Source organism: Globicephala melas, chromosome 16 (assembly GCF_963455315.2).
Source record: "Globicephala melas chromosome 16, mGloMel1.2, whole genome shotgun sequence".
Classification (NCBI taxonomy): Eukaryota; Metazoa; Chordata; class Mammalia; order Artiodactyla; family Delphinidae; genus Globicephala; species Globicephala melas.
Window position 1 is genome coordinate 19,179,664 of NC_083329.1, and position 68,684 is coordinate 19,248,347.

Here is a 68,684-nt window from a genome sequence, read left to right on the forward strand (position 1 = left end):
ATCAGCTTGAAACTTTTCTCAGAAATTGGCGGCCCACCACCCACTCGACTGCCGTGGGAGCCTGGCAACCCAATTGGTGAAGGGCAGGAAGCCAGAGACAAAAGTCAGGTCAGGGTGGAGCCAACTCCTGCCTCCAGTGACTGGGGCGCATGGGGTTGGGGAGGAGAGGAAGCAGAGGCGTCTCAGGCCTCACTGGCACTTCCTGGCTGGTGCCAGAAGACTGACTCAGCGTACAGTGTCCTCATCCTGGAGGCCTTCCTTGACCTTTGGAGAATGGGAGAGGAACCCCTAGTTTGACCCTTATGGCACCTTGCATTTTCCTCTCCCACACCAGGTTGATGACTTATTTACACGTCTACCCCCATGCAACTGTGACCTTCTAGAGAGCAAGGACAGGGTCTTTCCCACCCTGAATTCCTCTTACCTGGCACATCAATGTTATTGGAATGAATGAGAGAATAAGTGAATGAAGGGCTCTCGCCACCCCTATGCTAAGCAATGGGAAATCTTAAACCCTGGAACTTTTCCAAGTCATCTTGGTGAAAGAGAACAGCCATGGGCTTTGGAGTTGACAAATCTTGTTTTAAAACCTGACTCTCGGGTTTCCCTGGTGGCGCAGTGGTTGAGAGTCCGCCTGCCGATGCAGGGGACACGGGTTCGTGCCCCGGTATGGGAAGATCCCACATGCCGCGGAGTGGCTGGGCCCGTGAGCCATGACCGCTGAGCCTGCACGTCCGGAGCCTGTGCTCTGCAACGGGAGAGGCCACAGCAGTGAGAGGCCCGCGTACCGCAAACAAACAAACAAACAAACAAAAAACCTGACTCTCTTACCTATAAGCAGATTCTTCCTTAACCTTTCTGGGCCTCAGTTGCCTCATCTGCAGGATGGGAACAGGGCCTAAATTCTCACATTGAATGATTGGGTAGATAGGAAAAGTGGTTGACACACATTAGGTCCTCAGTCTCAGCTAGCTTGCTTCCTCCTCCCAACGCTTCATTCTGACTTGCTTCCTTCTCCCTGCCCCTCACCTGAGTAAATGCCCAACGATAGGCAAAAGGTTAAATAAACTATGGCATACCAAAAATATAAAATGTTAGGCAGTCGATAAAAACGTTGTTTAACCAATAATTTTTAACGGAATAGAAAATGCTCATGTATTCATGTGAAGTGAAGATAAGGCTAAATTATTCAACGCTGTATGACCTCAGCCATGTAAAATGAGTGTGCATATACAGGCTGGGACGTGCAATAGGCAATTTCTGGAAGGATACTCAAGAAACTCTTAACAGTAGTTTCCTCTTGGGTAGGAATAGAAAGTTAGGATAGACTTCAACTTTTCACTTTATAGCCTTCTATCTTATTTTTAATATATAAAATAATATATATGCAATATATAATTTTATGTATATATATTTGCCATGATTATATATTAATTTTTAGATAAAAGCCAAAAAACCTAGAAAGAATAGAAAAGAAGTGTAACAAGATTTCAGCAGTGGTTATTTGGGGAGTTGTGGAATTATGGGATTACTAAAATAATTCTCCCTTTTATATTTTTCTATATTTTCCAAGTGTTCTTTGATGAGCATACAGTTCCTCTATAATCAGAGTTAAGGCAAACATTAATTGGAGCAGCTCCCCTGGGGTAGGGGGAAGAGGGAGGATGAGCAGGTGACTGTGTCCAAAGGGCCAAGGGAGCGTGAGGTGTATCTGGGCAGAGGTAGTTGCATTTTTGGAGCCATGTGGTTCCTGCTGAGTCAGCTAACTAGTTGTTTGGCCCCAGCTTGCTGGTGGAGGCAGGAAATCCTCCCACTCCGGCCCTGGTTTACACTTAGTCATCCTCTGGGAAAGCAGGGTAGGGGTGGGAGCAGGAGGTTAGTTGGGAACCTCCACCTGCTCTGGGAGCCTTCTAGGCAGAGAAATCCCCCAAAGATGTCTAAGACATAGGCATCCTATCCACCTCACAATTGCCACCTTGGGGTAGGCAGCAGCTGGGAGCGAGCAGGGAGGGTTGAGGGAGGGGTACTCGGACTATGGCCCTCTGGCCTTTGGCAGGCAGACTGCATCCTCCTGTGGAAGCTACTGTGAATATTAATTACCATTTGTCCAGGGCTTTTAGATTCCCCAGATGAAAGACGCAGCAGAAGGAGTGTCACGATGAATATGTATTTACGGTATCGACTTTCATCCCAAACATCCATCATGACAGTCATGTGTCTCTCTCCTAACCTCCCACTTGCCCTGACATCATAGCCTCAAAGCACAGAAGTTGAGCATCAGTATCAAATGATGCTGAAGGGGAGGAGGGAAGGGCAGGGGCAGCTGATCCCCCACAATCCTGCATTTCAGATGGGTAAACTGAGGTTCTCCATTCCCCCACAGGTTAAAGGGAAGAAATTATGATGAAGCCTATGAAACTGAGGAAGGAAGCCTTGGAGAGAGGCGCTATGGATTCCTCTGGACCAGAGTCCAGGATTCTGCCCCTCTTGTGGATTGAGGAATGGGAGGAATCCCAGAACTCTCTGGCTCAGAGCATGCAATGCCAAGCAGCTTCATCCCTAGATGCACAAAGTAGATGGAGTTTATTCCAACTTCTAATTCCTCTAGTAAACTGATTCACTTCTTTTTGATTGCTTCTGAACACTTGACCACAGCTGAATTCTGTCATCTTCTGGCTCCGTGAATTTTGGAGGGGGAAACTCTTTGGTTTTCTGGACTCTTCTCATTCTGTCTTTCCTTCTTTATTTTATACAAGATGATTGATCTGTAAAGCTACTTAATGTGTTTCTGGGCAGGTGTACAGAGCAAATCCAGTGGAGAGAGGATCATGAAGGGGCCAGCCCCTCCCTCAAGGAGACACATTCTTATAGGAGAGTCAGTCCTTTGCTTATGAGACATTTAAACAATCTAAGAGAGCAGGCAGGCAGAGAAAAGGCCTGAGCCCTGAGAAAAGCAGGATAGTTGTGGACAAGAGAACTCAGGAGACTTTCCCAGGACCCAAGTATGGAGGTGCAAAGGGACACAGCCTAAGTGGAGACAATGAAGAGCCCACTGAGGCCAGAATGGAAGGTTCATGTGAGGATGTGGGCAGGCAGATGGGCAGGCTGGAGGAGATTGTGAAGGCCCTTGAATGTCAAGCTAAAGAATTAGGATTTTGTCCAGAGGGCAGTGGGAACCCACTGAATGTTTCTGAGCCAGAGAATGATACAAGGCAGAGTTTAATAAAAGGTTAAACATTTTCACCAGGAAGGGAATCTTAACATCTCTGAGTCAGCAGCCCTACCATGAAATTCACCATCTCTCTCCTCAGTCCATCTCCTGAATTCTATTTCAGCTAATGACACACAAGCACAAATGTCACCTCCCCTGGTTGCTCTCTGACACACTACCCAGTGTTATTTTCTTCATAGCACTTATCACCCTTGGAAATGATCTTGTTTATATACTTGTTTACTTCCTTTCTCTCTGTTGTTCATGGAATGTACAAAATGGGGTAGATGGGTGATTGTTATCTGTTTTGTTTGCTGCTTCCTTTCTATCAACTATGACAGTACCAGGCTGGTGTCAGATGCTCAATGCGTATTTGTGGAATGAATGAGTAGATGGATTGACAAATACATTAATGGCACACTATTTTCTCAGTCACCCCGTCCCCACACCCCATGGTGATTCTTGACTCAGCCTTCTTCATCCTCTGCAGAATCCAGTCATTCATTCCCATGTCTATGAATATTATCTCTGCATCCCTCCCTGCCCTCCCCCTACCCCTCTGCATTTACGCCTGGACCCTCTCAGACAACTCTAAGCTTCTTCAGGACAGAGCCTCCTCCCCTTCATTTCCTCCATGGGGGTAAGCACAGGGCCTGGGCAATGACAGTTCCCACTGGTCCAGTCTTTACAGTTTTCCAAGGGTTTTTCACATGATCCTGGTATACCTCGGGCAGGTTCAGACTCAAACCTCAGCCCTCAACTCTAAACCACACACTTATTCAGTTATTCTGATTTACGCATAATTTATGATGAGTGAATGAATGAATGAACAAATGAGTGAATGAAAGCTGGAAGTGCTCAAGATCAGTTGTAGAGGGAGAAACTAAAATTGGGAAGACCTGTTGAGGAAAATGTTGGTCCCCAACATACTGATACAAAAGGAGAGAGACTGGAGGTTGGGGATAAGGGGGATAGCCAAAAGCTGGGGCTAGAAAGGGCTGACTCCCCAGAGGTGAGATGACTTGGTCCCATGTGTCAAGAACCCCCTCCTCCATCGTCTTGTTTTTTAAAATGGAAAGACAGCCAACCTGGGAGAAGACACCAGAGAAGAAGTTAAAGGAGCAGGGGATTCTGAGTCCAAAGGAGATATAACTTATTGGTTTGTGAGCTACTGTGTTTGTAAGTAATAAGTATTAAAAATATAAGCAATTCCATTGGACAAAAATTGCAAAGGACAAAAATATATAAAGAAAAAATAAACTGAAAATCACCAGTTATGTCACCATCCAGAAAAAGTCATCCTAAATTTTGATACACATCTGTTCAGACTATATAAATGTAAATATCAATATAAATATATATATTACGTTTATATAAATCTATTATATATACTTATAATTTTATTATATATATTGTATATATATTTTACACATACAAATATACACACACTTTAAAAAAAAATAAAATGGGATACATACAGTTGTGTAAACCTGCTTTTTGTTCATTTAATAATATGTAGTGAACACAAAAGAGATTTTATAAGCCCAAAGGGCAGTTTGATAACCTTTGGGATAAACAGGAAACCAGAGAAGATATAAGAGCATGAAGTGAGTAGTTAAGCTCTGGGTTTTGATAAATATTATTAAAGTAAATAAAACTTAGATGTCCTGCCAGGTTAAGTAAATTATTAGCTCTCTATCAGCAAGGCCACTAAGTCGTAGACTCATAGGATGTTGGTACTTGAAGGAGCCTTTGAGTTGATCTAATTCAACCCCCTTCCCTTAGGTATTGAGAAACTCCAAGCCCTGGGACATTAACTAATGTGCCTAAAGAGACATGACTGGTGAGCCACAGAGCAGGAGTGAGAACGGAGTGCCCTGACTCCCAGTCCAGTGCTCTGGCCATTAAACCACACAGGTCAACAGTGTGCATGCTCAGGCACTGATGTGCAGAATGGGACAGGGGAGATGAGGCCCCAAACCCAGTAGTTCTCCAGCTGTATAACACCAATGGAGGTGTGTGTGTGTGTTAAGACGGCAGCAAAGTGTCCCCAGGCAGGTCAGCAGCTTTGATGAAATAAACAAATTATTTGAAAGACATAAACAACCAAAGTTCACTCAAGAAGAAATAAGTGGGGCTTCCCTGCTGGCGCAGTGGTTGAGAGTCCGCCTGCCGATGCAGGGGACACGGGTTCGTCCCCCGGTCCGGGAGGATCCCACATGCCATGAAGCGGCTGGGCCCGTGAGTCATGGCCGCTAAGCCTGCGCGTCCGGAGCCTGTGCTCCACAACAGGAGAGGCCACAACAGTGAGAGGCCCGTGTACAGCCAAAAAAAAAAAAAAAAATACAGCCGGCATACAACCTGCCCATATTAAGTGCTTTTTTAAAGGTCTTTTCAAAGGCCCTAAGCAGGCTTCCCTGGTGGCACAATGGTTAAGAATCCCCCTGTCAATGCAGGGGAAACGGGTTCGATCCCTGGTCCAGGAAGATCCCACATGCCGCAGAGCAACTAAGCCCGTGCGCCACAACTACTGAAGCCTGCGTGCCTAGAGCCCATGCTCTGCAACAAGAGAAGCCACTGCAATGAGAAGCCCACGCACGTTAATGAGTGCAATGAGAAGCACTCGCCGCAACTAGAGAAAGTCCACGCGCAGCAAGGAAGACCCAACGCAGCCAAAGATAAATAAATAAATAAATCTATAAAAAAATAAATAAAGGTCCTAAGCAGTTAGATTACCAAGGGTCTGGCAGCTCTGCTTCCTGATTCTAAGTCTACTGTTCTTTTCCTCGTGGGCTGGAGATAAACTGTTTTCGCCTTCCTACCTTAGAGATATATTTGAGGCTTCACTCTCTGGGAGGTTTATTCCTCTCGAGCAGCACATTTTCTCCTGGCTGCTGGAGAAGCCCAGGATGAAAAGCGTAGGGATGCTTCAAGGGTCTATTTTAAACTACCACCTAGTGGCTTCTAGGTTTCTATAAACTTTATAAGTGAATGGGGGTGGATGTGTGTGGCAGGAAGGGATCTGACCTGCTACTATAAATAAATACTACCATGATTTTAAATTTAGGTACCCTAATTGATAATATGAGGGCACTCACCGGAGGTGGGACAAGAAGGTTAGGGTTGAGTTTTCCTGTGCCCAGGCTATCTGGTCATCTCCAGGGCCTTCTTATTGAATACTCAGTCTTTGGGCATTAATTAAATTCTTTAGTGGCAAGTTAGTCCAGTGTGTGGCAGGATCTCCACCCCTTCTAGCTGAAACTGCTTCATCTACAGTCCTTGCTCAGGGATTCTGAGCTAGGCAGCTCTCTGAACTTAGAGGAGACTGATTGGTGCCAGGGTGGACACCTGACCCAAGGTGTCCATAGGCTGACCAGTGACCAATGAGGTGATGTGCTGACATGGACTCTGACCAATATGGTAGCAGTAATTAAATCTAGGAAACCTGTTTCCTTTAGGACTGGGGAGGGATTCAAAAGTGGGACCTGGGGTTAACAGGCTTATGAGCTTATGTGCAGAGGACAGCATGGGCTTTGAGAGAGATGGAAAGAGCAGCTTCTGGTTCTGACAGCTTTTCATTCCTATCTTGTCATTCATTCACGCCTTCACTCAACCAATACTTATTGAACACCTACTATAAATCAGGCCCTGTGCTAGATTCCTCTTGAAATTCAATATAATCTTTGCTCTCCTACTGCTTTTAGTCTGATGACAAACATTAATAAAATAATCACAGGTAAATGAATAATTCTTAAACTTTGGTGAAATATGAAGAAAAGATATAGATAGGGAGCTATGAAAGATTGAACAGGGACGTCTGACCTAGTCTGGGAGCCTGAGAAGGCTTCCCCGGAGAGGTGAAGTTTGAGCTGAGAAGTGAAGGACAAATAGGAGTTATTTAGTTGAAGGGTGAATTTAGGGGAGAAATGTGTTCCAGGCAGAGGAGCCAGAATGTGAAAAGAGGCAGGAGGGAGCATGGCTTGTTGAAAGGAGCTTGTCATAAATCCACTGTAGCTGGAGTGGAGTGTAACTGGGCATTAAATGCCGTTCACGTCTATACACAAAAGGTTGTGGTTTTTTTGTTTTTTTTTTTTTTGCTGTACATGGGCCTCTCACTGTTGTGGCCTGTCCCGCTGCGGAGCACAGGCTCCGGATGCGCAGGCTCAGCGGCCATGGCTCACGGGCCCAGCCGCTCCGCGGCATGTGGGATCTTCCTGGACCGGGGGACGAACCCGTGTCCCCGGCATCGGCAGGCGGACTCTCAACCACTGTGCCACCAGGGAAGCCCAAGGTTGTGTTTTTTCTAATGTGGCCTGAGGAGACTCTCTCCCTTGAAGACAAAAGCCCAATGGACAAAAGTACCTACTGTATACCCCAGGTGCTCAGAGGCGTACAGGATCAATGAAATAGTTTCATCCCAACCTCCACCATTTACTAGCTGTGTGATCTTGGGCAAGTTACCTAATATCTCTGAGGCTCAGTTTATGCATCTGGAAATGGAGACAATAAAATCATTTGTACTGTGTTGTGTTGAGGATTAAAGAGATGATGCCTGTGTGCATGCCTAGTTTGACTTGTGGCACATAGTAGGTGCTTAATGCACACTTTTGATATTAGCCAAATGACTGAGAAAGGACCATGGCTCAATAAGAACTCACTTCTTTTTTTTTTTTATTTATATATATTTTTTATTTTTATTTTTTACAGTATGCGGGCCTCTCACTGTCGCGGCCTCTCCCGTTGCGGAGCACAGGCTCCGGACGTGCAGGCCCAGCAGCCATGGCCCACGGGCCCAGCTGCTCCGTGGCATGTGGGATCCCCCTGGACCGGGGCACGAACCCGAATCCCCTACACCGGCAGGCGGACTCTCAACCACTGCGCCACCAGGAAAGCCAGAACTCACTTCTTTTTGCACACTGGTGGGGGGCTGGAGGTGGGGCAAGACTAATACAGTGTTCAAGACAAGGTAGTAAACAATGCAAGAGAAGCTGAGGGATAAGCCAAGGCAGGGGTCAGACGGTTAGCACGGGGAAACACAGCCACGTCCACGGGCTGGCATATCTGGGAGCTTAGGCATGAAGCATCCTGGGGCCAGAAGGGAGAGGATGGAGCTCGAGCCAAGAAGAGGGGAGCTGGGGAAGGGGATTGTGTGGGGCTGGGGACATGGGTCCACCTTGGGAGGCCAGCTCCACTCTGGGACAGAAAGTCCAGTGGACAGTCATCAGTACTTATGAAGCTCTCTTTCCCCACTGAATCCCAGGTTCTAGCAGGTGCTCAGTGTTAAATGGATGGACGGATGATGGTTATCTAGGCACAGAGTCACATCCATCACATGCAGTGTGTGAGGGTTGGGATCATCTGTGCTGTGGCTTTGAGCCATCTGGTCCAGGGCTCCCCCCATAGAAAGTCACCCGCCCCGGAATATAGGGTCTCAGTGCCAGAGATTCTAAGACATGGAGCCAGGCCCTAGTCATGGGGTTTGGGTTCTGGACAGGGTTTATTCCAGAAAGAATACAAAACTTGGTAGATTTACTGAGAAGGTGAAGATTTATACAGTCCCATGGATAAATCCTTCAGAGTGAGATGGAGAGTAGCAACACCGAGGATGTACTGGCTTCTCTCTACGTTCACATCACCTCATTCTATAAATGCACTGTGGTATGTTTAATATTTATTACCCAAGTGTTGTTCTTTTTTAAAAGTCACTGTGGAAATGGAAGTAAAGAAAAATAAAGTTGGGAAATTTTAATGGAAACCAGGTAGAGTTGATACCCAAAATATATGCCATAAGGTCCTATAAAATTGCCAGAGGTAGGCTAAAAATTTGGTTCTGAGCTGTCTCCTTGCCTGAGCAAAGAAGGAAACAGGGGTGGTCACCAACTTTATGGTGTTCAGAAGAGAAACCACCAGCGACTCAGTGAGATGCAGCCTTTCAGGGTATTGAGATCTGGGGTGCTTTCTCCCTGGGTCCTCACACAAAGGAGAGCCATGGGTACACAGGGCTCCTGCGAGCACATTGGTGTGAGCTGCTTTCACATTTCCTGCCCCTAGGTCAGGCCTAGCTCAGGAGCTAGGGTAGACCTGAGGAGCTCACCCACAGACTCTGCTGGGGAACAGAATAGAGAATTAACATTTCTATTCTCCCAGACACATCTCTGCCTGAAGCATTGCTGGAGACCAAGAGAGGTGTTCCTTCAAAACCTGGGGATGAAGGAACTGGATAACACCAGCTTTAATTCTCCACCTGGCACTGGAAGCCAATGTAAAGTTGGTCTTGGCAAAAATGGAGGTGTAATTAATAAGAAGACTATTAAGGGAGTGAGAGTTACGGAGCCATCCCCAGCTGTGGGGCTTCACTTGGCTTACCCTCCAGTGACTCACTGGCTTCTGAGCAATCCTCATATGCCTGATTTAGAGGACTTACTCACCCTTCAGAGAAAGAATTTAATGCAATAAAGCAAATGTCAGCAAGTGGGCTGCGGCTTAGCACATCACCCCAGCCTGCATCCAGCTTCCCCCTCCCTGGCTCTCCCTGCTTGCGGCCCCTCCAGCCACTCAGCACCTGGACAGGCCCACACAATGGGACACATTCCAAGGCAGAGCGGAGACTCAGAGATATGAAACCAGGGAGGGACCTCAGGCAGACCAAGCCCTGAAGTTTGGTCCAGCAAGATTAGAGATTAGCTCTAAAGCACTAGAGTCAGGGGCAGGGTGAGGGCTAGAACCCAGGATTTCTTCCTCCTATACAGTGCCCTTCACTCCACTTTCTTCCCCCGGAAACCGTGCTTAGATTATGCAGATGAGGGGTGCAGGCTGAAGCAAATGCAGCTACCCCAGTCTGGGTGACATTCTTATCTGAGGACTCTCCAAGGACCAGTGGGGAAGGAAAGGTGTGTGGGGAGCAAAGTCTCAAGCAAAGTCTTTGAGGTGAGACGTGTAGAAAGAGCTGGGCTACCCTGGGCTCGGCCGCCATCTTGCTATTTGTTGACATGGTGCTTGCTGTGGGGGAGATGGAGGCCTCTCTGGACGCCCCCCCCCCCCGCCATAATCAGGTGGTATGGATTGGAATCCCTGTGTCAGGCAAGTATGGTATCATTCCCAGCCAATTTCCCGTTCCCCTTGATTAGGAAACAGGCCCCAAGAGTTAGGCTGGAGCAGAGGCATAAGCCACGGGAATACGCAAATATTTCCCCTTCCTTCCTCCACCACACAGAGGAAATTACTCAGAAGGCAAGTTGATTCAGCCTTGGATTTAAATCAACTCATTGAGGGATTTACCTAGGAACTCCTGAGGGAATTATCTGGAAGAATTAATTCCAAGGGTAAAAGAGGGAGAACAGGCATTTAAGGTAAACCTTTACCTAGTTCACTTATCTGTCCCTTGGTCGTTTTTCCAAACTTTTCTGAGAGTCTGCCACATGCCAGGCACTGGAGGGAGGGGGCTGACCACAAACTTGCCACTCAGGTTTGCTGGAATCAAGGGTCTTGAGCTCTAAGGGGCTTTTGGGATCAACTAGCTTAGTTCACTCATTTCATGGATGACGAAGTGGAGGTTCAAGTTGAACTCTGCCTGGGGCTCACAAAGAGCCCAGCGTGGGCGGATGCTCTGACCACATCTCCATGTGGCCTGAGCCTAAGGAGTTCTCTTGCAAGTGAGCCAAGGGAAACCTCCCAACAGGAAAGCATTATTCTGTATTGCTAAGATCACCAGCTCGTGAGCAGACGCACAGCCTCATGCCTCCAACTGCACACCCACCACCATCACCTTAGCGTTCATTCGGAAATAAAACCCAGTGAGGCAGGCTGGGCCCCGCCTCAGTGTATCCCTGCCTTACCCCAACTCACCAACATGAAGAAGCGTTTTTGTTCTTCTCACTATTTTTATTTTGCACTATAAAAAGCAACAACATCAACAACCAGTAACATACTGCTTTTCTTCACATTCATATGGATTTTAGGAAATTATTGCCTTTTCCCCTGGAGAAATAACCTACAGACAAAAAAGAAGTAGTACCACATTGAGAAATCTGCAAATCCCAGAAGTCAACAGCTTGAAGACAACCCCAAGGGGCAGGGAAGAAAACAAGTGTCACCAGAGACCAGACAAGCACACATAAGGACAGCAAGCTGGGGTGACAACCGTTTCAATGCCACTGACTCAGACAGTGGGTACCCTTTCTCTCCTGGCACCCAGTGCCACCACCTCAAAGGGGTGATTGTTGGTCTATGGTCTAAAGAACTCTTTTCAAATGACGCCAGAGTTGCTTTGAGGAGAGGTGCAACGAGAAAGGTTCAAGTATGAGTAAGAATCATGCCAAAGTCCAAAGTCAGGGTAAAACCCACAGTGAAGAGGAAACCAGAAGTGTTACTGTCTCACTACTTCACCCAAATGACTCCACCTGACCCAAGACAGAGTCTCAAAAACATCTGAGGGTTCAAACGAGCATATACATCATGTCCCTAAAACCCTGTAGGGTTACTTTCCTGACTAGGTGGTGATAAGCTTATGCCCTGAAGCAACACAGACAGATACGGAGACTGCCAAAGTTAAAAAAATAAGGTGGAAATTGTGCTTCCTTCAAAATGAATTGGCTTTGTTACTGCCTTTTCTCCTGGTCCAGCAACTGCTTTCTCTCATATTGCTGCAGATATTTATTGCCTTATGCTTGAAATGAAAAGGCAAACTTTGAGGTGCAAAGACTGGGCAGTCCTGAGGGCAGGGGGTCTGGAAATACAGTAGTCAGCACGTGCTGTGCTCTCATAATGGCTTGGCCTTCCTTCAGTCCCAAGAACCTATCCCCGAGGTCAGTCTGAAGTTTGTTTGCAAACCTGGTGACCCTTCACTGGTCCCACCAGGACAGCGGGACAGAGTGAGGTCTTCAGTATTGCACACGTATGAAATGTCCACGAGTCAAAATACAAAATCACAGTTGTTCTTGGAGCTGGGCTGGTTTTCCCACTCTGGTCTTAGCAGGATGTGGCTGTGGCCATGGGGCTCTGGCTGAGCTCTGAGACTGTTGAGTGGGTGGGCAACGGTGCCAGCACCGAGGTAGGGAACGTGCAGTAGGAACCCTGCACGTCAGGGCTCAGTGTCTGTAAATGGGCTATGAACGAAGGGCCGGCTGCCTCCCCTTGGGAGGAGGGAGCCTGAAGGCTAGGCGCGCAAGGCAGGATCTCGGACTCATACTGTAGGAGCTGGCCCATGAAGCTGAAGTTGGGCGAGACCACACTCCTCCTCTGCTTGATGTAATCAAAGGCGTCCTTTAGGTGGAACTGCTTGGTCTTCATGAGGTAAGCCATGCAGATGGTGGGTGAGCGAGAGATCCCAGCCTCACAGTGAACCAGGACCTTGCCTCCCTTTTCCCTGACACAGTCTGGAAGAAAGAAAAGACAGTGGAAATGAGTTCGGATTGGAACTCAAAGGCAACTGGATTTAATTAAAGAATTAAAAAAAAAGTGACCTAGTAATCAAATCATCCTCCCTGCTCAACGTCTGTGGTCCCACACCAGGCTTTTGCCAGTCTTTAACCTCCACTGCTGAGGATAGACTTTAGGGTCCCACCATGATGTCTATCTCTGCGTAGGACCTTCACAATCCTTAGTTCTCCAGGATGCTTTCACAGGTTCTGCCACTGGAGGTGCTGGACCTGGAGTAACTCCTTCCTGGGGATGCCATCTTAACTCGGGTTCCACGGATGCGTTTCAAGAAGACTATGGAAAATCTTTGAAGCTGCATGCAAGTTTTCGTTGCACATTCACATTTCCCTGAGAGGGTCCCAGGCTCAAAGACTGACTTGGAGAAGCAATTCCTGCCTCTCGGGGTCTGATTCTAATGGTGATGACCTAGCCCTCATCCTGGTTGAGGCCTTCCATCCTCCCCGGGATCCCTGTTTGGCTGTGCCAGGGCGGGATGCTTGGCTCAGCACCGAGGGTTCCCAACCAAGCAAACATACAATAAATAGTGCACAGCCACTAATTATAGCCTTGGCTAAGTAACGCTTACTAGACGGAGGATATAAATGGCTTTGGCAAACTCCATCTTGCACAACAATGGGAGTCACTGCTATAAAGCTACCACCTTCAGTTAGCATTCATTAGCTCAATATGACAAAAGCGGGGTGCCCTCCTTTTCTGTTCTACTCCTCCCCCCAAAAGAGCTCCAACTGTTAAAAATGAGCAGGGGCAAAAGGTTAAACACATATACACATCAAATAAAAACCACAAAAAAGAGTCTTTCCAATTCCCTCTCTTGCTAGTGAGGAAACAATTACATCACAGGAAGTTAGATGTCCATGGCACTATGTAAGGCCACAGTATGCAACAACATTTAAGATTTTGAAGGGCAAATAAAAAGTCAGCCCCCTTACCCACCTCCCTCCTCAAGTTCAAGAAATTTGCAAATGCATCTCTAAGATCTGAAAGATCCAGTTTCTGAGGAGTCAGGGAGGAACCTGGAGTCTCCCCAACAGAATGAAAATCCCAAAGGACACCCCAGGGTTCCTCATTAGAAGTGCCCCAGTCTCTGATTCAAAAGAAAAAAAAAAAAGTTCCTGTAAATTAGTTCAAAAGAGACTCCAAGTTCCTAGGATTATAGGGTCGTGACTCCAACCTTCTTTTGCTCCTCCACCAGCAAAAAGCTGGTAGTCTAGCTTTTAATTGGCCCAGAGCCAAATCCCAGAAAGCAAAGGGCCTACAGTGTGTTGCTTCTGGATCCCACTTCACCCCTGGGGGCTTGCCTTCTACGTGGCCCTCGGAAGGGGTCAATGCATGATTCGGCCTCAGTCCCTCCTTCCTTCAGGAGGGCAAGGAGTCTGGGGAAAGGCATCTCGTGTGCCTTCAGAATGCTGTGGGTTTGTGCGGTTGTGTACCCAGACACAATGCACACACAGGATGGGGAGGGAGGCTTCTGAGAAGTGATGGGGGCGGGTTTCATGACTTCACTGAGAAGTTATCTAGATAATTGAATAACAGGCTGACAAGGGCAAGGCATTCCCAGGGACAGGGAGAACAAGTCAAGGGTTTCCCACCCTGACCCCATCATCTTGACTGTCTCTCAGAGACTCCAAAGGAACCATCTCAGCCCAGAGGCTCAGGGAACAGGGAGGCAGGCTCGGCCTTTTGCCTCTGGTGAGTTTCTCTGCAGGCTTCTGTGGAGTAGAGATTGTGTGTGCTGAGCAGAGGGCTCACCACGTGGTGGAAGGGGGGCCTTTAACGGCTCCCTGCACTAAGTAATCATTGCTGCACCCAGCACCGGCCTTTCTCCCTCCAACATCCCTCAGAGCACGAGGCAGGAAGATCACTGCTCAGCTTCAACAGCTATGCATGTTAAAGGGAAAGAAGGACTCTGGAAAGGGAGGCAAGCCCACAAGGATGGGGAGTGGTGGGTGCTTGCAAATCTGAGACACAAAAAAGTCAGTCCAGCCCCCAGGGGAGATGGTTGAGGGAAACAGAGATGTCCAATGAAAGAACAATCCAGCCTGTTCGAGGAGTTGGAATCCCAAGGCCCAAAGCCCTTTCTAGGCAGAGGGACGAGAGGTTTCCAGGCCTACACGATGGAGTAAATGATAACTGCCTCACGGAACGTACAAAGGATGCAAAAAGATGCCAACTTCTCTGTGCATAAAGCACAGAGCTTGAGACGAGCACTATCTTTAGTCCCAAATCAGCTGAAAATGCAAAACAATTGCCCCCAAAGCAGTTTGCCAAAAACCGTGGAAAGCTGCCAGGGCCCTGGGGGCTCAGTGCGTAAGGAGTGCTCTCTCAGTCCTTCTGTTTGTTTTCAAAAATATCCCAACCTACGCAGAAGCAGTTTGGGTGGTTCTTTCCCTCCCCTGCTTCCCCGGCATGGAGCCTCACACACGGATGCACCCTGCTTCCCGCCCAGCCAGAAACACTAACAAGAGCGACAGAGTATTGCTATAAAATTGTAGTAATTCATTTATCTTGCAAATTAAAGCTCCTATTAATAGCAACTCAAATCCTCCCCTCTGTCGTTTTGGTCGGTGCATCCAACGAGCCAAGTTGGCTCTACAACAAGATGCTTTTCTTCTCACTGACGGGAACCCCCATCAGTACATCAAAATCCAAGAACACGCTCCCCTAGGGGCCCCCCAAAACAACTGAGGGGGAATGGCTGCACCTACCAATGAAATCTATTGCTTCTTGAAAGTGGGAGCTGATGTTAGCCGCATGGCTGTCTTCCACGGGGATCCATTTGTAGTGTAGGTGGGTCGTGCAGGCCTCAGAGGTCCGTCGTGAGACATTCAGCAGAGCCGTGATGTGCAGGTTGGCGAGGAACTCACACTTGGACGCATGGTAGGCACTTCCAAGGTACAGGAACGGAAGGATTTCGACTGGGCCGCCCTGGAAGGAGGGGCAAAGGAGGACAACCAGGAAATGTTGGATTAGCTTGCTCTTTGGGGAGAAGAAACAAAACAACGCTGACCTATTTGTTTTCAGGTGGGAGGTTCCCTTTCTGGTTTCCAGGTAGAGAGCTCAGAGTCAGCGCAGTTCACCCAAGAGTGTGTGGGTGGAGCCTCTGTCCTGGTAAACTCTCTACCCTACATTACTGCCTTGTGACTCAGTGACAGCAAATCCCACACAGCTAAGATTTTCATTTTCTTATATATATTGAGGTGGTAGGAAATGCCGGCAGCCTTCCTATACTGACAAGGATGAGAAGAGGGTGGTGTGATGGAAGACTTGAGAGGCCCGTGCTATAGTTCTAGCTGCCCTGAGAGTGCCAGAGTGAGTCCTTTAACCTTGGGGGCAGCCTCGGTTTCCTTCTAGATAAAATGGAAAATGGTTCAACAAGGTGAGCCCCCTCCTTTACAATCCTGACGTTTTATATATATATATATATATATATATATATAATGTGTTTCATCAAACCTAGGACACTGTTGATCCTAAGATGCATTTGGAGCTCAGAGATGTTAAAATATGCTTCCCCCGTCCCCCAAAAAAGTAAACTTCTCAGAAGTGAAAATGACCACTATCTATCCAAAATCCTCAGATAATGAAAAGCTGTTAGGCCATGAGCAGGGCCTGATCCTTTTTTTTTTTTTTTTTATTTGGCTGTGCTGCGCTGCGTGGCATGCAGGCTGCAGGATCTTAGTTCCCCAACCAGGGATCAAACCCGTGCCCCGTGCAATGGAAGCGTGGAGTCTTAACCACTGGACTGCCAGGGAAGTCCCAGGCCTGATCTTCTCGTGGGGTTGAGTTTTGGTGAGAGACGCGGACATCTTCACCCTTTTGGGAGACCACCTATACCTGAGGTTTCTAGTTAAGAAGGATCCCCAAAGAACCAGAGACCATCTACCCTGAGGAAAAGCTAAAAAGAACAGCTAGCTAGTCAGACTCTGGCAGTCTCAGCATTTCCAGGGTGGCAAGAAAAGCCATTGTTCCATACTTGGAACAATGGGAGCCCCTGGAGATTTAGAGGGAAAACACTGAGCTGGGGTGACAGTGGCTGTGTCTTTGGCAGCCTTTCTCATATCATCCATCCGCTTCCTGTGTTTCCATTTCCTGTCCTGGAATAAGAGTAGAATGGAAACTCTCTGCCAGACCCACAATAGGGAAAGGGGCACGGGACGAGGGCCAGGAGAAGGCAGTTCTCAAATTACCCCGCATGGGTTTGCTTTTTCTTTCCTGAGAAGTCAGGTGTTTAAGGCAAAGGCCAGTTTGGCCACTTGAAAGAAAGTTATAGAGATTTTACAAAAGGTAGTAATAGTAACCAGTATTTTTAATAGCTGGCCCCTGAGCTTAGCACTTTAGGTATACCTACATAGATCTCTCCCTCTCTTTAGAGCCTGGAAAATGCTGACACACCAGGCCTGGGAACCTACTCAATTTCTCCTGGAGCTTAGCCCAACACCCCTGAAACCATGTTTCTTTCCTTTTTTGAATCTTCTTTTTAGACTCAAGAGGAAGAAACCAAAGGCCTTCAGAAACCCCAAAGGTTAACACGACCTCACCCGGCTTCTCTCAAGGCAGAAGCGCTACTAAGAGTAGCACTAGGGGGTTCCCCAGATGAACTGTGGAAACACACCAGGGCCTCCCTGGTCCTTGCTTGGCCAAAGGTCTGCTGTGCTTTCACAACATCCTGCAAATTCTCGTTTCTCTTTCACTTTCTGAGAATGGAGGAGGAAAACACCACCCAAACAAACAAACAAAAATAGAAATTCAGCTAAGCCGGATGCCCATGGCTTGAAAGTCCAGGGTTCATCATACACTGTAATTTTAATAAAAGAAAACAAACAAAATAATAACCCTGGCACCTCGCCAAGCTAATAGGTTTCCATTCAAGGAAAAGCCACCTGGCTGTATTTGGAAGTTTATCCCCAGGGGCAGAGCTCTGCTCTTGGCAGGCAGCTGGCATCTTACACAGTATCTAGAAATCTTCCTTCTATGATTTGGGTATGTTCTTATTTTGTGCAAAGAGCTTTTTGTGCAAAAAGCTCCTCCTACCAAGTCAGATGCCTAGAATGGCCCTCTTCCAAAAGAAGGCATGTGGAAAGCAGAACAGGGTCCTGAAAAGAACCAGAACAAGGAGTTAAGAGAAGGGAGTTCTGGGCCTAGTGTGGCCATGAACCCAGCTGCAGGATTCTTGGCAAAATCAATCATCCCACCAGCTGTGACAGTTTTTCCCTCTGTAAAATGGGAAGGTAGGTTTTGATCTCTGTTTTCTGCAGATTTGGGTCCTTGCTGGCTTTTTCCACATCCTCCTGCATTGTATAGGTAACCCCTGCCTGAGCCGTCCACTTTTTCTTCCTCTAATGAGTTGCCAGAAGGTACAGTTCTTTGAAGGGAAGAAACCCACATGTTTGTAGACACATGAAATCCTCTAGTGTGTCTTGATCTCTGGTTTCAGAATTTATGGAATTATAAGCATCAGAAACCCCTAGGGGAGGCTGCTTAGCCATCCAAATAGTAATTTCTCTACAACCCTCCCCCAATCTTCCTCCTTCAGTTAAAAATACCTAGACACGCCTTTACAGGTACTGGGTTGGTTTGCAGAAACTGCAGAGCATGAACAGTTACGAAGAAGATCAACACAGGAAGCCTGAAAGTCAGCTCTGAAACGTCTTCAGGGAAACCTAAACCGATATTTCAAAGCTTCTCTGCACCTCCCAGGCCAGCTAACAATAATGTATATTTCGCTTCCACTTTTTGCCAGAAGCCACCGAGCGTCCTGAAGCGCATTTGCTCTTGTCAGCTTATTTGCTGGAAGGAAGCCCATTTACTCTTAGATGGAAACTCAAGTTGGCAAGCAACAGAGGCTCTCTAAAGCTAGAGGCCTCTGCCAACTCCCTGATCCGCAAACGAACCAACCAAGGTTGCTGAGCAGGGAGTGGAAGAGCCAGGGTGCTGTGCAAGGAACAGAGCCAGGAGCCGGGACGGTACTTCCACACCGTGTACCTGGTCATAAGCCGGCCTGTAGCTGATGTTGAGCACTGACTTCCCACACTGACTGATGAGGGCTGTCTCGGTTTCAACCTTCTCTGGTGAAATGGGTTTTACGTCCACGCAACACTCAGGATATTCCGAGTGGAAAGTCTCATATCCCCCTAAAAGACAAAAAAAAGGCAAGAGAGATATAAGCATCGATTTTTCTCAGGCTGTCAGAAAATGCCCAGAATTGATCCATAGCCTGAGTGTGGAATAGTAAAAAAATATTCAGCTACTATACATTTTGGTCATATTAAAAAATTGAGCCAAAACAAGTAATAGTTTTAGAATAGAAACGGGCTCCACAGACACACACACACACACACACACACACACACATACACACTCTCTCTCTCCTAAAAAGCTATAATTCAGAAAGGCAGTGATGAAAGTTTTCTATGCCTATCAGAAGATAGGCATAGAAGAAATGAAAGTTTTCTATGCCTATCAGAAGAAGCTTAAACTGTGAAAGGAAATATATCTGACATGTGGCAAATATTAACCAAATCCCTCCAGAAAACAAAAGCTGTTTTCTCTCATTTACCTAAAATGCAGGTGTGATTATGCAGAATTTCAGTAATTTGTGAATGAGACTCTAAACTGGTCTGGTTCATCCCTAGTCCCTTAGCTCTAAACTGGATTATAGACGAAACCTCCTCTATTCATAAGGGAATGGGGGCTAACACGAGGTTTAAACTCAGGGCAATAAAACAGCTCTGCCCTTTCTCTTTGCCAAGGTGCTAAGAACACTGCTGACAATCCTCTCCATAGGTCCAATGTAATCAATCTAGTTAATTACCTTCCAAACCAGAGCAATGAGGCCTTCTGAACTTAATTCTTAACTCCTTAAGTAAAAACTCCTTCTTTCTCCTTGATGACCACCTACTCTCCCTTTATCTTATGACCCTCCCCTCCTGAACTTTCTCCCCAGCTACACACACACACACACCCTCATACCTGGCAGGTATGATTCTATAAAAATCCTAACTATATTTAAACTTCTCCAAATGGATCAGATCACTTAAGGTAAAAACTACTCTCTGACCGAGTCATAGAAACTTGAGTAGGTAAGTTCTCAGGCCCACACACGAGGTAGGGAAGAACCAAACGAAACACTGGCCTCGAAGCCTCAGAATGCCAAATGCTGCTGGGTGCATAGGCCAGACTTGTGTGGGGAAACACTTTGCTTCCAATCCAAAGGGACCTAAGACACTTCCAAGAGCCTCCAGAAAACCTGCTTCTTTTTCTGGCCCAGAGAATTCACTTGGGGTCAAATCATCAATTTTTTTTTTGTTTTTTTTGGTCCATGCTGCACAGCTTGTGAGATCCTAGTTCCCAGCTTATGGGATCTTAGTTCCCTGACCAGGGATTGAACCTGGGCCCTGGCAGTGAAAGTGCTACCAGGAATTAGGAATTCCCTAAATCATCAATTAAATAAGCATTCTGAGACCATGTATTTTTCCAAAAAGGCCCCCTTTTTTTCTTCTGTCTTTTGGTGTTGTAATAGCCCCACAGTGGAGCACATGGTGGTTTTTTAAACCCCTGCAGTAGGCAAATGGTTAATGGATTACACGGCAGTCTCCAGCTCTCTCCCAGAAGCTACAGCCAATTCCTAGAATGAGTCATCTAGCTATTACTGCTTCCTCTCAGCTTGCTGGAACTGCCCCCAACCCCATTTAGCACACCCAAATCTCCCCTGTGGTCACTTCAACAAATAGCCAATTGGGCCTTCCCAAATGAGCTTCTGGACCTCCACAATGACCACGTTCCCGGTCATGATGACAGGCCATGCCGGAGGGAGGCGGAGGTGGAAAGTTTGAAGGTGTCTGTGGCTTAGTTTTCCCTCCCTCCCCACCATTGCCCCCACCCCCTTCCCTCCCAGAAGGCAGAAAGAAACCACACTTACACTGACCCTCAGCTTCCTCCGAAGAGGTGTCCCTAGTTAGCAAATCACTTCCTGTGCCTGGGCCTCAACATTTTGAGTCCCAGGAGACAAACTGAGTGATAGGGGATGGGAATCTGAAGTAAGAGTGGCCCAGGCCCTCTCAAACTTCAGAATGAAGCTTGGGAAAGAGAAGCCTTCAGGCCACCCCATCTCTTGGCTTTAAACAGAGCACTTAAGAGTTGGCTGTTGGGCTTCCCTGGTGGCACAGTGGTTAAGAATCCGCCTGCCAATGCAGGGGACACGGGTTCGAGCCCTGGTCTGGGAAGATCCCACATGCCCTGGAGCAACTAAGCCCGTGTGCCACAATGACTGAGCCTGCACTCTAGAGTTCATTGAGCCACAACTACTGAGCCTGCGTGCCACAACTACTGAAGCCCGTGTGCCTAGAGCCCGTGCTCTGCAACGAGAAGCCACCACAATGAGAAGCCCGTGCACCGCAACGAAGAGTAGCCCTCGCTCGCTGCAACTAGAAAGCCCGCGGGCAGCCATGAAGACCCAACGCAGCCAAAAATAAAATAAATTAAAATAATAATAATAATAAAAAGAGTTGGCTGTTAGGAGGACAGACAGGAGGTGCGGGTGTGGGCTGGGTCCTGCCTGCCTGTTGACAAAATAAGGCAGGCAGACAAAGTCTCAGTGTAGTTGAGGGACAGATAAACAGGGTCCTGCCTCTTCTAGCTGGGGTCAGGAGTCCTATAGATTAGATGGTCTGTCTTTCACCCACTCCCATCAGAGGCGTGGAGAGACAGAACATTCCTCTCTGGTGCCTCACTTGAACTCCAAGAGCCGTGGCAATTCTTTTGGCAGCTTCAATCCTCTTCAGAGTGATTCTGTTTTTGATCACCACCGCATTACCAGGGGAACTGAGCAGAGAAAGCACACGGACACTATATATAAATACGCACTGACAATGCCGTTCGGTCATCTCATTTTAGTGGGTTTTTTTGGGACTGGAGGGCATTGAGGGAAGTGTAAAAGGCATTGCAGGACTTCCCTGGCAGTCCTGTGGTTAACACTCCGTGCTTCCAGTGCAGGGGGCGTGGGTTTGATCCCTGGTTGAGGAAATTAGATTCCACATGCTGCGTGGCCAAAAAAAATGGTTTGCCCCACGATCTGGGATGCCACTAGATTAAAAACCTGAACTCTTATCTGGATGTGAGTCAGGTAAAGAAAAAATTTTCTTTGGCAACAACTTAAAGTTTAGTACTGTTATAAGGGTAAGTATTAAGCAATTTCTACTGAAATTTAAAACGGACATAACTTTCGACGTGGCAATTCTCATAATTTTACTGAAAGATAGTGCACATGCAAAAGCATTTGGACAAAGGTATACTCTCCCACACTGCTTCAAATACTAAGGCTGGAAGCAACCTACTTACTGGCTATCACCAGGGGATGGGTTTAAAAAGTGAATAGGACATGTATGCTCTGATATGGACAAATCTCTCAAGATCTAGTTAGATGAAAGAGGCAGGAACAGGAAATATACAAAATCATTTTATTTTTACTCATGGAAAATTAATTTATCTAAAGATGAACAAGAAATAGTTGACTGTTGTCTCTGGGGAGTAGAACTGAGTTCTAGGGTGTGCAGAAGATCCACTTTTCATTGTACAGCCTTTGTGCTGTATGTTACTTACATTAAAAAATTTTTTTTAAACATTAATTTTTCTGAGATGTGAGTCTACAGAGCTGCCTACTTCCTGTGGCAATAACTTCCAAACTGCTAGCGTGGCCCCCTGCAGAGGGGTGGGGAGCAGAGGTAGGACCCGGAAGGGTTTCCTGGAATGTATCTTTCGTGCTACTGGAGAGGCAGAAGCTTTTTCTGTACTCACTGCTAAGAAGCGGAGACAAAAAGCATATCAAAAAGAAATCAGGGACTATGTGTGAAAAACCTCTGCAGAGCTTGGAGGGCACTCTCCATCTCCTGGGGGCTGAGGCTGCGTAAAAGAGGAATATCATTATCTTCTGCCTCTGTTGTTTCCCTAACAGGAATCAACAGGGGACCGTCTGTAAGAGGTGCTAACAGAGGTGGGAGCTGCCCGTGTGCCTCTGGAATCTCCTGGCCTGGAATGTGTAAAACTCCACAAGTCGCACGGTTTTAAAACAGCGCTCTCACTCTCTCAGCTCACTGCACCTGAGCTCTGAACCACATCAGTGTTACATCTCCAGGTGTCCCCGTCAGAGTCGGCCGGCGCAGCCTAGGCTGAGTCCTCATGTCTGCCCTACAGGCTATGCCTTCAATACCTTTGAGGTTACAAAGGACTCAAATACAAGGCGGCAGCAGTTATAGGAAGTGACACAGAAATCAATATTCTGGAGTCAGAGTAAATCACCCACCCACCACCAACGTCATCTCCCCCAGCAGGTGGAATGGGCAGACTGGTGAAGCAGCTTCTGGGGATCTCAAACCAAATGCGACGCAATCCCCTTCACAGCCACCCTGTGGCACCTCTCACGTGTCCTGGCTCGCTGGCCAGCCTGCCTACCACCCCTGGCAGACAGCGTTAGGCCCGCCGGGTTTGGCCCACGACCAGTACAGATGATCCTGGGGTGGGGGAGAGGAGGTGAAAAGGGTGTCAGCTCCAAACGGAGCGAGAGAAAGGCCTGGGAGGGGAGAAGGGGAAGCCAAAGAACAATAAAAAGCAATAAAATGAAATGGAAAGGAAGGGGAGGGGAGGAGAGGGACTCGCCAGGGTCAAAAAGGCAAGAGGGTCGAAGACGACACAGCCTAACATACGTTAATCGTGCAGGAGGGAGAAAAGGGGACACCGCGGCGCCACACTTCGGGGGTGAGGGTGTTACGACCTGCTGATCCCTCCAGATCTGTCCATCAGGACGGCTCCAGAGCGCAGGCCCCAGCGAGAGCGGTGAAGCCGGCGCCAGGAAAGCCGGCCCGCGCCCAGCACTAGGCGACCGACCCCCAGCTGAGAAGCAGCGCCCCCGGCTGCGTAAGCAACCCCACCCCACCCACCCGGGCCGAAAGGCCGATCGTCAAGCGCTTTCGAGGAACTCGAGTGGGGAAGCTGTGAGCGCTGACACTAGCAGTGCCCTCCCTAGAGCACGTCAAGCCCCAAGGTGCAGACTCCCGCCAGCGGAGAACCGCTCGGGTTCTAGCGTCAAGGAAGGCGCCCGGCGCCAGCAGGGGACCCCAGAGCCCGGGGCCGTCCCGGCGCGGACGGTGAAAGGGGACCGGCGTCCCCGACGCGCTCACCTTTGAGGAAGTAGACCCGCGGGCCGGCGGGCAGACAGGCGAGCAGCGAGGTGAGCACAACGCGCGCGGCGCTCTCCTCGCGCAGCTTCTGCCAGTGGCGGCTGCCCTGGTCCAGCACGACCACGGCCGCCACGCCGCCGCCGCCCTCCTGCAGCAGCCGCGCGCGCGCCGCCTCGTCCGGCAGCACGTAGCGCGCCGACACCGCGCCTCCGCGGGCCCGCCGCAACACCACCGAGTTGAGGTTGACGTTGAGCGAGCCGCGCACGCTCGAGGCGGCGAAGGCCAGGTAGGGCCGGCAGTCGAGCACCACACAGCGCGCCGCAGCCTCCTTGCGGAGCATCTTGCGCAGCTGGCGCCCGTCGAGCGACGTGACCTTCATGCCGCCGCCGCCCAGCGGCCCCGCGCAGTGCGCCCCGCAGGTGCCCACAGCCAGGGTGCCCGCCGGCGAGGCCCGGGAGGGCGACCCGCGGGCCTGCGGCCGGCCGACCGAGCCCGGCGCCGGAGCGACCGCTCAACTCTTCTTTCCCGCCCTTCACGCTCGGCACCCGGCCCGGCCACTCGCCGCCCCAGAAGCCGGGGATTCCGCCGGCAGCTCAGCGTTTTATGTGAATGGGTGTACAGCCTGTGACGTGGCTGCCCATATAAGGCCGAATAAGAGTATTTCCCCGCCCCTTCGGGCTGTGGCCACGCCCCCCGGGAGCCGGACGTGCTGGGCGGGCGCCGAGCGTTAGTCAGCCTGAGAAAGAGGAAGTGGCAGGCAACTTGCCGTGCTCTCTGTGGCGCTGCGCGGAGACACTCACTTGCGCATCACCGGGGACTGCTGGTGGGGTGTCAGGAACGCCACGAGGCCGAGGTGACCCACGCTGTGCGGGAAGAGGAGGAAGCGGGGGAGGCGGAGCTGGCGTCGTGACATGGGTTTAGAGTTTCATAGACGTAGGTTCAGAACCCGCTGGGGGCCGGGCCAGGTACCGTGGTAGGCAGAGCTAGGGGCGGCCTCGGCCAGTGCCCCCAGATGGATCTGACGTAGATTTCGATCCTTACGCGTCTTTACGCGGGGAATGAGATGTTAGCTGGAATTTGCTTCGAAGGCTGGGTTATCGACTCAAGATTGGGCTTGTGTTGGTATCGTTGAAACTTGGTGACGGGTACCTGGAGGTTCATTATACTGTTTTCTCTACTTTTCTTTATATTTTGAAATTTTCCATGATAAAAGCACCTCAAAGTAAAAGTGGAGAGAGAAGAGCCAGCAACTAATCTCCCCAAATGGGTTCTGCCCTCAAAGGGTTGATGGTCCTTTTCTTTGTCACACTCCCAGTAAAAATTAGAATAATTGTTTTTTGAGGAACCGTTTTCTGAGCCCCAGAAAAATCTGTCCTGAAATCAGCTGCAGCATCAACACGCACCGTTGATGGAGCTCAGCCCAGCCAACTGTACAGGTGGCTTCTGGATTTGGGGGATTATCTGTGGCTCAAGTATAATCCCAGGCTGTCTGCACCCGCCAGTCCCCAGCAGCTTCAGGCTTCCCATCCCCAATCTTGGGGAACTGGACACGATTCACCCATTCAGCAAGTATTTACTGAAGGTCAGCTTTGTGCCCTGGTAGCTGCAGGGACATGCTTCTAACCCCAAACTCAGGACGAACCATTTTATTGTGAGCCTGAGGCAGGAGGGGACTGCCTGATGGAAAACAGCCTGCTTCCACTAGGGTGGGGCTTGTTTACTACCGACAGAGGGGAGTGAGGTTTTTAGAAGGAAGCAGAAGTCCAATTCTGAAATCAAATGCAGTCAAACTGGACAACAGCCAGCTGGCCGTTGCCTCTGGGTCTCAGATGCCTTCAGTCAGAGGCGCTGTCCTCACCCTGCCACTGGAATCCCAACGAAGATGTGATGCCGGGGGGTTTTCTTTCTCTTTGGGATTATACGTGCCAGCCTTCCCTGCAACCTGCTCCTCCTCTAGTGTCACCGGAACCACCCAGCCTCAGACGTTTCAACCTACAACCACATGGCCAGGCTCTGTATTGGTTGCTGGACACCAAAGTGAGCAGTCCTCACTCTGCTCCAGCTGCCCCCAGCTAGGAGACGAGGCTTGGTCCAGCCCAGAGGCCTCTTTTTTTTTTAATTAATTAATTAATTAATTTGCTGCACCGTGGCGTGTGAGATCTTAGTTCCCCGACCAGGGGACCAGGGATCGAACCCCTGCAGTGGAAGCGTGGAGTCTTAACCACTTGACCACCAGGGAAGTCGCCACAGGCCTAAGGTCCTGTAGTCAGTGTGGAAGAGCATCCACGGCGTGCGAGGTGGGGTAGGGATGTGGCCCTGGAGAAGGCCACTCAGCGCAGAGGAGAGCTGAGGTGAGCTTAACGAGAGTGAATCCAGGTGAGCCAGGCCACGGAGTGGGAGAGTGGAGGACATTCCAGGCAGAGAAAACTGCTTGTGGTAAAGGGAAGAAAACCAAGAACCCAGCGAGGTATGTGCTGGAGGTACGTGGGAGACTAAGGCATTTCTGGCATTTATTAGAAAGTTAAGGAGGCTCAGGTGACGGAGGGACTTGTGTGCCATTTACGGCATTTGGATCTTATCGTTTGGCTGGAGCAGCCACGGATGAGGGTGTTACTCAGTGACTTGGTCAGGTGAGCATTTGGGGACCTCACTGAGGTGGCACTGTGGAGGATGGATGTTTTATTTGCAAGTGGAGATGGGGTCCAGACCGGCGTCAGGAGACAGATAGGCGGCTTTTGTGGGTAATCCAGGCCTGAGCTGATAAGGGCCTGCCGGAACTTGGCAGTGATAGCAGCAATTGAAGAGGCCACACAGATGGGAGAGACATTTAGGAAGTAAATTGCCGGAAGGGATGGGATGGCGGAGAGAGGAGTAGAGGGTGACTGAGTAAATGGTGACACCTTTAGATAGGGACCCTACAGGAACAGGTCCGGGTGTGTAGCAGGAGAGGGGTCGGGGGTGAACTTTAGACTTATTAATAAGTAGGAGTTGATCCTGGGCCACCCAAGGGGGTGGTGGAAAGGTGGCCTGGCAAACAGTGCAGGAAGGTCATCCATCAGTGGATTGCTCTGTCACTTCCCACCCCAACAGATCACCAAGTCCCTGGCTTCCAAAGCCTCTGCCTTCCAGATCTCATTCCTAACCTGCTCTTTCTAGTCCCATGGCCAGGGCCAGCTTCCTGGGTGTGTGACCTGTGTGACCACAAGGCCATCCTTAGAAGGGCATGATGCTTGGTTTGATGCTCTGCTGTCACTCTCTTGAAATTCTTGATAATTTTTGGACAAGGGACCCTGAATTTTCCTGTTGCACTGGGCCCCGCAAATTATGTATCCCGTGCTAGCCATAGCTGTAGTTAAAGGGCCCCATTATCCCCTGCACTGGACCCTACAGTAGCATCCTGCCTCCCAATCGCCAAGCCCTCTCCTTTCTCTCTTGTCTTCTGCAATGTGATCTTTTTAAGCTTAGATCAGAGCACAGAGCCCACCTGCTCTGCTCGAAAACCCTCAGTGGCACCTATGCACTGTCTGATAAAATCCAAATTCATTAGTGGAACATCAAGGTCCTTGTTCTAGCCAGTTGGCCGTAACCCACCTCCAGCCTCGTTTGTCTCCTTCCTTCCCCCTTCCCCCTTCCCCCAGCCCCAGGCTCCAGTCACACAAAACTACCTATTTTCCTAAACTTGCCCAGTATTTTACTGCCTCCACACTTTTCTACAGGACTTGAGCGCCTCCCCCATTCCTTTGTTAGGAATCCTTCCCTGCCTTCACACACCAGCTCCAGAGCTACCGTTACACCTCCAAGAAGGCCCCCCTTAATCCCCCAGCCTGCTAATCAGTCGCCCTCCTGGGTGTTCTCACATTGTGCAGTTTCCCCCTCCCCCAACAGAGTGTTATCTGTCCTGCCATTAGTTTGAAGGCTCCCAGGCCATACTCAGGACTTATCCCACCATCTGTGACCCAGTCATAACACCCAGCACATGGTAGGAGCTCAGGCAATGTTGGTGGAATGGAATCCAGTGCTTGCTGAGGCTTGAAAGCAGCAGGCTTTTTAGGAGGCACCCAGGGGAAGAGTTGGCCACAGCATAAATCAGGGCCTTAGACCCTGGGTCAGGAGGCAAGATAGGAAGCTGTGGATGCACAGACCCTAGGATCAGGAAGTAGAATTCATAGGCCACAGGCGTAGGAGGAGGAGGAGTGTGTCTGAGACTGGAACTGTTTAAATAATCATGCCTTTCTCCACACACCCCCACCCCCTGCCCACTGCTTTGGAATGGGAGTGAGGGGGGTTCAGGGAAGAAAGCAGAATTTAAATTAACATGAGCGTGTGAGGCAAGACCTTGTTCTATTTGTCATTCGCTCTCCCCTGCCAGTTCTACTCAGTCGGGCAAGGAGATTTTTATGTTTCTTGACCCTCCTTGACCGGTCATCTTAGTCCTCAGGTCCCGGTTCATCGCTGCGATCTGGTGTTCTTACCCTTTGAAGGGTCATAGTGCCCCTTTTTAAAAAGTGTGGGCCCGTTCCTTGGAAAAGTGCACACACAGCTTTCAGCTTCCAATGTCAGGGAGCTTCATGGACCTGGGAACTCCTGTGATGGTCCCTGCTTCCTTCCTCTGCCCAAAAAGTGGGGCCAGGTGGCCTGTGGGGGTGGATCAGAGGGTGCCCCAGAGTGCCACCCCGAAGCCAACCCAAGGGTCCTCCAGCAGCTCCAGCCCTCAGACGGTGCATTTTGCCAGCTCTCTTCATTTGCTTGTTTCTCATCGTGAAAGTAGCGCGCATGCTCGTTGTTTTTAAGAGCACTACTTTCTTTGGTGTTAACGTTCCCAGTCCAGACTGCTGTTGGGTCTGGACCCAAGACTTGCTTCCCACCATCTTGGTCAAAGGAAAGAGCACTGGACGAGGAGTCAAAGATCTGGATTCCTGTCCAGCCTCTGCTATGACTGGCTTCTGTTGTTTCCCTAATATTTGTAGAATGCTTTTTGTGTGTGTAGGTGTTTTTCTCCCCATGGCCCTCCCATCTCCCTTGCCCCCAGGATCTTAGAGTGGAGTGAATACAATGTTCACTCAAGGGTACAGGCAGCACTTGCTGTGTGACTGTTGAGAATCACTCACCCTTTTGTTTTCCTGTCATGGTTTCCTCTTCTATAAAATAGGGACATTAGCGCCTATCTGCTAATGGTGAGTGACAATGACATAATATTCATAAAGCTATAGCCTGACGCAGCATAAGGTATTTGTGTGGTTGTTGCTGCTATTGATAATATCCATCAGCAAAGCATTTACTCATTTACTCAGTCAAATCCTGATGCACTGGTACATTCAGTTTCCTCTTCTGTAAAATGGGAGTGGAAATAGGACTTAGCTCATAGGTTACTATCAGGATTCAGTGGGTTAATCCACGAAAGGTACTTAGAACAGTGTCTGGTGCATATTAAGAACTCAATGAACGTTAACTAGTTGAACAGACTGTAGTATTTTTTCCAGCCAAGAAAAGACTTTTCTAATGGCACAGGAAAAAAAAGACGGGGGTAGGCATGACAGGGAAGAAGGAGTTACTTGCTGTCTAATTCAGCTGTCAGTGAAAGAAAGAATTACTAGAAGCCTGTGAACTTGTTCTGAAGGCTTACTGAGTACAAAAGGATATTTAAAGAGTAAAAATCCCCAGATCCACTAACAGTAAACTAGGAAGGACAAGAAGCCACTCACACAATAATAAGTGCTAAGTTAGGTGGTTTTGATATTGAGACCTGAAGAAACTTTACAGAAGACAGATCAATAAAGCCTGGAGCATTAGAGCAGGCGAGTCTGGGAGAGGGGTTTAGCTTTGATAAATAACCCCTCCAATTGTAAGAGCAAGGACTTTGGAGCGTGACGTTTAAGTCCCTGGTTTGCCGCTTACTACTGATTGTGTGACCTTGGACAAGTTACTTCACCTCTCGAAGCCACAGTTGTCTCATCTGTAAAAAAAACGGGGCAGGGGCGGGGAGAGATAATAATAGTACCTACCTCATAGGGCTGATGAGAAGATTAAATGAAGTACCTACAAAAAGCCCTTCTCTGCCTGCCTGGAGCATGGTGAGGGCTCCGTGTGAGCCAGTATTTTTCTTTATGAAAAGTCACAGGCAGCACGGAAGCACAGAATCTTGGCAGTAAGGAATTGTAATTCTATTTTGAAATTTTCCAGGGAGGGAGCTTACTGCCTCTTGAGGCATTTTTGAATGAGGCCAAAAAAGGAAACAAGCATATTCTGGGATTTTTATGAGATGGCAGGTATGTCCTGAGCCCTTCACTTAATCCTCACAACCTCCCTGTGATGTAAGCGCTATTGCCCCCATCTTACAGTTGACCAAGGACAAAGAGCTGTATTATCCACTCTTTGCTTCCAGCTCTGGAGAAATACTGTCTAAACCTAGACCTTCTTTGAAATATTTGAAGATGGTCATCTTGTCCCTTTCCCACCTTATCTTTTCTAAGATAACAGTCCTTGTTCCTTACTATAACTGTTTTCTGAATTCCTAGAAGATTTTTGTTTATTTGCCAGAACTCTTTACTTGTGATCCCTGAATGAAACGGAGGTGCAGCAGAGAATGTCCATTTACTCAAAGTTCAAAGGTCTGACCAAAAAAGAGTGGCTGTTAAGGGCCCTGGACATGGTTAGAGTAAGGAAGATATGGAAGAGAGCAAACACTTGAAAGCAAAGATGCAGTTCTTCCCCTCCACTGGGGAGCCACAGACTATTTCTGAAGGATGCGAGGGGGATTTTTACCCCCCACTCCTAGCCTACCCCCTGCAGCATTTCAAGTCTGGCCTGGATGGGCATGGGGCATCCTTGAAAGCCACAGGAAGTGGGCTGGGTGTGGGAGGATGTTAGAAGGAGCAAGTTTGTGGTCCCTCCAGCTTCACCATAGAGATTCTGGCTAGAAAGATAAATGGCTGGTAAAACGTGGTCTTTTTTTAAAATGGGGAGTGTGTGCCCTTAAGTGAGCATCGTATTTGCTCCATACTAAGACTCTGGGGGCAATGAGGATGGGAAGGCCATGGGGGGAAAACCACCTATATGTGAAAAATCTACGGCCTCTGAGTAGAGATCTCTCTGGCTGCTGGTTTTCTCTCCCCACTTCCCCCCACCCCCGCTGTGTGGTGCCTGGAGCTGTTTCCCACACTCCAGTCTTTTACCACCTTCATGGACTTTGCAATATCTGAGTACCACCTCCTCTATCATTCCTGAAATTGATTTTTCAGAGACTCATTAAACAAACAAACAAACAAACAAAAAACCAACCCATATTTTGTCTTAAACAGTAGTCTCTGAGGTTTAATAATCTAATTGTGTTTTTTTGCAGTAGAAATTAAAATATATGGCAGTTCAAATAGGAGACTTTCGTCTGTACTCCACCTACAGTCACTTCTCCTGCCACTGGGATGCCACTCTGTGCTTGGAGAAACAGTGATTGGGTTCTGGAGTAAAGGAGACAAGCGTCAGGCCCAGACTCTGGAAGTGGCCAGCAGTGCACTCTTGTACAAATGGCTTAGACTCTACCAAGGGACAGTTTCTTCTTAGTAAAGTTGGGATAATTAACAAGTTGTAAAGTAAAAACAAAATAATATACTTGAACGTACCTTGTAAAATGCTTGGGATATTCCTTTTATCAGTAACTTCCTTGCTCCTGGGGAAGGTGGGGTCTGGAATCCTACCTCCTCTGGCCTAGAACTAGTGGGAAAACATTCCTAAACCTCAAGACTTCAGAGCCAGGGCACTGCCAAGGTTCCACCAGCCAGGGCTCCGCCCCTGACCTGCTGTGGGACACTGTGGGAGTCACTCCCGTGCTCCGTGCTTCGTTTCCTGTCTTTAAAGTGGGAAGAGTTTTGGCGGTGCTTCTCAAACTTGATTGTGCCTAAGATCACCTGGAAGCCTGCTGAAATGCAGATTTTCCTCCTGGGGCTGGAGAGTCTGCATTTCCAACCAACTTCCAGGTGATACTGTTGCTGCTGGCCACAGACCACACTTAGACTAGCAAGGAGTTATTTTACTTAACTCCTAGAGGTGTTGAAAGGCTTAAATTAGACAATACATCCTAAACATTTAGCCCTGTGCTTCCTTCAGGAGCTTATCCAATAGATGGTACCACTATTATCAGTATTATAGTGATTGGTGTATATGGGGGTAAGGGTGGGTTGAGAGGTAACCCCAGATAGAGCAGAGGTTGATGAGAATTCTTGTAACTGTGGGGTTTGGAAAGAGCAAGTCCTAGCTTTATAACCCATGCCATAGCTGTGTGAGTTTGGCCAGATCGCTTGACCTTTCTGAGCCTCAGTTTCCCCCTCTACAAAGGGGAGGGTGGTTGAATTAGATGGTGTCTAAGGATTCTCTCAGCTTTAAATCCAAACTTGAGGCCCGTGATCTCTGCACCACCCCCACCACTAAAGGACACATAACAGGCCTGACCTTGGCCATAACCTTGAGCCACATCTGTTGCAGGGATGGGCCTGCTTAGAGCCCACCTTGACTGCAGGGAGGATGAATAACTGGAGAGCCCAGTTTGGTGCCCTTGGTGTTCCTTGAGCTCTGAGTGACATCACTCCCGGAAGCCTCTGTTCCTTGGGCCTCATGCAAGGTTCTGCCTGCTAGAGGGGAGGATTTGCAGCCGGGATGGGAGCAGGCTTGCCACGAGTTCAGAAAATGGATGTAAAAGGAGGCATTTCAACATTCCATCCCACTGCTGTACTGCACCGGAGGCAAAGGTGATTCACGAGTAAACTCTTTGTAAGCATGATTCCAGCCTTTCCACATACCCCTCCAGACTCTGGTGTGGAGACCCAGGTGGCCAGAACCTGCAAGAAACTCGCCCGTCAGTGGAAGAAATAGGCATCCAGCAACCTAGTCCCCAAGCGAGAAGAACAGGCCTGCTGAGATGCTTGAGTCCCATGGCTGCAGGCACCCTGCCAGTGCAGCCCCTTTGTTAATCCACAAGTCTGTATTGAGCCCTCACCAGGAGCAAACATTTATTGAGCACCTGCTGCATACCTCTGCCTAAGCAAGTTCACCTGAATAACTGATTTAACCTCACTACATCCCAGTGAAGAGAACCTGGTACAGAAGGGGGCATCCAGGTTCAGAGAGGTTAAATGACTTGTTCAGGGTCACACGGCAAGACATCCAACAAGGTTCACAGCCTGAGCAGAGCCCACCAAGTTGAGCTGACACCCTCCTTTCTCTCTCCTCTGTTATGAACTTGTATCAAAACCCCTGTCCTTCATGGTTACACTCGATTATTTATGTTTCCCTCTCCCCGCCCCGAGCGAGGAGCCAGCACCTAAGGTCCCTGCAGCCATAGTGCCTAGCCTGGACCACAGCTGACCCTAGGAAGACATCTTGCCCAATGGGAACTCAGATCCTAGCACTGTACTGCTCACTCCAGGGCTGAGAGGGGAAGGAAGAAGAGCCCAGGGCTTCGTTCCTGACCTCAGGAGCTTACTGTCTGGGTGTTATGGACCCAGATCTGAATCTTGAAAGGGAAAGAGTGTCCATGAGTCAGGTTGGACTTGGTTATAGATTCAAGGGGCTGGGAAACCCAGAGGAAGGGGAGATGGTCAAGGGCCCAGCAGTCAGGGTGGGCCAGGGAGAGGTATAAGAACTGAAAGCAGGGAGGATTTACATGGGCAGAGAGGAGAAGCTCAGCCACTGAAGGAGGCAAGGGAGGTGGCGGCAGCCAGGCGTCCTCTCCAGGGAGCAGAAGGCCATCCTGGTGGGGGGCAGGGAGGCTCTGGGGATGGTAAGGAGGCGGGGGAGGTTAGGTCTAGGAAATAAGGCCCTCTTTGTGCAATCAGGCCTTGTGCAGATGAAGCCTGAAAATGGTGATTACCCTTTGGCCTAGTAATTCCACTTCTGGGAAATGATCTTAAGGAAAGTCTTCAAAACATGGGGGACGTAAAGCTCTACTCACAATAGTGTTCATCACAGAGCTATTTATACGAAGGTAAAAATGGAAGCAGCCAAAACATTTCTCATAAGAGAATGGTGAAGAAATCGGTACATTCAGCAGCCACCACGTGTGACGTTTTCAAAGATTCTGAATAATGTTCAAAATCAATTATGTTAAAATATTGAGGGAAATGGCAGGTTACAAATAACAACGACAGCTGCATTTATTGAGTGCTGTTTGCTAGGCAGTCAGTGCTTTACATATTTGGCCTCATTTAATCAATACAACCATCCCAAGAAGGTGGAATGACTTCCACAGAACAGATTTGCACGCAGAGTGAGGCTCTCCCAGGTAGAGGTGGAAGAGCTGGGATTTGAGCTCTGGTCACACTCCAGTGTGTGCTGACCACCACCTGATGTAACGCGACCACTTCTAGCCAGGAGACCTGAGAGAAATATATCAAATATTAACAAGGGTTCTTTTTTTCAGAGTGGGAGGTCTGTGCGGGGGGGGGGGGGGGGTGTGATTCCCCCCTACTTTTCTGTATTTTCCAAATTTTTCCTTATGAAGTTGTGATACTCTTTTTGTATATTTTCCATATTTTCAGTTATGTATTCTGCTTACCATTCTGCAACTTCGTTTTTTCCATTTACTAGTAAGTCTCAGTGCTCTGATCTTCCAGATGCCCTTTATTCTTTTGGGGGGGGGGCTCAGAACATTCCATGGTACGGATTTGGCATAATTTATTTATCTGATCTCCTATTGAAGGACATCCTAGTCTACACCTCTTTGGGCAGAGGGTTTTGTTTGCTTTTAACAGAAAAGGATAAACTGGGGGGAGAGGTCCTTCTTGGTGGCTATACGTGTGGCTTTGGCAGATTGGGGTGGAGGGATTTAATTAGGGGCCCCAGATTCAAGGATGGTCCCTGTTGGTAAAATGGCCAGCTGGAGTGAGTGGGTCTATTTGAAGGATGAGTTTCTGGTGTCTTAGGTTTCCAGTAATAATATCCCCACACCCCATATTCCCCCTCGGGGCAGCTCTATCAGCTGACCCCCCCCTTGGCAGGTGTAGGACTTTTCTCTTTGGAGGAAGTTATAGATTAGGATCCCTCCTGCCCTGGCTTCATATTGACACAGGGCTTAATTTTGTTTTGCTGTGGGCAAATCCTCTTCAGGAAGTCAGTTACTCCAATGCCTCTGGGCTACCAGGATGCAGAACTGACTCTACTCCATTCAGTTCTACCAACTTCCCTGGAGGTCTTTTATAACAAATAGAGTCTGAAAAACCGGAACCTCAGTCAGTTCCTTACACCTGCTGTGTGGCCTGCAGCCAACTTTGTTAGGGCCCTGGGCTGTGTGCTTCATTTATATGGAAGAAGGGGCCAGAGTTAGAAGATTTCAATCATCTCCAACCTTCTGCTGCGATTCTTTGAGGCCTTAGTGAGAAAGACACACTCGCTGTGCAATCCTGGGTAGGTTATTAACTTCTCCGAGTATCAGTTTCTCTTTTTTTTTTTTCCTGCGGTACATGGGCCTCTCACTGTTGTGGCCCCTCCCGTTGCGGAGCACAGGCTCCAGATGCGCAGGCTCAGCGGCCATGGCTCGCGGGCCCAGCCACTCTGCGGCATGTGGGATCTTCCCGGACCGGGGCACGAACCCGTGTCCCCTGCATCGGCAGGCGGACTCTCAACCACTGCGCCACCAGGGAAGCCCTAGTTTCTCATTTGTAAGGTGGGGGCAGTGATATACCTGGTAGGGTTTTGCAGATTAAATGAACTACCGCCAGGAGTTTGGTGGCTAGCACAGTAGCTATGCCTGGAAGCTGAGCGATGAGTTATGGGCGTAATACTTAAGGATCCTTAGAATGGAAGCCCCTCGGCTCCCTTGAGCCCAGTCTCCAAGAGGTTCCCTGGGGCTGCCCAGGACAGCTTGGCTTTGAGATCCTCTGATACAGGCAGGGAAGCCTATTCATTTCTCAGCCAATAGGATAGTACCCTGAACTGCCTAAGCTAAAAAGCAAGAACAACAACAAACAAGCCCCCCTTTCTAAAGGCAGCTCCTAAGCCTGTAAGAGTCCAAACTCGCCCAGCTGCGATCTGGCCAGCATGTTATGTACCTCCTCTCACTTCATCCGTAGATTTGTCTTCATCACATCACTTCATCCGTAGCCTGGCAGCCAGAACATCAACCTACAGCTTCGAAGAGGGGAGGCATCACTTATTGAAGTTCAAAGATCTGGTCCAAAATATTATTAGAGAGTGAAAAACTAAGTGAAACAAAAGGTCTGGAACTACTATTGTAGGAAAAGAAAAAACCCACTTAACTACATGGGTGTGTGTTTTTATAGACATATAGACCTTCTTATTCTTACCTATATTCTGCTGGTATAAGAAATTCCCTAGTATAAAAGCATTATCAGCTAACAGCAGCCTCTTTGGGGGAGTGAGGGGAGCTCCCCCTGTTTACTTTCTTTTTTAAAAAATCTATTTTAAAAAGATTTTTGGCTGTGCCACACGGGATCTTAGTTCCCTGACCAGAGATCAAACCCGTGCCCCCTGCCCTGGAAGCAGAGTCTTAACCACTGGACCACCAGGGAATTCCCCTGTTTACTTTCTTTATTGTTTGACTTTCTGATAATGAGCACACCTTTTGAGAGAGGCAGTCATTGTAGCAGTTAGGAATGAGGGGTATGTTGGAGTCAGACCATCTTGTTTGGCTTCAAACTCAGATATGTGTCTCTGGATCAGACACTGAAGCTCTTGCAGCCCATCTGTGAAGTGGGATGACAGTAATAACACAACTGACCTCATGGGGTTGTTTAGAGGGTTAAACAAGGAGATGCATATGCTTAGCACAATGCCTGGCACTCAGTAAACACTCAGTGAAGTTCAGCTGTTATTATTACTTGTATAACTAAAAATAACATGTATGTAAATATTTCTTTGTCTATATATGTAAACATAGGACAGGGGTATCTTGAGGCTGCACATGCCTTCCTGTGATACACTCAGCCCCATAAAAAGGAATGTGAGAGAGGAAGACAGAAAAGGGAATGACTGCCTGTTAATTAGCCAGCTCTGAAAGCCCCTGCCCCATGCGACGCTCTCTATTCTCACAAGAGGGGCAATTAAAGAAAACACTGGCGTGGGAGCAGGGAAAAGTTTTAAAGGCCCAGGATAGAGGCCACCCGACCCCCAACACTGCCCCAAGGATTAGCTGGTGACAAGGCTGGAGAAAGGACACAGGTTTGTACTGTCTCTTGAACTGGGAGCTTCTGGGGCAGGAAGGAATTCTGGCTGGCTTCTCCCCATCTGCCTCCCAGGAAATAGTATATAATAGGCTCAGTGAATTCAAGGGGAGCTGGTTGATAGCATTCAGACTCTAGATTTCTGTGGACATAAACCAAGGACTATCTTTTTTTTTCTTCTCTAAATCACATTCATTTTTTATTTATTTTAAAATTAAAGTACAGTTGACTTACAATATGATATTAGTTGCAGGTGGACAACATAGTGATTCAATATTTTTATAGATTATACTCCATTTAAAGTTATTATAAAATATGGTCTATATTCCCTGTGCTGTACAATATATCCTTGTTGTTTATTCATTTTATACATAGTAGTTTGTGTCTCTTAACCCCCTACCCCTATCTTGCCTCCCTCCCAGTCATCTCCCCGTGGTAACCACTAGTTTGTTCTCTATATCTGTGAGTCTGTTTCTGTTTTGTTATCTTCATTTGTTTGTTTTATATTTTAGATTCTACATATAAGTAATAACATACCATATTTGTCTTTGTCTGATTTCACTAAGCATAATACCCTCCAGGTCCATCCATGTTGTAGCAAATGGCAAAATTTCACTTTTTTTTTTAAACATCTTTATTGGAGTATAATTGCTTTACAATGGTGTGTTAGTTTCTGCTTAAAATTTCACTTTTTTTTAATGGCTGAGTTTTAAATATATATGCCACATCTTTATCCATTCATCTGTTGACGAACACTTGGGTTGCTTCCATATTTGGCCATTGTAAATAATACTGCTGTGACACTGGGGTGCATGTATCTTTCCAAATTAGTATTTTCATTTTCATCGGGTATATACCCAGGAGTGGGATTGCTGAATCATATGGCAGTTCTATTTTTATTTTTTTGAGGAACCTCCATACTGTTTTCCATAGTGTCTGCACCAATTTACATGCCCACCAACAGTGTATGAGGTTTCCCTTTTCTCCACATTCTCGCCAACATTTATTGTTTGTTGTGTTTTTAACATTCATTTTTATTTAATTTATTGAGTACCTACTACATGCCAGGCACTGGCTCAGGTACTAGGAATTCAGTGGTAAACAAGGTAAATGAGTTCCCTGCCATCATGGATCTTCTTTCTAGTGGGGAAGACAGGTAATACACAAATAAACTCAGCAAAGCCAGCCTGTGTGGTAGGAGCTGGGGAGAAGGGAGAGCGATTATAGCTGGAGGCCAGAGAGGCCTTGCTGTGGCGGCATCATTTGAAGTAATGATGGAATGATCAAAAAGAGCCAGACATGTATGAATCATGGAAAGAATGTTCCAGGTCCTGAGGCTAGGATCAGTGTGGCCTGTTTGAGGATTCATGAATGCTACTGGGACTGGAACTTAGTGGGTGAGAGAGAGAGAGGTAGGAGAGAACTTGGTCAGAAGTCCAAAATGGATCTTACTGGGCTACAAGCAAGGTGTCAGCAGGAACGTGTTCCTTCTGGAGGCCCTAGGGGAGAAGCCATTTCCTTACCTTTTTCAGCTGCTGCAGGCTGTCTCATTTCTTGACTTAAAGTTCCCTTCCTCCATCTTCAAAGCCAGCAAAGGTGGGTTGAGTCCTTCTCACACTGAATAGCTCTGACTCTCCTGCCTCCCTCTTCCGCTTATAAGGCCCCTTGTGTTGACACTGGGCCCACCAAAATAATTCAAGTTAATCTCCTGATCTCAAAATTCTTGACTTAATCATATCTGCAAAGTCCCTTTGCCATGTAAGGTCACACATTCACAGGTTCCATCATTAGGGGGGCATTACTCAGCTACCACCACCAACACAAGCATGCCAGAACTCTTGGTTTTGTCTCCTAAACCTGCTCTTCCTCTACCTTCCCCATCTAAGAATATGGCACCCCCATTTACCTACCCAAAACCTGAGGTGCTTCTTGATTCATCTTTCCCTTGTGCCCCACCCCTGCCGCATTTCACACATCCAAAATTCATGTGTGTTCACCAAGACATTTCCTCTTTTACTACCCTCATCCAAGCCTCCACTGTCCCTCACCTGGACCTTGGCAGTAGCCTCCTAACTGGTCTCTGTTTCTACCCTATCCTCCCAACAGTTCATTTTTCAAGCAGCCAGTGATCTTTCATCATCACCCTGCTTAAAAGCCTCCAATGGCTTCCCATCTCAGAATTAAATCCATTCTCCTCACCATGGTCTGTAAGGCCCCACATAATCTGAGGCTCCCAGACCATCTCTTACCTTTCCCTCTTGCCCATTAAGGTAGATGAGCTGGGACTACTGAGAGTGTTTTCTACCCAAAACAGCAACAATGCCTTCCATTAATTGACCTCTCCTCCTTTGTCTGAGTTAAGCATTTAATCCTCACAGCAACCCAAGAGAAACAGTTGGGATTGGATTCCAGAACAAAGATTTCACTCAAAATAACATTACTACTAATAAGTGTCCCTCTGACTCTCCACCCTCATTCCTCCTACCCCCACACCTTCCCTACAGACCCTGGTCAAGGTGCTTTGAACTGTGGGAATTGTGCCTGTTACACCACGTCCTTAGCATTGGCCACTGGGAGTGAGGCTCTACAGAGAAAATCCAAGTCTTCAACAGACTTATCTTAGGTGAGTTCAACAATACGGAAGGTGATGCCAATGAAGCCTCTTACAGGAAGCCCTCCCTGATTGCTTCAGTCCCCAGAGCTCTTACCTTTCTCTCCACACTTACAGTTTATTTCATTTACTTCCCAGCAGACCTTGCAGGGGCCATTATCACTTCACCTGTACATTTCACCCACAAAATATGAGCTCCTTGGGGGAAAGGGATTTTTGTTTGGTTTTACACTGCTGCATCCTGAGTGCCCACAAAGGGCCTGGCACATGGTAGGCACAGAAGTATTGGGTGGGTGAATATATCCTTTTTTGCAACCCACAGAGACTGGAGTCAATCTGGGTCAGCCCCTGTCTGGGCTTCCACGGGTGCAGAAATGACCCAAGTAACTGTTCACCCTCTGAGCTTGTGGGGGAGACAGACCGACCTGCGTGCTCACAACAGACTTTGCCAAAGGATGGAGGTAGCCATCATCAGGGGGGCTGGACCTGCTCGTTGGAAGGGTGCCAATGGAACTTAGAGAGACAAGTGTTGCCGAGTCTCTGCTGGGGCAGGCGGCGGTGGGCCTGTGGGAATGGAGAGGTACCGCTGGACAAAAGTTAGGAGCACAGGCTCTGGAGCCCGAATGCCTGGGTCTGGTCCTCCTCCACCACTCACTAGTTATGCGATCTTGCCCCACTTATTTACTCTAAAGAAAAGTGCCGACTCCAAAACCTGCTTCAGAGAGATTCCGATCGAGCAGGTCCAGGCTGGCTAGGAGCCTGTGTAGTTCCCCCCACCCCAACCAGCAGCTCATGATTTGTTACAGATGGGCCATAGACCATGCCTTGCAAAACACTGACTTGCAGGCAGAGAAGCTCATGCTGATCAGCAAACCGGAGTGTCAGGCTTGTAGCTCAGTGACATTTTTCAGCATGAAATCATAAATTGTCATTCAGGGTTAAACATTTAGGCATGATACTACCCAGTAGGTGCCATGGAGAAGGCTTCAGGATAGTGGCCAAGGAGGATATCCAACAGGCCTTGTCTCCCCAGGTCAACCCAGGACACTTCCCAAAGGCAGGTAGCGAGGGACTGTGCAAATGTTTATTGATAGACTGATGGATGTTCTAGCTAAGCTCCAACTGGCCAGCCCCAGCCCCACACAGAGGTTCTGAGTGAACCACATGAACCCCAGGGAAGACCAGGTTGCTAGGGGGGTTCAGGAGTTGGTGCCCGGCTCTGGTGTCTCCATGGCTTGACTTGAACCAGGGCCTCACAGCCAGGTGCTCTGAGAAGCCAGATGTAAATAAGGCCATGGGAGACGTAAGGGAACCTCTCTGAGCCTTAGTTGAAATGCATGGCCTGAGTGTTACCAGGGCAGTCTTCATTTATTCATTCCACAAATATGTAAGCACCAGTCAATGTGCCATGCTAGGCTAGGGATACAGTGGTGAAACAGGTGTCTGTACTCAGTGACCTTATAGTCCAGAGGGGAATCAGATTATAAGCAAATAAAATACATAAGTTAATATAAGAGGGTAATAATGAAAGGAAGATCATAAATGAGAGTAATTGGATGGAGAGCAGGGAGTTTACTTTTTTTAGTTAGGGTGATCAGAGAAGGTTTCTTTGAGGAGATGACATTTATCCTAAACCTGGATGAGAAGGAGCCAGCCATGTAGGATCCGAGGGAAGCGTCTTCCAAGTGTCGGGGCATGGCATAAGCTAAGGCCCGGGGGTGGGGAAGTGCTTCAAATGGACTGTACAGCGCCTTCTAAAGTGTCCTCAGGACGGGGTCATTTAGCCTCTGTGTGGCTGTCTGCACTGTTGGGGCCTCACAACTCTCATCTCAGGGATTCTAAATTAGGAAGTCATGTTATAACCATGGCAAATACTGATGCAGAACCTCATGCCAACGATAACCTTTTCTCACCTGAACCTCACAGTTGGCCCTTCGGGTAGGTATGACACTGTGTTCTGGGCCTTTTTTCCTGATTGGAAAGCTGAGACTCAGAGAGTGAAGCATGCGGCCCAGGTCACATATTCGTCAAGTGTCGTAACAGGGATTCGAATCCAGGGCAAACGCTAGAGCCCGGGACTCATATTGACAATTGCATGGCATTGTCGAGTTGACGTGCTTTCGCACCCGCCCCCCACCCCCGCTTCTCTCTGAAGCTGGGACTCTTGGGCCTGGAGGCCCCGCCTCTCCTGAGGCCAGTAACATGGCTGCCCGGCCTGCTGGGCCCTGGTGCCCACACCGAGGGCCACCCCTCTGGCTCAATTGGCGTGGGATTCCTGAGGGCTGCGGCCTGGGGGTGGTGAACCAGATCGGCCGGGCTGGAAACCATCCTTCTAGGCAACTCCTTCTAGAGGGAAGAGCTCCTGGCCCTGAGCGGTGCTCTGTTCCCAGCTGCCTCCAACCTGCCCCCTCCACAGCCCCAGACGTCCGCTTGACTCAGCCCGACCCCTGTGTGTGGGCGTCCTCTGGGCTTCCACAACATCCTGTGTTCTGCCTTCTGCTTACCTTTTTTCCATTCCCAGGGAATCCCTCCCATCAGGGTTTGTTTTTACACCCTGGAGCCGACCAGCCCACAGAACAATTAAAATGGCTCCCCCAGGATCACCCAGAGCCATTCCTGTGTTATACAGTCAGCCTCCAGCCTCCAGGGTCTGGCAGGAGCCTCCCTCCCTCCCTAAGGCGTCAAGTTCTGCCCTTTCTTCAGCCTACACGTTAGGACCTTCTCTTCCAAAGAGCCTCACTGTGTTCCCCACTCCCCGACTCTTATCCCCTTTGCTGTCTGAGCCTTGGGAGTGGACATCTATCATGTCTGTCTGTCCTGTCATCCTTTCAGCTGCTCCCTCTGACGATAGGACTCCCTTTTCTCTGAGTCGCCCGCCCCTCGTCCGGTCCCTGAGATTTGATGAGGCCTCCAATCGCATAATACCCTTTCTTCTGGCCACTGTGATTGGCCCAGGGATGGACCTGTGACCCAAACCAGGCCAATTGGAATCCTTGCCTGGGATTTTGTGAATGGAACATAGGGAGAAAAACCCATCTCTCCTTCCCTTGGGTTTGCCAAACTGACATGGTGCGTGATGCAAGCCAGGCTGGCAGTATCTGCATCCCTTATTCTCCTTCCCTCACCAGAAGGAAGGTCCCCAAGCTACCCATCCGAAGTGGGAGGAAATGAGGCCAACAGAGAGAAGCAGTGAGAGTGAGGAAGTGAGTCGCTCATTATTCGAGTTTTTAGAGTTCCTGGTCCTGGCCTCACCTCAATTAACAAGCCAGACTTGCTTACTTACTTATTATTTACTTACGAATTACTTTTGCTTGAAATAGTTTGAATTTGGTTTCAGTCCCTTGCGATGAGTCCAAACAAGTATGGTCATTCATAAGGTTCTTTCTTGTACTGTGACATACGAAATGCCTTTTTTGGGGGTCTGTGTTTCTATTTTCTCGTATAAATGGCAGTCTCCTTCAGACCAGGAGTTATTGCCATGAAAATGTTTACATGTATTTCTGATATCAAAGAATATATGCAATGAATAAAATATAATAATAAAACAAACACTTGATACCTCCTATGTGGCCCAAGAACTAGATCATTGGCCCTACCAGTGGGATCCTCCCCTGTCCCATAACCTGTCTGCCCCCAGGGATAACAACTATCCGAAATTTTATGCTCAGTATTCCTGGTTCTAAAAAAATTTTAAGATACATTTGTTTGATTTCCTTAGAAAATGTTATTTAGCTTTGCTTGTTTTTAAGCTTTAGAAAAAATTGATACAGTATATGTAGTTTTCTGAAACTTGCTTTTAAAATTCTTTAAAAAAATTTATTTTATTGAAGTATAGTTGATTTACAAAGTTGTATTAATTTGAAACTCGCTTTTTAAAAACTCATCATTTTACAACAACAAAGGCACGATGCATGAAAGAAATAATTGATAAGCTGATCTTCATTAAAAATTAAAATTGCTCTACAAAAGAGAGAGAAGACAAGCCACAGACTGAGAGAAAATATTTGCAAGGAAATACCCAAGAAAGGACTGTTTTTAAAAATACACAAAGAACAGTTAAAACTCAACAATAAGAGAGTAACCTGAAAAATTAAAAATGGGCAAAAGATCTGAACAGATACCTCATTATGTGTCATTAGGGAATTGCAAATTAAAACAATGAGCTACACACCTATTAGAATTAGCTACACACCTATTAGAATAGCCAAAATCCAAAGCACAGACGAGACAAAGTCTTGCGGAGGGTGTGGAGCCCCAGGAGCTCTCATTCAAAGAGAGGAAATGCAAAAATGGTACTGCCACTTTGAGAGACAATTCAGCAGTTTCTTAGAAAACTAGGCCTACTGGGTAACTCACCAGTCCTACTAACTGGTATTTACTCAAATGAATTGAAAATTTATGTCCACACAAAAATCTGCACATGAAGGTTTACAGATACTCTATAACTTACAAGCGACCAAGATATTTTTCAGTAGGTAAATGGATAAATAAATGGTGGTACACTGGGGAATCTAATATACAGCATAGAGGCTACAGTTACAATACTGTGTTATACACTTGAAAGTTGCTAAGAGAGTAGATCTTAAATTTTCTTACCCGCCAACACACAATTGTAGTTATGTGAGGTGATGTATGTGTTAACTAACTTTATCTTGATAATCATTTTGCAATATATATGTGTATTAAGTCACCATGTTGTACACCTTAAACTTACAAAATGTCATATGTCAATTATATTTCAGTAAAGCTGGAAAAGTTGTTAGTGATAAAATAATAAAAAAAGCCCCACAACAACAAAAAAAACAGAAACTCATCATTTGTTTCTAAGAGGCATTCATCTTATTGCATATAACTATCGTTCATTCATTTTCACTGCTGCATAATAATAGTACATTGTGGAACAGACCATAATTCACAAGTGTTCCTTCTCCTGGTAATAGACATCTGGGTTTTTCATAATTTTACTATTTTGAGCAATGCTTCTTTGAACATCCTTATACATGTCTTTCACACAGCTGCAAGAGTTTGAGGGGTATATAGCTAGGAGAAGAATTAATTGCTAGGTTATTGGTGTGCAAGTTCAACTTTGCAAATTGTGCCAAATTGTTTTCCAAAGTGATTACACCTACCTATACTCCCCATGACCTTGTATCAGAGTCCCCACTGCCAACATTCCACCACCATTTGTGCCCTACTCTGTATCCCACATGGTGCCTAGCATGGTCTTTGATTTGTCATAGGCTCAAAAAATGTTTTTTTTACGGACTGCTTGAGACAGTGGAATGGATGGGATAGATGGATAGGCAGTATGGAATACCATGGAAATTTCCAGAAAATTGGAGGAGTAGAGACCATCTTCACTGAGAAGGATGAACAACTGGAAATTCCAGTATCTCAGACAGTCATTGCCAGCCACAGACCACACCCTGGGCTTCTCTGGGCTGATACCCTAGGACCCCCTTGAAGGCCTTTATGGTTGCCTGATCCTGACCTTCAGAGCTCAGCAAGTGCTCTCCTTACGGACGCAAGCTTCTAGGATGAGCCTGCTTTGGGAGTCTTACCTTGCCCACCTTGGAACATTCCATGTTTTCAAATTGCTGCTCAGGCTTGTGCCGTGAGTCTGGGAGGGGGGTCTTTGGAAACCCACTCCTTTGGGCATCCTATCTCTGAATAATACCCCCTATACCTGGATGGGCCCTAATGTCAGTTTCAGAAGTCAGGTTTCCCTGCCCTCCTGACTCTAAATTTTTTTAAAGTTTTTGTTTGTTTGTTTAATAGGCCAGCGTTAGTAACATGTTAGGACTTTCTGGTTTCAGTCACGCCTGAAATTCATAATCTTTACACACGCATACACATACACCCTCTCAAAGCACACATTCCTTACTTCAAGTCCAAGTCGTACGAGAGGAGTCTTCTGTCGGAGGTCAGCAGCTCTGATTGCATTTCTTTATTTAGAACATTGTTTTCTCTGAAGCTGATGCCATTACCTTGAGTTCACGGAAGTGGAGCCCATTAGAAAAGTCAAGAGGCTCCCGAACAGGCTTAGAGTGTGATGCTAAACTTAGGTTCATTTGGCAACTGTGGTTTATTGACAGGGACCTTTCTCTCTCAATTTTAATGGAGACTGCATTTTTCTGCTTTGCAACCGCCAAGCTGTTCATGGTAGGAAGAAAGGAAACTTGGGGCTTTAGTCCCAGATGTCAACATCCACTCTCATCTCTGCTCCTAAATTTGCTACTCCTCCAGCAAGTGACTGACCTATTTCCCTTAGCCCTAATATGGCTCATTGACGCCCACATCCGGGGCTCAGGCTGGCCCAGGCATGAGCGCAGAAGAGGTAGCACTGTGTCCCTGGTCCCGGTGGAGCGGGTTTATAGACCTGATCATTGACTGGTCTCTTGGCTTCTGACCTGTATGTCCCCTTCCCCCGTCTTGATTGCCAGAGCCTGAGTGTCTGCTTAGGTAACCACACCCTTGCCTGGCCTCAGCTTCCCCACTCCTGGCCTTGCCTATTCTGTTCCCATCCGTGCTTTCTGTCATCTCTGTGGTTCACAGCAGTGCTGGGACACTGGCTTTGTCCTGGGGTGAGTGAACTAAGCTCTCCGAACTGCAGAATGACGGTGATAACAGCCACCACACCAATGAAGGTGGGCTTACACTTAACACATGCAAGTTGTCAGGTGTGGTGAGATTGGCAAAAATGAAACGTTTGGACAATGACTTGTATTGACATTGTGAAAGGGATGCTGTCAGGGTCAGCAGTGGGTGAGAGTGGGGAGTGAGTTAGTCCAGCTGCTCTAAACAGCAATTTGTCAATACTTATTCAAACAGAAAAATATGTAATTGTCCTTTGAGCTAGAAATGGAAATGCCAAAGACCAAAAATATGTAATTGTCCTTTGAGCTAGAAATGGAAATGCCAAAGACCTCCATATGAAGATGTTTGTTGCTACATTGCTTATATTAGCCAAACCTGGAAATCATCTAAATACATACTTTCCTATATGATACAGAACTGTAACGGTGTAACATGCAGCCACCAAAAAAGAATGAAACAGTGATTCATGGACTAATATGAAATGATCTTTAAGAAATATGGCTTGGTGAAAAAAAGATACAAAACACTATACTATGCTATTTCCATGTTTAATGTGTAATATATATGTGTGTATATGCTGAGAATATTTCTGGAAAAATTAAAAAGAATAGATAACAGAATATGTTCTAGGGACGAGGATGGGGTGGAGGGAGAGTTATCTCTTGCTATATGCTCTTGTACTCTGAAATTTTTATCACGTGTATGTACAAGTTAAACAAAATTTTGAAATACAAAACTGAATATAGTAAGCTGTTTTTTATTCTAATTGCTTCCAGGTTTTTATTTCTGCAACACTGATATGTCACAAATAGTGCCTCTGACAATGGCCTTTTAAGAAGAGAAAGACATCATACACATTAGGGAACTGAAAGGAGGATGTGGGATCCCCAGAGTTTGTCCCTGCAGGGTCCCACCCCGGGCTGCTGGCCTCCTGTGGCCTTAAGCCCAGGAAAGGCAGGCCCCCAACTCCTTGTCACTGCCCCCGCTTCTCCTAACCCTGGCCACACATCTAGCCACAAGCACCCCTTTTTCTTTGGCCCCCAACTCTATGTTGAGTATCCCTTGATGCATGCCGGGCCAGTGCTCAGTGCTTCACATGTGTTAGTACCAGGTGTTTATCTGCCTTCCTCTTCCCTCCATCCCCACAGGTGGCCTGGTGGTCCAGGCCACCAAAGCTTCCTCACAGCTCCTTGCCCCCCTTCCATCCATTCTTCACACAGCCACCTGAGTGATCTTTGTACACGACACATCATAACGGTCATTGCCGTGCTTAGTAAACCTCCTATGGCTTCCCATTGCCATTAGAATAAATTCAGGCTCATTACCATGGCAATGAGGCCCCTTGCCTCCCTCTCCTGGTCTCCTCCACTGCCCCTCACTCTTGCTGCTCCAGCCACACTGGCCTTCTTCCTGTTCCTGGAAGAGCCCGAGCATACTCCTGCCCCAGGGCCTTTGCATTTGCCATCTTTCTAGCTGGAGGCCTCTTCCTCCAGCTCTTCACATACCTGTGTCTCATCTTTCAGTCTCTGCTCAATGTCACTTTTCAGAGGCCTTCCTGACTACAGTAGGTAAAGAGGGCGCCCCCTCCCCTAAATCCACCCACCACTCCATCTGGCACCCAGATTTATTTTCTTCATAGCATTTATCAGTCTCAGCAGTGACTTTTTGGACTTGTGTGGGGTCTGATCCCTCTCCATAGAATGTCTATGCCATTCCCGGTTCCTACCTCTCCAGCGCTCTGACCAGAGCTGGGAGCATGGCGTGGATGCCATGGGTGTATATGACGTGGATGGATACGGAACCTACCGTGGTGGATACAGTACCTACCATGTTTTAGGTGCTCAGTGTTGGTGGAATCTCTGCTGCTTACTTGCTGTGTGGCCTTGGGAAATATCACAACTTCTGCAGCTGTGAAATGGGGCAGGTCGGGAGAACCCTGGCAAAATAGCTTTGCTGCTCTCTACGTGGAGCTTTTTGTTTTTTTCTACAAGTCTATCATTCTGAAGGAGTTGTGTGGAAATGCAAACTCTGATTTTTCCAGCTGGGGCCTTTTTCTGCCCACCCTCCTGCTCTGGGAAGCAGCATATGTGCCTGGGAGACTCTCCTCTAGAGAGGATTAGCCTGGAAAATAACCCAGTGCCCAGGGAGAGGGAGGCGCGCCTCCGTGGGCATTGAACTGTCTCTTGAAGAAGTGTGGGAAGAAAGACTGGGGTGAAAGAACACAGACTTATGGGAGGCAAATCCTCAGACAGTGTCTGACACTCATTGCGTCGACACAGAAAAGTGCTAAATGAATAATGAATGTGACTATGATTAATTTTTACTATTAGCAGACTGTGTACACTTTGGAAGGAACCAGACTATCTCAGATTGTGTATTTTCACAATTCTCTGCCTCATTAAACCTTCACAGCTGCCCTTTGGGTCAGATACTCACGTTATCCCCTACCTGGAGTTGAAGCAACCGAGGCACAGAGCGGGTAGGTATCTTGCTCAAGTTTACACGTGGCTGCAGAGCCAGAAGTTAAACACATTCATGCTCTTCCGGCTACAAGTTGGAGGTTTCTTGGAGCTTTCCAGGATTCTTAACTTTTGCTAGGCCTGATCCTTTTCCTTGTGGCTACCGGCAGTAAAACAACCACTACGAAATGAAAGGAGGCTGTAGCTTGTTTGGGAGGGAACAGGGCTGGGAAAAGAAGACAGGGCACCATTGCTTGGTTCTGTAAGAGAATCCCGAGACAGACTCCAGGGGGCCGCCAGGTAAGGGAGGGAACGAGGGCCAAATCCCGAGGACTCCGTTCAGCTTTGGGGCGAGGTGGCTAAATTTCCACGCAGCTTACGAGAGCCTTGGAGGAGGCTGGACCCTCCGGAAGGAGGCTCAGCAAGAGTGAGTGGAGACAGATGCCCCAAGCAGGCTCCTGTGGGCTGGGAACTCAGGTCTTCTGGGGCTGGATCCTCCACCCCTATCCTCAACCCTGGGCTGGGGCTGGGCCTCAAATCCCGGTCTTCCAGCTGTGGGGCAGGCCCAGCCTCCAGGTTTTTTCCTCCACAGCCAAGTTCCAGGGGCCAAGCCCCTTTGAGGGAAAAGAACGCACACGTAAAGAGCTCCTGACTCAGAAGCAGACCTGGAGCCACCTTCCCAAGATGCGCAGGGTGAGGACCAGCCCCTTGTCCTGCCGCTGGTAGGGGTGACATTCTCCACCCTCTCTTACTCCTTCCCGAGAATGACGCCTATGGTCTCACCATTACCGCCCTTCCTTTGGGATAAACACTGGGATCAAGCTCTTTGCTCAAGTCTGCAGGGAGGTGACAGGAAATCTCTAAACCCTTCGCGGGAATTTATCCACCCAAGGGCGCATGGGGTGAATATGCTGTTCCAAGGGCTGCAAGGGGCTGGGGGTGGCACATGAGGGGAGGGTGAAATACTCAAGAGAAACAGGTCCCAGTTGGGCCCAGGGTCAGGGCCTGAAGAACAGCTGGTGGAACTGGGAGGAAAAAAAGGAACCGAATTAGGTGCATTTTAACGAGACTATTACGTTTTAGGCAACACCTCTGCTGGAGAGTCATCTGCTTTAAGAACCGGATGAAGGCGGTGTGGTCAGGGTTTGGTGCTCAGGGAAAGGCCACCTGGGGTTTGCACGTGTCTTTCCCCCCAGCCCTCCCCCTCCCCACCAACCCCGGGCCCCCTTCCCAGCACCTCCCTCCCCACCAAGGTTCCGGCACGGCCACCCACAGAGCAGCCTCAGGGCTGGGCGCTGAGTCACAGGCTGTGGTGCCTGCCGGGGGGCGAGGGTGGCAGATGGCTTTACGTGGGCGTGAGTGAGGAGGGGAGGGCAAGTGGGCGGGGGCAGTGACCCTGGGCCCAGCAGGGAGGGGTTCAAGGAAGTGACCTGGGAGGGAGGCTACGTCCTGCAATGAGCCGCCACTCTTCCTTTCTTGTGTCTTCCCTCCCAGTTTCCAGGGATGCCATTCCAGTAGGGGCAGCCGGCCGTGGCCAGCCTGGGGTAGAAAGTGACCCTGAGGGGGCCTGAGGCCCAGGGCTCCTGCACGGCCCGCCGGGCCCGGCTGGTCCGGCAGTGAGAGGCAGAGCCCGGCTGTGTTTACCCAGGCCGGGCACTTCCGGAGCAGATGGGCGCCTGTCAGCGCTGCCAGCCAGGGGCTGGGCTGACGTCTCTCACTGCCAAGTGGCAGGTGACGCGGGGCCTGGAGGGGAACATGTGTTTGGTTTTGCTGTTTACTAGGGGAAATCTCTCCAGGCTGAGAGCTGCCTGCACACCTGAGAGAGCACAGCCCCAGCTAGGGTAGGACATGGTGCAGACTCTTTGACCCAGAGCGGTCTGGCCCTTTCAGTTACTGACAGCCGGGGACTCTGGTTGGGGGGGGGGCGGCTTCAGGGTCTCCCCAAAACCCATTGTTGAGCTCTGCTTTTTGCCACCCTGTCTTGGTGTGTTCGGGCCCTAGGGCTGCCATAATAAAGTACCACGAACTGGGTGCCTTAAACAACAGAAATGCATTCTCTCACAGTTCTGGAGGCTAGGATTCCCAAATCAAGGTGCTGGCAGGGTTGGTCCCTGAGGCTGTCTCCTGCCTCTTTCCTAGCTTCCGGTGCTTGCCAGCAGCCCTGGGGGTCCCTAGCTTGCAGATGCATCACTCCAACCCCTGCCTCCACTGTCACGTGGCGTTTGTCCCTCTGGGACCTCTGTGTCGGTTCTCTTCTCTTTGTATGAGGACACCAGTCATGTTGAATTAAGGGCCCACCCACTCCAGTATGACCTCATCTTAACTTAATTACTACAAATCTACAGTCATGAAGAGTAAACAGCTACAAAAACCCTGTCTAATAAGGTTACATCCTGAGGTTCCGGGAAGGACATGGATTTTGGGGGGACACTTGGGTTGCTCACTTGCTTCACTCCTCATCTTGTCTTTAACTTTTCCTCTCCCTCACTCCTTTCCTCCCTCTTCTCTGTCCCCAGCCCCAAGCTTGGGGAGAGGGTGAGGCCACCATATTCCCAAGCAGGACTCCGGAGCCTGCGACTGTACATTAGAAAGTGCTCTAGAAAGAACTGAATTATTTTGACTACTATGCTCTTTCCCATTAAGAAGTAATCAATTTACAGCTGCGGTTTTAATCTTTTAGGGTTTTGGAAGCCTTTGGGACTGAGGGAAGACTTTGGACTCCCACTCAGGATAAAGGTACAAATGCACACAACTCTTTAAGTGGTGACACCGCCTTCCAGTGCCCATCCCCGCTCTGGTTCCAGGGAGGGCCTTCTGGGGGCCAAGGAATGCCTGCCCTGGAGCCAAAAGAGGCCCCAGATCTTCGGCACCCTAGTGCTCGGGAGTTCAGGGGTTGCCACGCAGGTCAAGAGCTGCAGAGGGTTTCCTCAATTCAGACCACTGTCAGAGTGTGTGTGTCAGGGTAGGGTGGGCATGACTGGGATGGGGCGTGTGGAGGGCCCAAGGAAAGGAAGATGCTCTTATGTGATGTGAACATGTTTCTTTCTCTTGCCACAAGAGCCACCACAGCAGAGACGCTGTTGAGAAGAGTCCCAGAGCCTGTGATGGATTGCTAAGATGAGCTGTTAAATGGGGGTGCGGTGGGGGAGGTGAGGGGTGGGAAGGTGAAGTGTAATATACCCATCGTTATCCCATTTATGTAAAAACTCCCCAGCCGTGTACTTCTGTGTGTACATACACATGTACAGAGAGTTCTCGAAGGACAAACCCCAAACAGATCACAGTGGCTGCTTCTGGGGAGGGGTCTAGCACTGTGGGGTGTCAGGGGAGGACTTTTCTTGGTTGTGCCCCGTGTTTTGGTATGGTCTGACTTTTTCTGGTGAGAATGTATTCAAATATGAATTGTGTATTAAATAAATTAAAAGCTTTTCAGAGAAAGGCTCCAGTATCGTGGGGTTTCACATTCCTCTGAACAGCTTATGAAAACCATGGGCCAGCTCTCCCCCTGGCCTGCCCACCATAAGCACCCCCAGCCCAGAGGGAGGGCCAGACCCCTGACCCTGGAGTTGGCCCAGCTCCTTCCCGTGGAGAAGCCCACCTGCTGCTGCCAGCCAGGCCACTGGGATGTCCTCTCCCTTGTCTCCACTCCACACCCAGTCCCCCCACAAACTCTAGCCTAAGTCTTCCCTGGGTCAGTGGTTCTCAAACTAGTGGCATCAGAATAAACTCCTGCTATACTTTGAGCCACTGCTCTAGGTAAAGGGCATTAATTGTGCCTTTCAGGCTTCACCTGGATCCAGAGAGGGGCCCCGATCTGGAACGAAGGCTTGTCTCCCCTCCAGTACCCCTGGGCATCACTTGGGAGCAGGGAGAAGGGGAAAATCTTCTCCTCTTATGTGTCAGGAGGATGAGGTAGGTGGCACTGACGACTGTGGTGGTCTCAGCTGGAAGAGACCCCGAGGATCATCCCACCCCACCCAGGGACTGAGGATCCAGAGGCGAGGCGAGGGCGGCTTTTCCCGAGTCCCCCACTGTCCTCTGAGCCCTTTCCCTCAGATGTGTCTCTCCTGCTCGCTGAGACAGGGTGGGCTACAAGGGAGAGGGTGGGAGGGGTAAAAGGTAGGGGAGGGACACTTACTCTCTTCCAGGCTCTGCGGTTCTCACCTCACTCTCACCTCAAGGGACTTGATTGAACAAACGGGGTGTCCCTGTCACCGGACCCAGCAGCTGGTAAAGAGTCTGGAAGAGAAGAAAGGCGAGAGGGAGCTCAGCCCCACCCCACTGCGAGGAGGCAACGTTGTGAAGGAGGGAAAGGTTTGCTGAGGTCCTTTTCCACTCCTTCACTTTCTTCATCATCCCTTCCAGCAAGTCCGTGTTCTCCCTGTGTCCACAGGGCCACAGCTGAGGGGTTTGTTTTTATTCCCTACAGTGATGGTGTCCCACCCTGGAGGTATTTTCGTCTTAAAGGAGGACTCACAACAACCCCAAGGATGGAATGCAGGGCCGCAGGGACAGTGAAGTTGTACAAAGTAGGGATTCAGGTGCAAAAGGTTCTTCTAGGGCCTCTGCCCCAGCCCACATCAGATTAACCCTCCCGCATCACTCCTGGGCCTCAGCAGATATCATCAAGATGCAGGTTCCCCGGGGGCTTGCCTTGGGGAAGTGCCCTTGGCGCCACCATCACCTATATACGGTGGCCCTTCTGGGGATGAGCCCAGCTGCTGTTTGGAACATCTCTGCCTGCCAGACTGCCCCAGGAAGGATGAAAGGGGGTCAAAGGTGTCACATTCCTCCAGCAGTCTGAGGTAAGAGCCCCTACCAAATTGAGGGGGCGGCAGCCTAGGCTACCTGCCAGCTGGTGACAAGTCTGGGCCTGAGAAAAGGAGCCTGGTCTGCCCTTGGGAAACTCAGTGAGAGGTGCAGCCCGATACCCTCTGGTCCCCCAGTTCCTTTCACTTGCTGGTGGTGGGAAGTGACTTTTGGAGGGACAGGGACACAGAACAGCAGCAGATCCTCAGTCAACCATGCGATGCCAAACAGCCACCAGTGACTTCTTAGGAGACAAATTGCGTGGCCTCTTCTTGGGCCTCTCCTCCTCCTCTGTAGAAGTCAGCAGGGCAGCTAGTCCTTCTTCCATTCCTCTACCAGCCCCCACGCCCAGCACTCCCCCAGGGCCTGCTCTGTGCCAACCCCATGCCAGCTGGTTTCTGGGATACAAAGAGAACAGGTCCTGCCTCCACCTGAGGGGCTCTGGGTGGCAACAGGCAATTTCAGAACAACAGGCTGTGAGAGCCATGTTCGGGGAACACCAGGAAGGAAGCCACCTCTTCTGGAAACGCCTCTCCTTACACGTCCACACTGGGTCCTCTACCTCTCTTCTCCCATTTAATTAATACCAGCTCAGCTTGGCTGAGCTCTGGCACTCAGAGATGGGCTTGCCCTGCATCCTCCAGCCTCACCACAACACAACACAGGGAGACTGTGAACCCATTTAACAGAGAAAGAGACTGAGGGAGAGAGCAGCTCAGGAGCTGGCCCCAAGCCACAAACACCTTCCACTTAAGTCTTTCTCTCATTGAATTGAGGTTCCCACTCCCTAAGGTCTGGACTCCATTCTCTTCTCTGGTCCCTTTCTGACTCCCACTCCCATCCCTCCCCCTGTCCCATGGTCTCACATCCTCCCGCACCCTCAGCCGTGACCTTCCATATCTGGATCAGAGGCTCTAGCACCCTTCAGACTGTTGTCCACACTTCCTTCCATACCTGTCAGGCACCTCTATCCAGGCATCCTGCCAGCACCTCAGCCCTGCTCTGCCCAAGCCCACCGTCTCTTCCAGATGTCTCCTTGACCCCTGCTCCTGGGTCCCCAGGCCTCTCTTCTCCCTCCATCGAGATAACACAGTGCTCTGCAGCATGGCAGAGGCAGATGGGGCAGTGACATCCCACTCAGAACCTTTTGGTTGCAAGTGACAGAAAATTTCCATTTGAACTGCTTTGGTCAACAACAGACACTTTTGAGTAGAGCTGGAATGAGACCCAGCTGAATCCAGTGGTTCAGATAGCACCACTGGGTCTTGTCTTTCAGCTCAGCTCTCACCATGGGGCTTGGTTTCACTCTTAGGTCCCACGGGGTGGCAAAATGGCCATCAGCTCAGGCCTACAGCCCCTAAGGATGAACAGGAGAGAGAGTGCTTCTTGCCCTGGTAAATCCTACACAAGCCCTGGCATTTGCCCTGTCTGCACCAACCAGAGTCGTGTGCACAGTCACTGGGGCTGGGAAAATTCAGTGCTCTCACTGCCCAGGCTGTGTCCTGGGTTCCACCAGAACCAAATGGACAGAGTAGTATTACTAATGAGGGCTTTAAGATACCCGGGAGCTCCATGAGATGTCCCCTACAGATTTGCAGCTGAGGGCTTTAAGATACCCGGGAGCTCCATGAGATGTCCCCTACAGATTTGCAGCTGAGGGCTTTAAGACACCCGGGAGCTCCATGAGATGTCCCCTACGGATTTGCAGCATGCAGGGGAAGGAGAGAAGTGGCTCAATTTGTTCTGAGGATTTTGGTGGCCATTACTAGGTAAGATTCATACCCAGATAATTTGAGCCTTAGAATTCATGGTAAAGACAGAGCTGGATTGAGCCTTGATTCCACTACTGATTGACTAGGAGATGCATGGTGATAGACAATCCCCCAAATTTCTGCTGTTAACACAATACAAGTTTATTTCTTCCCATGCTGCATGTCCCATGTGGGGCAGTGGGGGACCCTGCTCCACACAGTGACTTAGGGATCTAGGTGGTTGGAGGTGCCATCCGTACATCTCCACGCTTGCATGTCAGGGAAAAGGACAGACTGGAGAATCATGCCTGGGCTTTTCACTGCCTACATTTGGAAGTGACAGACGTCCATTCCACTCGTATTTCATTGGCTAGAACTAGTCACAGCTTCACAGGAAGAGGGTGGGAAACAAAGGGAAGCGAATGGAGTATTTGGGGAGACTTACTATTGTTGTCACATCCGCTGGTTAGCTATGTGTCAGTGGGCGAGTTGCTTACCTTCTCTGTGTCTCAGTTCCTCCATCTGTTAACTGAGAATTACAATTGTTCCTTTCTCCTAGGGCAGCGACAGGATTCAATCAATTTCAACATGCAAGTGTCTCAGAAAAGTGGCTGGCACATAGAAATAGCTTGATAAGAGCAACATAGTATTGATACCTCCTCTTCTTAGGGTTTCTTTGTACAAACGATCCCCCCTCCCCCCAGTAAGAATGAAGTGATCAGACATCATTCAATAATATTCTGATCTAAGACAAGAACTTAGAACTGAGTAATTTTTTTAACATCTTTATTGGAGTATAATTGCTTTACAATGGTGTGTTAGTTTCTGCTTTATAACAAAGTGAATCAGCTGTACATATACATATATCCCCATATCCCCTCCCTCTTGCCTCTCCCTCCCACCCTCCCTATCCCACCCCAGAACTGAGTAATCTTTGGTGAGTAGTTGAATATCTTTGAACCGCAACTTCATCGTCCATTAAAACAGATTACTACTTACCTTTTGGGGCTCATATAAGAATCCAGTAAGAAAATGGTTGGTTAAGGAAGTTATGCCTACATTAAACAAATCTTGCCTACCACAATGGTCAAAATGACCTACACATATTAAATATTTGAATCAGGATTGAAACCAAAAACATTCATTCCACTTAAGCTGGAAACTCTGGGGATCAAGACCACCCTTATCCCCAGTCCTATGTCCTGACAACTCCACATCTGCCCATAGTGCCTTTGGGGTCTTGTCAAAGGCATTCATCTGGGGGAGGTTTTGCGTTGCCGCCATGTGTGGGCACAGATAGTCTTTCCCATCCAGAGTGGGCAGGAGAGGCACAGGCCTATGCATGTGTTGGTCCACAGCAAACAAGTTTCTCTCATTTGGCCCTTCATTTATTCTTCATTCAATCAATAATTATTAATGACCTACTATGCTCAAATTGCTGGAATTCAGAGGTGAATAAGGGAGATCTGTTTAAATGGAGTGGTGGGAGCCACAGACAACAAGGAAAGAAGTAAAGACCTTTGGGGACTGAGAAATACCAGAAAGAAAAATAAAACAGGGCAATAAACCAGGGTAACGGAGAGAGAGACAGAAAAGAAGAGGCTAGAACATCGGAGAGAGCAGTCAGGAAAAGACTTGAAGAGGAGGTTACTGTTGAGCTGAACCTTGAAGACAAGAGGAATCGGCCTTGCAAGCACCTTGGGAAAAGCATTTCTGCCACAAATGCCCCAGGACAGGAATGAGGAGGCCAAGGTGCCAGGAATTTGATGAGGAGGGGCAATGGGAAGATCACAGGGTGGGAGAGGCAAGCAGGGGCTGGCCAGTCCTGAGGAACTTCCCTTCCCTCCTTGCAGGGACTGATGAGTTTGTGCATGTCCACCTCCTCCAAGAAGCCCACACCCTCCCCTCCTGTGGTCGCCTCATTTTTGGTCTAGTCTCACCAGCTCCCTCTCTTCTCCCCGCTCCCTCTGGCAATGGGCTATTATGGGAGATCAGTGAGAATTGCAACATGCTCTCTTTGCCCTAGAGGAACAGGGGAGGTAGATTCTATTTGGACCCCATGAGAGAGGGCGGGCAATCCAGACTGTGGACAAGAGCACCAGGTGAGGGCTGAGGGGAAGTCATAGGAGGTGCGGATGACTGAGGTTGGGGGTGTCAGGGAAGTGGGCTGAGCTTAGCCTTGACAGGGCAAGAGCTAGACAGAACAGAGCGGGTGGGGAGTGACATTACACGTAGGAGGGACACAGAGCAAAGGCGTCCTCATGGGAAGGAAAGGAGCAGAGGATAGCCACGTTCATCAGTTCACGAGTCCCAGGGGTTGGAAGAGAAGGTTGGGAAAGGAAGGAGGATCCGGTCCACGCATCCTAGCCACAGATGCCCAAAGACGGGAATGAGGACTCCAGAGCTAGACTAGTAGTTGGGTTCAAATTTGTTTTCTGTCACTTACTAACGATGTGACCTTAGACAGGTTACTTTACCTCTTCATGCCTCTGTTTCCCCATCTGTAAAGCAGTGATCATAATAGTACCGACCTCATTTTAATGAGGTTTAATGACTTCATGTGTGCAAGCACTTGGACTAAATAGTACCTGATCTTGAGTGAGTATTGTATAGATGTCGGTCAAATTAAATGAATGCTGGTGAGCAAGTGAGACCCCACGCTAAAGGCAACTGGAAACTCTTAGCTGTTTCTGGGCAGGACTGTGCATGGATGGAAAGGATTCTCTACTTTGATTCAACTGCATCCCTGTGCAGGCTGGATTGGAGACAGTGGGCCTGGGAGCAGGAAGGCAAGTTAGGAGTCTCCTGCAGTGGTCCAGGCACGAGATGACTGCGGGTGCCTGGTGAGGGGGCTGCCAGTAAAACTGGAGGGGATGGCAGTGTGGGCCTGGTGGAGGAAGTGCTCTTGACACGTGGTGACTGGAGACTGGATTTGGGGAGTGGGCTGGAGACGGAGGTTGTAGGCCTGGGTGATGGGGGGAATGCGGAGCCGTGGTCAGAGTGGGAAGTTGAAAAAGCCTGGTTTGGAGGAAGATGGTGCAATCGGGTGGAGCTGTGTTGTCTCTGAGGCGATGGCAGGCCCACCGTGCTCTGGGTGCCATCTCGTCTGAGGAAAGGAATCCTGTGGGCGTTTGATGCTGGTTCCTAGAGATGAGTGAGAATGAGGGTTTCAGTCTGGGCCTCCGCACACCTGCATGTGCGGAGGTAGGCCGAGAAAGGGCAGTAAATATTGCATGAGGCTGAGCCCACACATCCTCTGTGCTCTGTATTGACAGGGCAATCAGGAAGGGAAGACCTGCCTGTGCTCACCACTCCCAGATACTGGACAGAGATGAGGGTCAGTCCCCCTGGTTGCCCATTCCCGTTGTGGAGAGGGGAGCTCAGAGTCTTACGACCCAGCCCAATGTTGATGACACTCATCCCGGGCCCCGCCTGGATCAGGGTTGTAGCTGGGGTCCAGGGATACTGGTTGAGATTGATAGCATTTTATTATTGGTTTCCATTAACGGGTATTGACTGGGTACCTGCTTCAGGATCCAGTGAGCACAGCAGACAATTATCTATTAACCAATGGATTTTGGGGGGCATCTGTTGTGTTCCAGGCTCCATTTAAGGCATGAAGCTCAAAGCAAAATGAAATGCTTGGTTCCAGAAACCACATTAGCCTAGGTTTTAGTTTTTCCATTTTTAATTATTGATGACAGCAGCTTCAATACAGATATCAGACAGTTGTACCCTGCCTTCAGTCATGAAAATCTTGGTTCAGCCTGGCTTTTAAGTATAATTTATTCCCTCTGATCTTCCCTACAAAGAGTTCTTAACTGTATGCATAAATGTATTTGTGAAATTTTCTTGAGGTTCAGTTTTCATCAGCTTCTCAAAGTCTTTTTATTTTATTTATTTATTTATTTATTTGTGTATTTATTTATTTTGTGGCACGCGGGCCTCTCACTGTTGTGGCCTCTCCCGTTGCGGAGCACAGGCTCTGGACGCGCAGGCTCAGCGGCCATGGCTCACAGGCCCAGCCGCTCCACGGCATGTGGGATCTTCCCGGACCGGGGCACAAACCCGTGTCCCCTGCATTGGCAGGCGGACTCTCAACCACTGCGCCACCAGGGAAGCCCAGTCTTTTTTTTTTTTTTTAAAGAAATATGTTTATTTCTTTATCTCAGGAAAAAAATCAACAAGAAAATGAAAAACGATCCATACTCTCACGGCTCAGATGACCCTTTGTTTCTGCTGATTAAATGCGCACGGAAAGTAGTTCCAATGCTACGGGAAGACACAGAATGAGAAGCAAAATTCTCTCATTACTCCTTCCCCCATTCCAGTTTCTCTTCCTGAAGGTCTGTGCTATTCATGGTTTCTTCTATATCCCTTCAGGAAATGTTGAACTCATTTATAAGCATTATGAATGCACATGTATATCCTCTTCTTAGAAGGTTCTCCCAGGAGTTAAGAACATTGCTCTCTCTGTCCTTTGATAGAGTTATGGTTTTGGTTTGTTGTTGTTGTTCTGTCATATCTGCATTTAAAAGAATAACAGTCAGAGGAACTGGGTTCCTTATGCTCCTCTGCCTTGGACTAGCTGGGTGACATAAGCAAGTTATTTCACCTCTCTGAGCTTCAGTTACCTCATTGCTGAAATGGAGGTTCTCGTGGGGATTTGATGATGGTGTGAATGCAGAAAGGCCTGGTTAGCCGGTAGGCATCCCACAAATGTCAGAGCAGTCCCTTAGCCCCTTTTGGAAGGAGACAGGGCTGTCAGTTCTAAATAAATGTTACAGAAGGGCCTGTCAGCAATTGCCCATCAGAATGACCTGTCACTTCATTTCCTGGCTGCAGGAAGAGGAGCGTGGGAGTCTCCTGACAGGGGATGACAGGGTCACATGAATTCCTCACCCTTGGTGTCGGCTTCCACCCCAGGTGCCCAATCGATCCCGACTCTGGGAGGCTGGTCCCATCTGTCCTTGGCTGGGAAGGAGTCCCTGCTAACAGCTAGGACAGGCCCCTGATATATGGCCCCCGTCACCCTCCTCCTCTTCCTTCTCTGATCTCAGGTTTGAAGACCTCTGTGACCCCGGCATCAGGGGGCAAATGGCTCACAGGAAAGGTCTCCGGCACACTCCAGGGTCCAGAAGGGAACTTGGCTATTGTCAGCAAAGCTGCGTCCGGCCCAGGAAGTCAGAAGGAAGAGGGCAAGATTCCAGCCCAAGGAGGTGGGAGTTGCTGGCGATGATGGCAGGGGGCAGACGAAGGCCGTTTGTTACGTACTAAGAAGCTTCTGCCACAGTGCTTGCTCCTTGGCAGGTGTTGCTAACTTGGCCCTCCTAACTGTACTCCCACTTTGCAGATGAGGACACTGAGGCTCGGAACGTTGAGCAAACTTGCTATTCAGTGAGTAAGAGGCACATCCAGGACTGGATTCTGACTGTGGAGTCCCGAGATTACGTTCTGCCCCTGTGCCAGGCATGGGTAGATGTGAGGGAGGGAACCAAACAGGGCCCCCAGAACTCAAGGCCACAAAGTGGCTGCCCACTCACAGGCGTGGCACACTTCTCTCGGGGTCCACTTTTATCAGTCCTGCTCTGTCTGTATCCTCAGTATCTAGAACAGCATCTGGTACGTAGTAGGTGCTCAGGAAGTCTCTGTGGAATGAAGAAAAGAATGGACAACAAAAACGACTGATTAGCTAACTAGACAGGCCCACCCCATACTCTGAGGCTGACACTCTCTAAACTTGTCTCAGGGCCTGTGAGCTCCAGCCAGATTTGGGAAAGGGGCACAGACCTCGCTCTATTCAATAGCCCCCTTTCCAGACCTCCCAGGAGAGAGGAAAGAGCAGCACCCAGCCAGGAGTGGGGACGTGTCAGACCCTTCCTTCTCTGTGACACCCAGAGCCTCAGCTGCTGGAGGACGGTGGTCTCCTGCTGACACCCCTCAGGCTGCCTGGGGTCTGTGGCGGGGTGAGTCCAGGTAGGGAGGCACTGAGGGTTGGGGGCTGGGAGTTCAGCAACAGGGAACCTTGTGACACCCGGCACTGTGGCTCCAGCTGGGCTCTAGGGGCTGGGGGAGGGTGGGAGGGAGGGAGGAGTTGGCTGAAGGTCACAGCGGGGTCAGCCTTGGTTCCCTTGTTCCAAGGGATTCAGACATCTGCAGCCAGGCCTATGAGGAGCACGTATTAATAACAGTAAGAGCAATAACAATGGAGCATTCACTCCATATCAGACACAGTGCCTTCCAATGTCATTTTCTCATTGAACTCTCACAACAAACTTAGGAGCTAAGTACTGTTTTATCACCACTGTACAGGTGAGAAAATGGAGGTACCGAAAAGTTAGGTTGCATGTGGGATTTGAACCACTGAGCCTGGCTCCAGAGCCTTTGTGTTTGACCACTGGGGCCCACTGTCATTATCAAGGCCAGGTCCCTGCGCCGTCTTTCCCGCAGGGCTGCTGAGAAAGCCCTGCAAGCTCCTTAGCCTGCTTGCGTCCACAGGTGAGCCACTGTGACCCATCAATGACTGGGGGAAAAGCAGAGGAAGCCAGCTCTGTGGGAGGGTGTCGGGAAGGGCCCTGGGGAGGAAGAGAGCTGGCAGAGGATTGGGCAGATGGATGATTGGAGGAAGGGCATCCTGGGCAGGGAGTAGACTGTGCACTGGCACCGAGGCACAGGTGTATTTGCTGGAGTGCAGTTCAGTTAGGCAGTGAGTGGGCGTAACGGGGAGGAACTTTGAAAGATAAAACTAGAAGGCTTGGGACTTCCCTGGTGGCGCAATGGTTGGGAATCTGCCTGCCAATGCAGGGGACAGGTGTTCGAGCCCTGGTCCGGGAAGATCCCACATGCCACAGAGCAACTAAGCCCGTGTGCCACAACTACTGAGCCCACGAGCCACAACTACTGAAGCCCGTGCACCCTAGAGCCTGTGCTCTGAAACAAGAGAAGCCACCACAACGAGAATCCCACGCAACCGCAACGAAGAGTAGCCCCCGCTCGCCGCAACTAGAGAAAGCCCGCATGCAGCAACAAAGACCCAACACAACCAAAAATAAATAAATAAATAACTTAATTTTAAAAAAAAGAAAAAAACAAACTTACTTAAAAAAAAAAAATACAGGGCTTCCCTGGTGGCGCAGTGGTTGAGAGTCCATCTGCCGATGCAGGGGACACGGGTTCGTGCCCCAGTCTGGGAAGATTCCACATGCCGCAGAGTGGCCGGGCCCGTGAGCCATGGCTGCTGAGCCTGTGCGTCCGGAGCCTGTGCTCCGCAATGGGAGAGGCCACAACAGTGAGAGGCCCGCATACCGCAAAAAAACACAAAAGAAAACAAAAAAAAAACCATACTTGAAACTAATTGGTCAGGAAGCTGCCCGTGGAGATGCTGAATGAATGAAAGCATCAAATGCAGGTGAATCACTAACGTACTTTTCTCTTCCTTGGAGAAGATTTTCCAGGTGGATCAGTCCCAGCCTGGCTCACCCAGGCCACTCCAGTCCCTTTTCTTTGTTCATGGCCATTAATTGGCTCACTTGTATCTGTTTCCCGGTCAAAGGCAGTAGGCTCCCAGGGCTGGCCCCCAGGGGGCCTTGTTCTTCTTGCCCCTGGAGAGTCTCAAATACAGATCTGCACATAGTGGGGGCCCAGTGCAGAGTGCCGTCTGACTCACACAATCAGCTTCTTCTAAATCAGGCCTTCATCCCAAGCCAGGTGGTAGTGGAAGAGAAGTTTTCAGAGCCAAAGTGCCTGGTTCAAAGCCCAGCTCCACCACTTGTTTGCTGTATGGCCTTGGACAACTCAAGTCACCTCTCTGAGCCTCCCTATCTGTAAAGTGGGGTAAATGTAAAATTTACTTTGTGAAGGTAAATGAGATAAGATTTGTAAAGAGCTGGGCTTCCCTGGTGGTGCAGTGGTTGAGAGTCTGCCTGACGATGCAAGGGACACAGGTTCGTGCCCCGGTCCGGGAAGATCCCACATGCCGTGGAGTGGCTGGGCCCGTGAGCCATGGCCGCTGAGCCTGCGCGTCCGGAGCCTGTGCTCCGCAACGGGAGAGGCCACAACAGTGAGAGGCCCACGTACCGCAAAAAAAAAAAAAAAGATTTGTAAGGAGCCTACCACAGTGTCTGGCATACAAGTGCCCCCAGACATATCCATATTCCCCTCTCCTCATCTACAAATAGAGTGAGCAATTTAGTTCCAATACCACCCTTAAAACCTCTTCTCTACAGGTCAAACCTGGGCCTGAAATTCTAGCATCGGTCATTGTTTTTGGCTCTCAGTGCTTGACTGAAGGTCTGCTATGAAGAGGCTACTGATGGAGAGAACCCTACTTCTAGAACTAGAAGACCTGGGCTCCAGCTCCACCTCCCTGCCTGCTGTTAGGGACACCTTGGGCAAGTTGTCTGGCCCTCTGTCCAGTGGGGTTAGTAGTTCCTGCCCTGGCCTGGCAGAGTTGCTGTGAGACTCCAATGGGGATGGACACGGAAGAACTCTGGCATTGGTATAGTGTCAAACGTGCATCTTGGATGGTGACCCCACTTTTAGTCCCTTCTGTAGGAATTGGTTTACTAGAGCTGTGCTTTCCAAAATGAAATGAAATGAAATGAAAAACCCAATTCCTCAGTCACACTAGCCACACTTCAGGTACTCGATAGCCATATGTGGCAGGTGGCTACCATATTGGACAGCACAGATAGAGAGTATTTCCATCATTGCAGAAAGTTCCACTGGAGAGCCTTTGCACTAGAATTTCTCCAATAGGACAACCAGCCCGGGAATGAGAGGGAAAGATGGAGACAGAGGTGGTCTGAGCAGAAATGGGTGGGTGGCATGGATTTTTTGTTTGTTTCTGGAGACTCTGGCAGATAATTAGCCAGATTCAGGGATGGCTACCACCCTCAACCCCCTCCCTGCTAACATCCATGCTGGGAAGCTTCTCCGAAAATAGCGTTTTCTCACCATGAGGTCAGGAAGCCTAAAGGTTGCCTCCAACAGGAAGTGGACAGAGCAGGCTGAGACCAGGAGGCTGGGCGGAGCCCTGAACACTGATTTATTTCCTGGCCTGGCTGCTGGTTGGGTGGGTCCGTGGGCTGGCAGAGCTTCTCTTCCTATCCCTGGAGCAGCCTGGTTGAGAGGGCGTGGCCAGGAGCAGGGGCAGCAGTGCCAGGGTGATGGCGCGTGGACTCCGAGCTAAGGGACTACTTAGCCAGTCGTGGGGTGCATCCTGTGACCCTATGCCAATCCATGGAGGCTTCCTGGGTCCCACTTCCTCTCTCTGCTCTGGGACACTGCACTGAGAACCCAGCACCCTCAGGGTCACCAGCATCAGGCAGCGTAGCTGGACTAACGGGCTCTGTGTCAGGGGAGGCCTGCAGAGCAGAAGGGACAGAACCCAAGAGCTCACTCCATGAGATGCCCAGCTGGGAGGAGACACAGGGAAATTGACATTTTCTGACTTACTCTGTAGAGCTCCTTCCTGCCCACCCTGACCCGACATACGAACCATACTCGCGTATCTACACAGGCTCACAGACATGTACACACAGGTCCACCCAGAGATGAGCACAGGCCTGCAAAGCAGACGTGCCCTCCTGGGTGCAGGCACATTGCTGTATTTATACATGTGCAGCACCAGCTACCAGTGGGCTAGAATTCCCCCTTATCCCCCTGAGCCAAAGATACTTTCTATTAACCAGAAGTTTAAAGTGTGTGTTTCCAAACAAAAATAGTCCCAGGGGCTTCCCGGGCCCTCACTGACTATGAGTTAAACACCCTGCAGGGCCACAAGCCCCACACCTTGCACACAGGCTAGGGGAGGGGGGGTCACCCAGCTGGACACTTAACATCCCTGCTCTCAGCCAGAGGCTCCTTCTCTCTCTAGATAATGAGAGCGTGAGAACAGGGCACCTGATCCCCGGAGCTCTCCCAGGCACACCTGCCTCCCCCTCCCTCCCTTCTAATCTTCACAACAGCTTCAGTTTTCCCACAGGGCTTCCGGGGGCCCTCCCCACCCTCCGGGGCAGGCTGGCAGCATGACAGGTGACAAATCAAAAGTCATTCTCTCCTGAACAGGTGTTTGCCAGGGCTTGGGGGCAGGGTGGGGAGGCCAAGGTTGGAGTGGGAGTTCCTAGACTTATGTAGGGCCCTGGAGTGTCTTGAGCCTGTGGCCAGAATCCTGTTTTTAGCAGTTAGTCAGGGCTGCCAAAGCTGTGGCTGATTTCCTCCCCTCTCCCAATGCCAAGTTCACTTACCACCTTAGCCCTAGTGAACTTTAGCCACCTACTCCGGGCCAGGCTTTTTCCTCAGACCAGCGTTGTACATAGGATTCTCAGAAAAAGACCAGATCCCACCCTCTCAGCCCCAGCAGGCAGACCACCCCTTCCCTCCATCCCCATGTTTTCTCTGCCCACCCGGCTGTTGACAGCTGGGCTCGCCCAAGCCCTGATCCTACAGGCCCTGTTGCTCCCCAGCTTTTCAACTGATGTGCCTTGAGGCTGGTAGATTATCAACAGCCTCAAGTCCCATCCCCAGACCCAGTGAGGGTTTAAAATAAAGTCATCCACCCACCTCTGAAACCACAGGAAATGTCCTCGGGCCAACTCAGAGGATTAAATATTTCTCTGCTTTGTGTCCTGTCAAGATCAACAGAGCACGATTTATTAAGTAATACCAGATCATTTAAAATAATAATTAAAAAATGCTAACTGTTGATAGTATTTATGTGATAATAGTTCATGTAAAAATAATAATAGCTATCATTGGAAGGTAAGCAACAATACAAACTTTACAAAGGCAGGTGTTTTTACCTATTTTGTTCACTAATGTGTCCCAATAGCTGAAACCAGTGTTTGGCACATTGCAGTCACTCAGAAACTACTTGCTGAATAAAGCGCTCACTCTGTGCCAGGCGCTATCCTAGTGTTTTTCAAGTGTTAATTCATTTAATCCTTACAACGTGGTGAGGTGGGTAATATTACTCCCATTTTTCAGACAGGGAAATTGAGGTGCAGAGAAGTAAATTAACCTACCCAGAGTCACACATTTAGTAGAGGGAGACCTTGTGTGCAAGCCTGGGCTTCAGGGTCCAGGCTTTTGACCACCATGTTCTATCGCTTCTCTTGACAGCAACACTGTGTTATTACACTTATGCTATTTCATTGAACATTTTTGTTTCATTTCTTTAACAATAATTTATTGATACCTATCTCTCCCGCCAGACTACCACATGTCTTCAACACAGATGATGATTCAAAAGTTGGTGGAATGAATAAATGGAGTTTCCATCCACCTCACTATATTTATGTCATTCACAAATGTTTTGGAAATGATTGGGGGTGGGGAGAAGAGGTGGGAGAAGGAACCAAGGAGTCAGTGGCTAAAAACACAGACTCCAAAGTCCAAATGGCTGCAGTCTCTATCCCTATCTCTACACCTTTCCAGCTGTGTGACCTTGGGCAAGTTGCTCAGCCTCTTGTGGCCTCAGTTTCATCATCTCTTAAATGGGGATAATAATAGCCTTTGCCTGCTAGAGTCGTTGTGACAATTAAATGAGATCATGCTTGCTCAGTGCTTGGCACATAGTAAGGGCTCCATAAATGGTGGTTAATATGATGTTGGTCTAACTTCTTCTTGCCCCATATCTGATGTGGAGTCAAAGCCTCCTATTAGTTCTTCCGCAGGACACACCGGCGGCTTCTTGGCAGGTGCCTGCAGCAGGTGTGACCCTCTCCTTCCCATCTGTCAGGGTGATTCCTCCGCCTGTTCCGGTCTGAGCTTACAACCTACTTATTAGGTTAATTAGATGTGACACCTTTCCAAAGATACCCTGACTCCAAAGCCAGCCCTAACATCTGGTGGAGGCTGCTGATTGCCATGGATTTGGGGAATGACCAATTCTCAGCAGCCTTTGGCTGGAGCAAGTGGAGCAGGGTGGGGAGAGGGGCTGGAGAACCATCCCTTGCTTCTCCTTTGATTGTTGGCTGGCTCCTGGGGCTTCTTTGGGTAGGACTGCCAGATAAAGTACAGGATGTCCAGTTAAATTTGGATTTCAGATATGTGCCAAATTTATTTCTTAGTATAACTAAGTCCCAAATATTACCTAGGACTTGTTTATATTAAAAAAGTATTTCAGGGCTTCCCTGGTGGCGCAGTGGTTGAGAGTCCGCCTGCCAATGCAGGGGACGAGGGTTCGTGCCCCGGTCCGGGAAGATCCCACATGCCGCGGAGCGGCTGGCCCGTGAGCCATGGCCGCTGAGCCTGCGCGTCCGGAGCCTGTGCTCCGCAACGGGAGAGGCCATGATAGTGAGAGGCCCGCGTACCGCAAAAAAAAAAAAAAAAAAAAAAAAAAAAGTATTTCATGTTTATCTGAAATTTAAATTAAATGGGTATCCCTTTTCCCCCCTAAATCTGGCAATCCTAGCTCTGGGGCATGCGGGAGAGTGAGACGAGGAGGAGAGAAGGCCCAGGTGTTTGAAGGAGCAGCAGCGGAATTTGGCTGGGCCTGGCTCTCTCTGCAGCCCCTGCGCCGGGACCTCTGCTCTGGGCCTCCTGGGTCTGAGGCGAGGTGGCCTGGGGACCTACTGGAGCTTTACCTCCTGGCGGGAGGCTGTGCAGGAAGAGAAGAGCACTCTGCCAACTCTGAGTTGTTTGCACTTCACTGGCTCCCTGGGGCACAGGCCCCCTTCCTGGTTAACATCCTGGATGGGAAGACCAAGAACAACAGCCCTTCTCCCCTGAGAGATGGTGAGGCCTAGTCCCAGGAGCATGGCCGGTGGGGACAGGGCTCTAAGGCCCAAGTGGTACAGGACGTGGAAGGCCCAAAGGGCCCCCGAGACGGTCAGGGGCTTCTCCAATGGCACACGGGGAGTTGTAAACCTAGAAGGTGGTCCCTGGACATCTCATTCCCATTCCTCCATGACTACATGGCTACTTTTCCGTACCTGTCAGAGGGGAACAGCTATAGCCAGAGCAGTTTTGATCCTCAAACCCAACAGGCCTCAAACCAGACCCCTCATCTCCCTTTCCAACCTGTTCCTCTACCTGTTCCTCTACCGGGCACCACGGCTCAGCACATGGCACCCCACCCACCTGGCTTTGCAAACTAGAAACTCAAGTGGTGTCCTGGACACCCTCACTCTTCCCTTTTCCTGTAAATCACTAAGCCCTGTTAATGCCACTTCCTCTGTAGCTCTTGAATTCACCCACCTACTTCCACTGCTACCACTACCTGAGTCCAGGCATCCATCATCCCCCACCCAGACGGTTACATCACCTCCTGACTGGTCTCCCCGCCTCCACGCTCCCTCTCTCCAATCCATTCTGTACCCAGCAGCAGGTGAAACACTCATCTGTCCACGTCAACCTCTACTTTCCCCTCTTACAAATCCATCGCTGGCGTCTCACTATTTTTAGGATCAAAATTGGCTTCCTTAACATGGTTTACAAACTTCTTTGTGATCTATCCCTGTCCGCCTTC

General features: G+C 49.0%; 1 protein-coding gene across 1 annotated transcript; it reads right to left on the reverse strand.

Annotated features, from left to right (window-relative positions):
• Nucleotides 1–11,078: 11,078 nt before the first annotated feature.
• On the reverse strand, nucleotides 11,079–24,289 carry DUSP5 (dual specificity phosphatase 5). The gene is made up of 4 exons (XM_030842431.3): nucleotides 23,821–24,289; nucleotides 18,632–18,780; nucleotides 15,355–15,574; nucleotides 11,079–12,585 (listed from the first exon to the last, which is right to left on the reverse strand). Exons 1-4 carry the CDS (start codon nucleotides 24,197–24,199, stop codon nucleotides 12,179–12,181), a joined length of 1,155 nt encoding a protein of 384 aa, XP_030698291.2. The 5' UTR covers nucleotides 24,200–24,289; the 3' UTR covers nucleotides 11,079–12,178.
• Between the last annotated feature and the right edge of the window lie 44,395 nt (nucleotides 24,290–68,684).

Excerpts from the sequence above, each read along its gene's own strand:
- DUSP5 (XM_030842431.3), bottom strand. The coding sequence starts at position 24,199 with ATGAAGGTCACGTCGCTCGACGGGCGCCAGCTGCGCAAGATGCTCCGC. Across the intron at positions 18,781-23,820 it reads GCGGGTCTACTTCCTCAAAG|GGGGATATGAGACTTTCCAC; the intron begins GTGAGCGCGTCG and ends TTTGTCTTTTAG. Across the intron at positions 15,575-18,631 it reads ACAGGCCGGCTTATGACCAG|GGCGGCCCAGTCGAAATCCT; the intron begins GTACACGGTGTG and ends CCCTCCTTCCAG.